Here is a 72,089-nt window from a genome sequence, read left to right as displayed (position 1 = left end):
ATGATGAAACTTGAACAGATGAAGAGTTGCTTCTCATGGATGAATGAGCAAAGAAAGTGGTTTCTTAGGCAGCCGGGGTGGCTCCGCGGTTTAGCGCCGCCTTCAGCCCAGGTGTGATACTGGAGATCCGGGATCAGGTCCTGTGCTGGGCTTCCTCCATGGAGCCTGTTTCTCCCTCTGCCTGTGTCTCTGCCTCCCTCTCTCTGTGTCTCTCATGAATAAATAAATAAAATCTTAAAAAAAAAAAAAGTGGTTTCTTGAGATGGAATATACTTATGGTGAAGATTGTTGAAATAACAACAAAGGATTTAGAATATTACATAGCAGCAGGCCGGTTTGAGAGGATTGCCTCCAATTTTGAAAGTTCTGCTGTGGGTGAAATGCTATCAAACAGCATCACATGCTACAGAGAATTTTTTTTTTTTTACATAATGCTATTGCACACTTCATGGACTATAGTATAATGTAAGCATAACTTTTATATGCACCAGCAAACAAACAAAAAACTATTTGACTTGCTTTATTGTGGTGATCTGGAATCAAGCCTGCAATATTTCTGAGATATGCCTGTATTTCTGCTTTTAAGATTCTCTCTTTTTTTGTCTATGTCTTTTGACAGTTTTTTCTCTCTTCAGGGCTTTCTTTCTTTCTTTTTTTTTTTTTTTTTAAGATTTACTATTTATTTGAGAGAGAGAGAGAGAGAGAGTACAAGCAGGAGAAGCAGAAGGATAAGGGAGAAGGAGAAAGAATCTCATGCAGACTCTGTGCTGAGTGCAGAGCCCAACACAGGGCTCAATCTCACAGCTCTGAGATCATGACTTGAGCTGAGACCAAGAGCTAGAGAGTTGTATGCTTAATCAACTGAGTCACCCAGGTGCCCCGCTCTTCAGTTATGTCAGTTTTTGGTTCATGTATTTGTGAGCTTGGTGTTTGGTAAATGCTAGAGACAATGTTTGTGTTCCGCCAAAACTCGCATGTTGAAACCTAATCCCCAATGTGAAATGTATTAGGAACTGGGACATTTGGGACTGGATTAGGTCATGAAGGCAAAGTCCTCATTAATAGGATTAGGGCCCTTATAAAAAATGACCCGAATAGTTCCCTTGACCCTTCTGTCATATGAGGACACAGGAACGAGATAGTCATGTGTGAACCAGGAAGCAAATCTTCACCACACACCAAATTGCCAACACACTGATCTTGGACTCTCCAGCTTCAGAACTCTGAGAAATAAATTTCTCTAATTCATAAGCCATCCAGTCTGTGTTATACTGTTATAGTAGCCTGAAGAAACTAAGACAATGCATATATGTTTGTAATTGTTATTCTTCTTGGTGAATTTACCTTTTTAATAGTATATTATATCTGTTGTCTCTTATAACAACTTTTGACTTAAAATCAATTTAGTCTGGGGCACCTGGGTTGCTCAATTAGCTAAGTGTGTGACTCCTGATTTCTGCTCAGGTCACTGATCTCAGGATCATGGGATCAAGCCCCACATTGGGCTCCTCGCTCAGCAAGGAATCTGCTGGAGATTTTCTCTCTCCCCCTCAGCCCCCCCTTTAATATTCTCTCTCTGTCTCAAATAAATAATAAATCTTTAAAAAAAATTTTTTTTCTGGTATAGCTAGTATAGCTATCCCAGTTCTTTTGGTTACTATTTGCATGGAATATCTTTTTCTATCCTTTTGCTTTCAACTTATTTGTGTATGTATGTATCTATTTATTTAAAAGATTATATTTTTAAGTAATCTCTATGCCCAAAATGGGGTGAAACTCACAACCCTGAAACCAAGAGTCACATGCTTTACTGACTGAGTCAGCCAGGCACCCACCTAAAGTAATTCTTGATGAGGAAGAATTTACTTCTGCCATTTGCTATTTGTTTTTCTTATGTCTTATCATTTTCACCTCTCATTTCTTCTATTACTTCCTTCTTTTGAGTTTAGTTTTCATTCTCATTTTCTTTTGTATATATTTTATTGAAATTTTCTTTGAAGATTATTTATTTATTTATTCATGAGAGACACAGAGAGAGAGGCAGAGACACCGGCAGAGATTGAAGCAGGCTCCATGCAGGGAACCTGATGCAGGACTCGATCCCAGGACACTAGGAACACGCCCTGAGGTGTGATACCTCATTGTGGTTTTAGTTTGTGTTTCCTTGATAATTAGTGATGTTGGACATCTTTCATCTGTTTATCTTCTTTGGAGAAATGTCTGTTCATGTTTTCTGCCCATTTATTAATTGGATTATTTGTTTTTTTGGGTGCTGAGTTGTATCAGTTCCTTACATATTTTGGATACTAACATTTATTGGATATATCACTTGCAAATATCTTCAGTAGGTTATCATTTTGTTTTGTTGACTGTTTCCTTTGCTGTGCAGAGCTTTTTATTTGATGTAGTCCCAATAGTTTGTTTTTGGTTTTGTTTCTCTGTTCTTAGGAAACATATCAAGAAAAATTTGCTATGACTGATTTCAAAGAAGTGACTACCTGTGCTCTCTTCTAGGATTTTTATGGTTTCAGGTGTTGAACTTATGCCTTTAATTAATTTTGAATTTATTTTTTGTCTTATTTTATTTAAATTCAATAACTAACATGTAGTATATCATTAGTTTCAGATGTAGAGTTCAGTTATTCATCAATTGCACATAACCAGTGCTCATTATATCATATGCCCTCCTAAATGCCCATCACCCAGTTACCCCATACCACCACCCCTCACCCCTCCAGCAACCCTCAGTTTATTTCCCATATTTGAGTTTCTTATGGACTGTCTCCCTCTCTGATTTTGTCTTGTTTTATTTTGCCCTCTCTTCCCCGATACTCTGTTTTGTTTCTTAAATTCCACATATGAGTGAAACAATTTGATAATTGCTTTTCTCTGATTGACCCATTTCACTTAGCACAATAACCCTCCAGTTTCATCTATGTCATTGCAGATGGTACGATCTCATCTTTATTGAAGGCTGAGTAATGTTCCATTGTATTCCACATCTTTATCCATTCATCTGTTGATTGGTATCTGGGTTCTTTCCATAGCTGGGCTATTGTGGACATTGCTGCTATTGGGGTGCATGCTCTCCTTCAAATCACTGTATTTGTATCCTTTGGATAAATACCCAATAGTGCATTGGTGGATCATATAGTAGCTCTCTTTTCAACTTTTTCAGGACCCTCCATACTGTTTTCCAGAGAGGCTGCACCAGTTTACATTCCCACCAACAGTGTAAGAGGGTTCCCCTTTCTCTGCTTCATTACCAACATCTGTTGTTTCCTGACTGTTAATTTTAGCCATTCTGACCTATATGAGGTGGCAACTCATTGTGGTTTTTATTTGTATATTCCTGATGCTGAGTGATGTTGAGCATCTTTGTTATGTGTCTGTTGGCCATTTGTATGTCTTCTTTGGAGAAATGTCTGTTCATGTCTTCACCCCATTTCTTGACTGGGTATTTTTGGGGTGTTGAGTTTGAAAAGTTATTTATAGATCTTAGATACTAGACCTTTATCTGATAAGACATTTGCAAATATCTTCTCCCATTCCGCAGGATGTCTTTTGGTTTTGTCAACTGCTTCCTTTGCTGTGCAAAAGCTTTTTATCTTGATGAAGTCCCAGTAGTGCATTCTTATCTGTGTTTCCCTTGTCTTTGGAGATATGTCTAGCAAGAAGCTACTGTGGCTGAGGTCACAGAAGTTGCTGCTTGTGGTCTCCTCTAGGATTGTGATGGTTTCCTGTCTCACATTTAGGTCTTTCATCCATTTTGAGTTTATCTTTGTGTATGGTGTAAGAAAGTGGTCCAGTTTCATTCTTCTGCATGTGGCTGTGGCTGTCCAATTTCCCAACACCATTTGTTGAAGAGACTGTCCTTTTTCCATTGGATATTCTTTACTGCTTTGTGGAAAAGTAGTGGACCATAGAGTTGAGGGTTCATTGCTGGGTTCTCTATTCTTTTCCACTGATCTATGTGTCTGTTTTTATGCCAGTACCACATTGTCTTGATTATCACAGCTCTGTAATATAGGTTGAAGTCTGGAATTTTGATGCCTTCAACTTTGGTTTTGTTTTTCAACATTCCTCTGGCTATTTGGGGCCTTTTCTGATTTCATACAAATTTTAGGATTATTTATTCCAGGTCAATGAAAAATGTTGATGGTATTTTGATAGAGATTGCATTGAATGTGTAGATTGCTCTGGGTAGCAAAGACATTTAAACAATATTTGTTCTCCAATCCATAAGCTGGAATGTTTTTCCATTTCTTTGTGTCTTCCTCAATTTCTTTCATAAGTGTTCTGTAGTTTTCTGAGTACAGATCCTTTACCACTTCGGTTAGGTTTATTCTTAGGTATACTATGAAAATGAAAACACAACAGTTCAGAACTTGTAGGATGCAGCAAAGGCAGTCCTAAGAGGGAAGTATATAGCAATACAGGGCTTTCTCAAGAAACCAGAAAAGTCTCAAAAACACAACCTAACCTTACACCTAAAGTAGCTGGAAAAAAAAAAAAAAAGCAAATAAAACCTAAACCCAGCAAGAGGAGAGAAATAACGATTAGAGCAGGAATCAATGAAATAGAAATCAAAAGAATGATAAAAAAAAGATCCCTGAAACTAGGAGTTGGTACTTTGAAAGAATCAATAAGATTGATAAACCCTTAGTGAGACTTATCTAAAAGAAAAGAGAAAGGAGGGCAGCCCCAGTGACCGGGCGGTTTAGCTCCGCCTTCAGCCTAGGGCGTGATCCCGAGTCCCCTGTCAGGCTCCCTGCATGGAGTCCGCTTCTCCCTCTGCCTGTATCTGCCTCTCTCTCTTTCTGTGTGTGTCTCTCATGAATGAATAAATGACATTTAAAAAAAGGATGTAAATAAGTAAAATCACAGATAAAAGAGGAGAGATCACAACCCACACTGAAGAAATATAAACATTTATAAGAACATATTATGAGCAACTTTATGCCAACAAATTAGGTAATCTGGAAGAAATGCATGCATTCCTGGTAACATATAAACAACCAATTCTGAAACAGAAAGAAATAGAAAACCTGAACAAACCCATCACCAGCAAGGAAATTGAAGCAGTAATCAAAAATTTCCCAACAAACAAGAGTCCAGAACCAGATGGCTTCCCAGGGGAATTCTACCAAATATTTATTTTTTTAAAGATTTTATTTATTCATGAGAGGCACACAGAGAGAGGCAGAAGCACAAGCAGAGGGAGAAACAGGCTCCCTGCAGGAGGCCGGATGCGGGACTTGATCCCAGGACCCCAGAATCACACCCTGAGCCAAAGGCAGGCGCTCAACCTTGGAGCCACCCAGGCACCCCTCTACCAAATATTTAAAGAAGAATTAATATCGATTTTTCTGAAGCCTTTTCAGAAAAATGTAAATGGAAGGAAATCCTCCAAACTTTTCCATGAGGCCAGCATTACCTTGATCTCCAAACCAAAAATCCCACCTAAAAGGAAAATTATAGACCAATATCTCTGATGAACATAGATGCCAGAATTCTCACCAAGATACTAGCCAATGGGATCCCGCAGTACATTAAAAAGTTTATTCACCATGACCAAGTAAAATTTATTCCTGGGTTGCAGGGGTGGTTCAACATCCACACATCAATCAATGGGATGCACCACATTTTTTAAAAAGATTTTATTTATTTATTCATGAGAGACACAGAGAGAGAGGCAGAGACACAGGCAGAGGGAGAAGCAGGCTCCATGCAGGGAGCCTGATGTGGGATTTGATCCCAGGACTCCAGGATCACGCCCTGGGCCAAAGGCAGCCACTAAACCACTGAACCACCCAGGGATCCCTACTTTTTGTTTTTTAATTTTTTATTTAAATTCAATTTAGTAAAAAAAAAAAAAAATTCAATTTAGTTAACATATACTATATTATTAGTTTTAGGGTAGAATTCAGTGTTTCATCATTTGCATACAACACCCAGTGGTCATTACTTCAAGTACCCTCCTTAATGCCCATCACCCAGTTACCCCCTCCCTGCACTTCCCCTCTAGCAATCTTTAGTTTGTTTCCTATAATTAAGAGTCTCTTATGGTTCGCCTCCCTCTCTGTTTTTATCTTATTTTTCCTTCCCTTCCCCTATATTTCTGTTTCTTAAATTCCACATATGAGTGAAATTCATATGGTATTTGTCTTTCTCTGACTTACTTATTTTGTTTAGCATAGTATTCTCTAATTCCATCCAGGTTGTTACAAATGGCAAGATTTCATTCTTTTTGACTGAGTACTATATATAAAATGTATATATATACATAAAGAAGATATGGGGGTACATACATATATATAGAATGTATATATGTATATACATCTTCTTTATCCATTCATATCTTTACCCATTCATCTGTCAATGGATATCTGGTCCCTTTCCATAGTTTGGCTATTGTGGACATTGCTCCTATACACATTGAGATGCATGTGCTCCTTTGAATCACAATGTTTGTATCTTTGGGATAAACACCTAGTGGTGCAATTGCTGGGTCTTCCATTTTTTAACTTTTTGAGGAACCCCCATACTATTTTCCAAAGTGGCTGCACCAGTTTGCATTCCCAACAACAGTATAAGAGGGTTTCCCTTTCTCCACATCCTCTCCAATATCTGTTGTTTCCTGAGTTAATTTTAGCCATTCTAACTGGTGTGAGGTTTTGTGGTTTTGTATATCCCTGATGTGAGTGATGCTGAACATCTTTTCAGGCCATTTGTATGTTTTTTTTTCGGAGAAATGTCTGTTCATGTCTTCCCCATTTCTTGACCAAAAATGGGGAAAAACTGAGAACTTTTCCACTAAGGTCAAGAACACAACAGGGATGCCCTTGCCTACTTTTTCTAGGTAACTTTGACAATAACAAATTTCTTTCTTCATGACAGTAATTTATCTATGTGTCTTACCATATCTGATTAAAATGAACCCCAAATACCCTTAAAATACCAGAAAAGTGTGGTGAGTTTGAAGCCAAATGAAAAAAATTGGTCCTCAGATAACATAATGGTCAATTATACCACAATCTGTGTGCAGGTCAGGTAGGGTGAGCACTGGGAATTAACCACCAGATTCTATTATTAAACAGCATTTCAATATTGGAAGGCTTTTAATCAGGGAAAAGACAACAATACTGGAGAAAGGTAAGCTTCGAAGCAAAGACTTTAAATGATTAAAATTTGTCCCCCAAAAGAGAAAAAAAACCCAGCTACAAAAGGGCAACAGAGAAGGCAGAATTAAAATTATGAGAAGACAGAAATATTCCAGAATGAATAATGAGGTTTTGTGAGTGTATAGTGCATATATATATATTTTTTTTGCATAAGAGTATTTCAATCACAGGTACTGAGCTTCCCATTTGTGATAAAATTCGTGAGTGCATTGGTTTTTGAGACCTCACAACTTCCTGGATGACAAGTTTAACTGGTTTCAAATGGATCTAATTTTTATGTTGCAGATAGAACATGTCTGCATTTTCCTGTACTACCTCCTTGGTACAGACTAAAAGAGGTAGAGCAGTTTAAAGAACAGATAAGAACAATTAATCAGGAAAGGATTCAGGAAAGTAGAATTTGAATTTGGCCTGAAGGAAAGACAGGAAATTTAAAGGTAAAGGAGAGGGGAAATCTAAGGAAGAGATACAAGCATGAAAGTGGTAAATAGCACATAGCAATAGCAATAGCAATAGCAGTGGTATATGTGAGAGAGAGCTCTAGTAAAGTGTGAGATATCCATTGGAGAGTGACGAGAAATAATACAGGAGAGGTCAGTGGAGGCTGGATTCTGGAAGGTTGTGAAGGCCAGGCAGTGGCATTTGGGCCTCATATCCTTGGCCAGGTTGTTAAGTGGACAGTGTTTGCTGTAATTCCCTACAGCAGACTTTGATGTTTGACGACAGCACTTCTTTTTCTGCTGAGCATGAACATAACCTTAGAATTCTCCAAATAGCTCTTCAGGTACCCATTATGAATTGATTGGTATTGACAATAAATATGAAACTCATTGCAAACCCAGTGGTAGGCAAAAGGGAAGAAGTGTAGGTTTTCTCAATTAGAAAGGAAAGAATAGAGGCAATGTTTAAGAAACATTAGGATATTTCAGATAGTTCAGCTGACAGGCTGTTGCAATCTAGGTATGCAATATAATGTTGAGGCCAGTAGGAATTGAGGAAAAGCTTGGGGAGAGTGTGTTTAATAATTTGATGATACTAGGGTTTTTTTCCCCCAAGGTGATAAGAAATTCTACTCAGGTTATTATGTCAGGTTTCGTTGACAAAAAAAAAAAAAAGACTCCCTTATTTGTCAAGTCATAGTGACTTTATATAAGGATACAGTATTAGTTTTTATTGCTGTATAACCAATTATCACCAACTTGGTTGCTTAAAGAACACATTTATTTTTTAAATTAATTAATTAGTTAAGTAATTAATTTGAAAGAAAGTGAGAAAGCATGGGGTGGGGGAGCACAGAGGGACTGAGCAGAGAGTCCCAGGATCTTGACTGGAGCCAAAAGCAGATACTTCACCAACTGAGCCACCAAGGAGCCCCCACACACATTTATTTTTCCAACAACATCTGTGAGTCAGGAGTCTGGGGCATGGCTCAACTGGATCCTCTGCAGGGCTTTAATCTGTCAGTTCAGGTCTGTGGTCTCCTTTTAGGGCTTGATTGGGGAAGGAGCTGCTTTCAGGGTCAGGTGTTAGCAGCATTCAGTTTCTTGCATACCATCAGACTGAGGGCCTCAGTTTATTGATGGCTGTAAGCCAGAGGCTGCTCTGTTTTTTGACACAGGGCAGTTTCCACAGTGAAGCCTGCAACATGGCAGCTTTATCTCTTAAAAACCAGCAAAGAAAAAGCTTCCTTGTAAGATGATCTTTACAATAGTAGGTATCATAATTGTACAGGTGACATTCCATCAGTTCACCATATTCTCTAATGATTAAAGACAAAGTTCCAATACAGACACTATGGAAAATAATATGGAGGTTGCTCAAAAAATTAATAATAAAACTACCATATGATCCAGCAATCCCACTTCTGGGTACATATCCAAAGGAAATAAAGTCACCATCTTGAAGAGATAGCTGCACTTCCACATGTTCACTGAAGCATTATTCCCAGTAGCCAATACATGTAAACAATCTAAGTTTTTTTTTTTTTAAGATTTTATTTATTTATTCATAGAGACAGAGAGAGAGGCAGAGGGAGAAGCAGGCTCCATGCAGGGAGCCCAAGGCGGGACTCGATCCCAGGTCCCCAGGATCACACCCCAGGCTGCAGGCGGCGCCAAACCGCTGTGCCACCGGGGCTGCCCCAATCTAAGTGTTTTGTGACAAATAAAGGAAATGAGATGTGCATACCTACAATGGAATATTCATCCTTTTTTTAAAAAGAAGGAAATCCTATTTGTGAATGCTATTGATGAACCTGGAGGACATTATGTTAAGTGAAATAAACTAGACAGAAAAACATTTTGTATGGTCTCAATTATATGTGGAATCTTACAAGAAAAAAAAAAAAGTAACAGAGAGTAAATGGTGATTGCCAGGGGGCTGGGATGTAAGGGAAATGGGGGAGATATTCATTAAGTTATAAACTTTCAGTAATAGGATAAATAAGAAATCTAATAGGATCTAGTAATAGGATAAATCTGGAGATCTAATTTAGAGCATGGAGACTATAGTTAATAATAATATATTACATACTTGAAATTTGCTAAAAGAGCAAAATTTTTTTGTATATTTTTTTATTGGAGTTCAATTTGCCAACATATAGTATAGCAACCCAGTGCTCATCCTGTCAAGTGCCCCCTCAGTGCCTGTCACCCAGTCATGCCATCCCCCCACCCACCTCCCCTTCCACTACCCCTTGTTCGTTACCCAGATTTAGAGGTCTCTCATGTTTTGTCACCCTCTCTGATATTTCCCACTCATTTTCTCTTTTCCCCTATAATCCCTTTCTCTATTTTTTATATTCCCCATATGAATGATACCATATAATGTTTGTCCTTTTCTGATTGATTTACTTTATTCAGCATAATACCCCCCCGGTTCTATCCACGTCAAAGCAAATGGTGGGTATTCGTCGTTTCTAATGGCTGAATAATATTGCATTGTATATATAGACCACATTAAAAGAGCAAATTTTTAAAAAAGATTTTATTTATTTATTTGAGAGAGAGAGAGAAAGAAAGAAAGAGCATGAACAGGAGGAGGGGCAAAGTAAGGGGAAGAAGCAGACTCCTCACCGAGCAGGGAGCCAGATGCAGGACTGGATCCCAGGACTCTGGGATCATGATGTGAGCTGAAGGCAGACACTTAACAGACTGAGCCACCCAGGCACCCTAAGAAAGTGAACCTTAAGTATTCTCATCACACATAAAAAATTGGTAATTGAGTTATATAACTTGTGAATCATTTCACAATGTATAAATATATCAAAACATCACATTGTATATGTTAAATATACACATTTTTAATTTGTCAATAATACCTCAATAAAGCTGGAAAAGAAAAAGAGACAAGCCACCGGTCCTATCCACACTCAGGGGAGGTGATCATCCTAGGACATGAACACCAGAAGGTGGGATCATGGGGTGCCTTAGCCTGCCCACCACAAACACTAGTGAAAAAGAGGGAGGCAGAAACTTCATGGGAGTTGCACTTCTACTTGGAAGAAGAGGAAAAGTTATTTTGGCAACTAGAAGGAGCCAACATGGATCTAAGGACCTGGTTACCTTAAGGTTTTCAAATTGCCATTGAAGGGATTCTGTGACTTTTTTGTGTCTACGCATCTTCTTGTGTGTCATTCTTGTCTTTTTGCTTCCATCTGTATTTTTCTGGACAGATAAGGGAGAGAGAGAGAGAGAGAGAGAAACTGATTGATTCACGTTTGACAAAGGTGTTTGTTGTGGCAGACCTTCACACAGGCTGCTAGTCAGTCTATAGAATGGATGCACTTGAATTATGTTACTAACTGTAGCTGGCAGGAATTGGTTTCACTATTGCAGCTGGACCACTTTTGTTCAACAGCTTAGGGTCTCTTCCACTAGAGCACAGGATAGGGCATTTTTTCTTAAGAAGGGATTAGGAGGGATCCCTGGGTGGAGCAGCGGTTTAGCGCCTGCCTTTGGCCCAGGACGCGATCCTGGAGACCCGGGATCGAATCCCACGTCGGGCTCCTGGGTGCATGGAGCCTGCTTCTCCCTCTGCCTGTGTCTCTGCCTCTCTCTCTCTCTGTATGACTATCATAAATAAGTAAATAAATAAATAAATAAATAAAAGAAGGGATTAGGAAATGACATATACCAGTTATCCAGTGGTTACATAGAAATGAAAACTTATAAATAGCTGATTTATCACTTATCAATACAGTCCTTTCTAAAAAAATGAAAAGTTACTTTGTGGTAACTTACAGAGATATATTAAATATCACCCTAATGAGCCAAATAAGTGTAAAGTATGATGAGGGAGAAATAAAAAAACGAAGTGATTTGAAGCTTGATGTCAGAACATACATTATTACCATAAACATTTACTAGAGAGGTACCAGAGATTTGGTTTTGAGTTTCTTCCCAGGCAGAGCCTGAGGAATACAAAATGCCTATAAAAATTATTTGCCTACTAGTAAAAAGAATACTTTTCTCTTCTGGTATAATTATCATAATAATGGCAAGCATTTACTGTACACATTTGACGTGCCAGACACTATATTTAATGTATAAATCCTAAGATTACCCCTATTTCACTGCTGGGAAATTGTAGATTGAAGAGATTAAATGCCTTTTTTAAGGTCACAAGTTGACCAAGTAGCTGGACGTAGATATTTCTGGTTCAAAATCCAACATTTCTTCATTGCACACTGATGAGCCAAGTAAGCTGTGGTGGAAGGTGATGGGAGGACCTATATCCACGCTCACCTTGGCCTTTCCTGCCTCCCTTAGATTATTTTTTTTTAAAGATTTATTTATTTACTCATGAGAGACACAGAGAGAGAGAGAGAGAGAGAGAGAGAGAGGGAGGGGGGCAGAGGGAGAAGCAGGCTCCCTGCAGGGAGGCGGAAGGGGGACTCAATCCCCCCCACCAGGGATCATGCCCTGAGGCACGTGGCGTCCCAAGAATGGAGCCTTTCTTCTTCCAAAGCTTCAGACACATATAAGAGATGCGGTAAATAAGTGTGGGGATTGGGGATCCCCGGGTGGCTCAGCGGTTCAGCGCCACCTTCCGCCCAGGGCGTGATCCTGGAGCCCCGGAATCGAGCCCCACGTCGGGCTCCCGGTGCATGGAGCCTGCTTCTCCCTCTGCCTGTGTCTCCGCCTCTCTCTATGTCTATCATGAATAAATAAACAAAATCTTAAAAAAAAAATCAGTGTGTGGGATGGAAAGAACTAAGAACCACTAAAAGCGAACGCCTGAGGCCCCTGAGCGCTACCGCAGCGGTGTCCGCACGGACTCTCAGCACCAGCAGTACGAGGGCAACCAGGAGCCAGAGGAGCATCGGCTCGGGGGTCAGGATCTCGCCCGACTCCCGGCTCCGCTGCAACCGCTCGCAGAGTGACGCTCCCAGGAACGTGACTCACCTTCTTCCGTCTGGCTGTCTCCGTTGTCCGCTGGGGATGAAAGTTTCAGACCTCACGGGTGACGTCTAGGGGATGGTTTCGGGACCCTCAGTCCCGCGGTGACGCTCGCGGAGCGCGGCCTCTGCTCGGACCCCGCAGGCCTCGGCCTCACCGTCGCGCGGGCCTCAGAAGCGGGCCGTGAGCGCAGCAGATCCGCTTCCTTCAGGCGGTGCCTCAGATTCCCTGACGCGCTTTGAACCACTTCTGGACGCGGAGCTGCCAGCGCCCCGTTCTGCTGTGACTCCCAATGAGACGCTTCTCTTGATTCCATTTATCAACATGCCCCAATGATCGACACAAAGCAAGTCCTTAGCGGGGTGTACGCTGGGGCAGGCTCAGGCCCCGCGCCCCCGAGCGCCCTCGCGGCCCAGCCCCGGGCACAAGCTCCCAACACTCCCGCCGGCCACACCGGGCACCGCAGCCGCCGCACGAGCCTTTTTTTTTTAATTAAGAAAAAAAAAAAAAATCACCCCCCCCCCCCCCCCCCCCCCCCCGCCGCACAGGCCTTCAACAAAATGTCCACTCGGTATTTCCGCAGGACCCTGCGGTGACTCCCTCAGCCGGGGCCGGCGAACTTCTCTGGCTCTTCCCGGGCGCCGACCGCGGGGGCGGGGGCCGGGCAGGGGGCCGCGGGGCGGGCCGTGCTGACGCGCGCCGGGAGGCCGCGCGCCGAGGGGCGGGGCTGCGCGCTCCCGGAAGTGCGCTGACGTCGCTGTGCGTGCGTGCGGCGCGTCGGGCTGCAGGAGAAGATGGCGGTCTCCACAGGTCGGTTCCCGGGCCGGGCTGCTGCCGTCCCGCTGCCCCCCGGCTTTGCCCCTCCGCCGGGGCTGGCGGCCGGGCGCTGACTGTGGGGGGGGACCCGGGCTGTGCCTCCCCGGACGCCGCGCTTCCCGGGGAGCGGAGCCCGGGCGCGGGGAGAGTCCGGCGGGCCGGGCGCCGGCGAGGGCCCGGGGCGGTCGTCGGGGGCGGGGGGTCGTGCCTGCGCGTCGGCCGCGCGCTCGCGGCTGGGGGCGGGGTGGCTCCGGCGCGGGCGCGCTCGCGGGTCTGCGGGTGCGGACCCGGGGGCCGAGCGGAAGACGTGGGAGGGCGCGGCGGAGGCCCGAGGTGGGCGGCGGCGGCCTCGCGTCCCCGGGGGTTCGGGGCCGGGGGAGTCCCGGGCGGAGAGGGGCTGGCGTCCCCCGGGACCGGCCTGCGTGGTGGCGGGCAGGACCGAGGAGAGGGGCCGGCGCTCTCTGGCTCTATGGGAGCGCGGAGACGAGACCATCTCACCTGGCTGCAGACGTACTGCCGCTTCATCCATTTAAACGACTTTAAATAAGATCTTAGGAAAAACAAATGCCAAACTGCAGTCCAAGTAAAATAAAGACCCAGAGCAGGGAAAGCTGATTGAAGAGGTGGGTTTAGGTGGTAGGGTCGTCAGTCTCCTCTCGTGCTGGCCACACTGTTTTCCTCTGAGCACAGAGGGTTCCTTTTTGTTTGTTTGTTGGTTTTTTTGAGCACAGATTTTTTGAAGTTGATCATTTTTTTTAATAGATTGATTTTTATTGGTGTTCAATTTACCAACCTACAGAATGACACCCTAATCATTTTTTTTGAAGTTCATTATTAATGCTGAGATTTTCCAAGCTCGACCGTTTTAAAAAATGTTAAAATGAAAATGTTAAGTTTTATTACATGAACATACGTGTGATCTTTCATTTTTCCTAATCATTATTGAAACCAGGTTATATGGAACAGTGATTTGATACCAAATGCCATCATTGCATAATAAAACGAATTTCTGAATGTCTGTGTGCTGAGAAATGGAAGGTTGCAGTGTATGTTATTGGAACTTTTACTTTCTTTTTAAAAGATTTTATTTATTTATTTTTAAAAAACATACATTTTTTATTTTTTATTTTTTTAATTTTTATTTATTTATGATAGTCACACACAGAGACAGAGAGAGAGGCAGAGACACAGGCAGAGGGAGAAGCAGGCTCCACGCGGGAGCCCGACGTGGGATCCATCCCGGGTCTCCAGGATCACGCCCCGGGCTGCAGGCGGCGCTGAACCGCTGCGCCACCGGGGCTGCCCCTGTTATTGGAACTTTTAAGATAATACGTCAAACTACGTTCAACATAAATTTTAATGAAAAATTATGTTTTAAGGCTCATCTTCATTATTTACAGATATTATAAGTGGTGAAGTCGTTAACAGTTTTAGCGCTGGGAAATATACTTAGGTCAGAGAACTAGTAAAGCAAAGATTATATAAAAAGTGAGATTTTACTGTTACAACTTTACTTGCTATTTGAAGTCCACTGTGCTTGTGAACGGTCCGTATCTTTGTAAGAGTTGTGCTTAGTATCTGTGGGTTTTTGAAAATTTAGTAATAGTGCATTTGATGGTTTTCATTTTGTGAATTGCACTGTTTTCCCTTAACATATATATGAGAAAGTGTGGAAATATTTTGAAAAGACCAAATAATAGGTATTAATGGCAGATACTTTTTGTTAACCACTTTTAGTTATTTTTTAAGAAAGTCAAATAAAAATTATAAAGATGTTGCTGATTATTGGCATATTTGCTTATACATTGGATACCTGTATTTTCTGGTTTATATTTCAGCATCACAATTGTTACATTTCACTCTTGAGATTTATGAACTTTGAAACATTAGCTTAATTAATAATGATGTAATTTAGGGATTTGAGTTTTCTTAAACCACCGCATTTCATTTTGAAACTACTGCTAAAAACTTGCCCTTGTATATTTCAGTATTTATTCATTTTATGTGCCTTACATTATTGACAGTATTGTTGAACTGACGTGGGTGTGAGTGCAGAAGCAGCTTTGGACATTTTATTTTGATTTTTTAAAATATTTTATTTATGAGAGAGAGAGAGAGAGGCAGAGACCCAGGCAGAGAGAGAAGCAGGCTCCATGCAGGGAGTCTGATGTGGGACTCGATCCCAGTACTCCGGGATTATGCCCTGAGCCAAAGGCAGACGCTCAACCGGTGAGCCACTCAGGTGTCCCTCCCTAGACTTTTTAAATTGCACTTTCTGTTGGCTGTATTTTTATATTCTTTGCTTCTTAGTGGTATGGAAGGGAAATAGTACCTGTATATTTGTGGAATAAATATGATGTACCTGGAAATTTAAAATGAGATGAGACAGCTGGATGTAATTATGTGTTTTGGGGTGCCTGGCTGGCTCAGTCTGAGGAGCATGGGACTCTTGATCTCAAGGTCATGAGCTTGAGCCAACCACGTTTGGGTGTAGAGATTACTAAAAAAAAACCCAAAAAACTGAAAAGAGTCATTTAAAAAATGTACATAGACAAAATAATTTTGGGTAAAAGTTATTTATTTTTTTTTAAATAAATTTTTTTTAAATTTATTTATGATAGTCACAGAGAGAAAGAGAGGCAGAGACATAGGCAGAGGGCGAAGCAGGCTCCATGCACCGGGAGCCTGATGTGGGATTCGATCCCGGGTCTCCAGGATCGCGCCCTGGGCCAAAGGCAGGCGCCAAACCGCTGCGCCACCCAGGGATCCCGGGTAAAAGTTATTTGATAGGCCAGAAAGTACAGACACTTGACAGATACATTTTTTTTTTGACAGCTATTTTTTGATCTTTATTAAGGCATTATATTTTAATGTGCATTATCTAAGTCATATGTTTTTACCCTTCCTTTTACTAGAAGAGAAATTGGGTAGAAGAAGTTCAAATTATGGGATGCCTGGGTGGCTCAGCGGTTGAGCATCTGCCTTTGGCTCAGAGCGTGATCCTGGAGTCCTGGGATCAAGTCCCACATCCGGCTCCCTCATGAAGCCTGCTTCTCCCTCTGCCTGTGTCTCTGCCTCTCCCTGTGTGTCTCATGAATAAATAAATAAAATCTTTAAAAAAAAAAAAAGTTCAAATTAGAATGGGAACTGTAAGCTGAAACATACTTTGGCATACCATTTGGTCCTCTTATTTTGCGGATGAGAAAACTGACCTAAAGAAATACAAGATTGTACATAGTGATGGATTCAGGATTAGAATTTGAGTGTTCTGTTATGAGGAACTGTGAGTTTGGAATAGTCCTCAGATCATGAATCTTCCTTTTAGGCTGGAGAGTGACTTTCACACTATTCTTTCTAGCAATATCTTTGTTTCAGACTGTTAGATGCTTCTTATGAATGGAAATTGGGGCTGGGGTAGAGACCCACTAGCTAGGATCCCCTTTTCCAAGAGGCAGAGTCACCTCTGGGGGTCAAGAGGATTTCATGGGACATAGCTTAAGAAGCACTACTTTATTTTTTAATTTATTTTTTTTTTAAGAAGCACTACTTTAAGGAATAGAACATTTAGTACCTTTGATTCAAAAATTTAATTAGATCCTAGCGCTAAGGGTGCCTGAGTGGCTCAGTTTATTAATCATCTGCCTTCGGCTCAGGTCATGACCTTGGGATCCTTGGGATTGAACCTCACATTGGGCTCCCTGCTCAGGAAGGAGTTTCCTTCTCTCTCAGCCCCTCCCCCTGCTCATGTGCTCGCATTCTCTCTCTCTCTCAAATTTTTTTAAAAAAGGATCCTAGCACTTATAAAAGACATGTGTCTTATACTTATAAAAAAGTATAAGTACTTTGGGATCCCTGGGTGGCGCAGCGGTTTGGCGCCTGCCTTTGGCCCAGGGTGTGATCCTGGAGACCTGGGATCGAATCCCACGTCAGGCTCCCGGTGCATGGAGCCTGCTTCTCCCTCTGCCTATGTCTCTGCCTCTCTCTCTCTGTGTGACTATCATAAATAAGTAAATAAATTTAAAAAAAAAAGAGTTACTTTTAAAAAAAAGTATAAGTACTTATAAAAAAGTATGTGTAATACTTTTCTAAAACAAATAAGTTTTAAATTTTAGAATAGTTTGTTTTACAGAGAAGTTGTGAAGATAGTATATAGAAGATTGTACATTAGAGTACCTAATGTATGTTTTCTATCTCAGAATCCCATTTGGGATACATTGTAATAAACATTTTAAAATTTCTTATCATTTAAGTTACACTACGGTTCTAGGCTCTGAATGCAGATGACTGTAAAATATCTTTAAGTAATGAGAGGCTCAGGAAAAAATGGGAGTATTTTTTCTTTGATAGTGGGTCTGTGTTAGCCATATGGTTGAAAAATGAAACCAAAATAAAACTTACTAATTACCTTTTTAAGAAGTGGGTAGCATTGTGTATATGGGAACAAGAACTAGATTAGCAGTGTTTTAATTCCTCTGCTGCCCTGCATAAATTACTGTGGCATGGTAGGTAGACATATGCCACTGAATCTCTTAAGCCTTGCTTTCCCCATTCCTTATATGAAAAGGTTGGACAACTTGATTTTGTTTTCCCCATCTTCAAGATGAAGATATATGGGTAGAATTTGGGAGTAGTAACAGATGAGATCTGCATGGGAACTAAACGATAGGAGAGCTAAATTGTTGTAGTCCAGTACATTTCCCCCTTGAGACTTTAATAACTGGCCTGATAGATTTTTTTCTGTGTCTGTTAGGAACCTGGATACTCTTGATAGGCCCTTGATCTTGACAGTATTAAATAAAACAACCTTACTGTCCTGTCCAGGCAGTCACCCCTTTGCACAGTACTGTAGAGTGGTAAAATGACCAAACAAACTGTTCAAAGCAAATTTTTTTTAAAGATTCTATTTATCTTTTTTGAGAGAGAAAGCATGAGCAGGGGGAAGGGAGAGGGAGAAGCAGACTTCCTGCTAAGCACAGAGCCCATGGGGCTTGATTCCAGGACCCCCAGATCATGACCTGAGCCAAAGTCAGGTCCCTAACTAACTGAGCCACCCAGGTGCCCCCAAAGCAATTTTATTACTAAGTAAGAACAATTATTACTCTGTGACCTTTGAAAATAATAGCTCAGACATTAAAAACTCTTCCTGTGGTTACCAGTGTATAAGAGAAGAAAAAAATTGTAAAAGTGAGATTTGTTTAGTACTGTAATTTAAACATGATACATTAAGAATTAGAGTGTTTTATTTGTAAACTTCTTGGGAGTAGTTTGAACAATACTTTTTCTTCTCATCCTATAACTTATGATGTGGAGCAAGCATCTATTCTGTGTTTTGGTGAGTTGTCATAGTCCTAAATTGGAATCACTTCCAATATTTTACCCTCTTTGCTTTCAGTATTAGGAAATAATCTGAGACTTTCTTTATTGTGAAGTTTTTCACTTCATCTGGAACACTGTCATATTTTTCTTAAATTACTTTCGTCATTTACACCCATAAGCTCACATTCACAAAGTTCATGTGGCTGCTTATCTAGAGTCTGCAACATTTATGGTTGGGTATTTCTTCTATAACTGTATTTACATTTGATTCACATTTCACTTTCGTGTTACCTGTTTTTCTTTCTTTGCTGCTCTTTCTTTCAGTTTTCATTTCTTTGCTGTACTTTGATCTTTGTTGGCTAACTTCCTTTTTTGGCTATTTTTATAGAATGTCACATGGGTTTATGACTGGCAGACAAGGAGGCAGTACTCCTAAAAGCTTTGCTGTCTGTATGTGACTAACAGATGTAGTGACCCATCACCAACAGATTTTAAAAGATGTGAAGTGATTGGCCACTGGTTAGGATGCTCTTCTGTTATTTACATAATGATTTGTGGACTGGGGAACTAGCAGCAAAATTTATACTTTTTTTTTTTAAGATTTATTTTTATTTATTTATGATAGACACACACAGAGAGAGAAAGGCAGAGACACAGGCAGAGGGAGAAGCAGGCTCCATGCCGGGAGCCCGACGCGGGACTCAATCCCCGGACTCCAGGATCGTGCCCTGGGCCAAAGGCAGGCGCGAAACCGCTGAGCCACCCAGGGATCCCCAGCAAAATTTATACTTAAAGCAGTTACAGTTAGTAGACTGCTAACCGGAGCTTCAACTGTGCTAACTGAAAGTCCTGCAAACAGAAGATTATCCTTAGTGGAAACATCCACTTGACAATTACTTGGGGGGAGCTGTTTGACACAAAATTTCGAAGTGGATACATGAGGCTTTTAGACTAGAATAAAGAATAAAATTCAGTGTTCAAAGTTTGTTTTAAATGTCGCTGACTTTTTAAAAGAGCTGATGCTTTTATAAATGAATCTTTGAGGTAATACTATAAGGTGGAACTTTAGGACTGGCGTTTGTGAGTGACTTATTTGCAAAGTCTCCACTGATTTGTATAAGAGCAGGTGTTTCATGAATAAATAAATAAAATCTTTTAAAAAAAAAAAGAGCAGGTGTCATATTCAGTTTAAGTTAGAACTCAGCAATGTTTCAGACCACAGGAGGAAAATCCTTAAGGCCTGTTTATGCCTTTACATATGTTGAAATAGTAGTTCTGATGGAAAGCACCTTATGGGTCATCTGGGCTGTGGGCCAAGTTCTTTTTTTTAATAGATGAGCGATGGAAATCTAGATATGAAATGACTTTCATAAGATTATTTAGCTAGATGTTGAGTCCAGAGCTAGTTTCTTGATTTCAAGTTTTTTTTTATAGTACTTCTGTATTACACTGTATTCTATAAACTTTCTGTTTGCTTTTATTTTGTAGGAACCTAACAATGATTTCATAAATGAATGCAGTTAAAGATTAAGACAAAAACACTTCAGAGAGTGTAATGGCATTATAAGTAATTAAAACTACATGTTTTTTAAGTCTTGATTATGTTGAAAGAATAATAAAAAAATTTAAGACAATTGATATTAATAGCTAAATCTTGTTGCACATTTACACAAATCTTTTGTGAGCACAAATTTGGTATTGCAGGCAAATACACAGTCATTGTTTCTCTTGGTGATTCATTCATTCATTTATTTATTCATGAGAGAAACAGAGGGAGGGGCAGAGAGAGAAGCAGGCTCCAGCAGGGAGCCTGACGTGGGACTCGATCCCGGGTCTCCAGGATCAGACCCTGGGCTGAAGGTGGCACTAAACTGCTGAGCTGACCAGGCTACCCCTCCCTTGGTGATTCTTATAAAATCTGACATTTTCCCTCCCAGCTTATTTTGGGGATTGGAGGAGAAGTTATTGGGAATGCTATGAGAGATTGATAGGAATTCATCTCTTTCAGAAGTAGGAAGCATAACCTAATGAGTTACCTTAAATGTTGCTCATAAATTGGTGATGTAGAACATTTTTAAAGATTTTATTCGTGAGAGAGAGAGAGAGAGAGAGAGGGAGAGACACAGGCAGAGGGAGAAGCAGGCTCCATGCAGGGAGCCCCACGTGGGACTCGATCCCGGGTCTCCAGGATCACACCCTGGGCTGCAGGTGGCGCTAAACCGCTGTGCCACTAGGGCTGCCCCGATTTAGAACATTTATTTATTTATTTATTTATTTATTTTTAATTTTTTTATTTATGATAGTCATACAGAGAGAGAGAGAGAGAGGCAGAGACATAGGCAGAGGGAGAAGCAGGCTCCATGCACCGGGAGCCTGATGTGGGATTCGATCCCGGGTCTCCAGGATCGCGCCCTGGGCCAAAGGCAGGCGCCAAACCGCTGCGCCACCCGGGGATCCTCGATTTAGAACATTTAATACTGACTCCACTTTCTCCCATTCTTGCTCTTACCTACTTCTCCAGTTAGGGTGCCTCTGGACAGGATGGTGTATGTTCATCAGGTGAGAAGAACCTACTTCCAAGATTTGTGGGACTTATGACTGCTATGCTTACAACAGCTATGTAATCTGGGCTCCTTATTCTCCCCAGGGGTTTTGAAATAGTGTCTAAAATCCAGGGTACTAGGTGCTGGGTGGCTCAGTCAGTTAAGAGTCTGCCTCTGGCTCAGGTCATGATCCTGGGGTCCTGGATTCAAGCCCCGGCTCAGGCTCCTTGCTCATGGAGAAGTCTGTTTCTCCTTCTCCCTCTGCCCCTCCCCCCACTCATGCTCTCTGCTTACTCTGTCTCAAATAAGTAAATAAATAATCTTAAAAAAATTTCAGTGTTCTCTGGAAAAAGGCCAGTTTTCCCTATGAAGTCCTTGACTATACTTTTGATTGATTGATCACTGAGAAAGCTGAAGCTTCTGGGAGATGGAACTGTAAATAAATACTGAGTTTAGTCTCAGAAAATTAAATTACTCCTTCTACTTGTTTTTTAAACCTTTGTTGAGTCAGAATTCATGTACCATACTCTTCACCTCTGTGTATATAATTCGTTGTTTTCTGATGTATTTGCAGATGTTTGCAACCATTCGCTACCCTCACCTTAGAACATTTTTATTGCCCCCAAAACCCTATACACTTTAACCCTTACCATACTGTCCCTTCATCATTCCCTTCTAGCCCCTTCAACCACAAATTTATGTTCTGTTTCTGTAGATTTGCCCATTCTGGACTTTTATAGGGTATGTGATCTTTTGTGTCTGACTTCTTTTACTTAGTATAATGTTTTGAAGGTTCATCAATGTAGCATTTATCAATTATTCCTTTTAATGGCTGAATAATAGTATTCTATTTTTTTATGTATACTACATTTGATTTATCTATCCATTGCTGATTTGGATTGTTTCCATGTTTTGGCTATTACGAATAATGCTGCTATAAACACATGTGTGCCAGTTTCTGTATGGATATATGTTTTCATTTCTTCTGGGTGTACAATTGCTGGGTAATAGAATGGAAATTCTATTTTTAATTGTTTGAGAAACTGCCATACTGTTTTCCAAATGGAGAACATTTTATATTCTCACCAGTAGTTTATGAGAGTCCTGATTTCTCCACATTACAAACTGCCTGAATTTTCAATTCTAGCCATTCTAGTGGGTGAAATATGATACTTCATTATGGTTTTGATTTGCATTTCCCTCATGACTAATGATGTTGAGCATTTTTTTATGTGCTTCTTGGTCATTTGTATGTTGTCTGGAGAAATGTTCAGATTCTTTGCTCATTTTTAAATTAGGCCATTTTTTTTATCACTGACTTAGAATGCTTTATATATTCTATACACAAATTTCTCCCATTTTGTAGGTTATCATTTCACTTTTTTGATGGTGTTCTTCAAAGCCCAAAAGTTTTGTTTTGATTAAGTCCAATTTATATTTCTAGTTTATTAAGATGCAAAGTATGGCTTTTGGTAAGTATTTCATTGTCTAGTTGGTTCTTTAAAAATGTCTTCACTTGGGATCCCTGGGTGGCGCAGCGGTTTGGCGCCTGCCTTTGGCCCAGGGCGCGATCCTGGAGACCCGGGATCGAATCCCACATCGGGCTCCCGGTGCATGGAGCCTGCTTCTCCCTCTGCCTGTGTCTCTGCCTCTCTCTCTCTCTCTCTGTGACTATCATAAATAAAAAAAAAAAAAAAAAAAAAAATGTCTTCACTTGATTTTAGCCAAAAGGAGGAGAAGCGATGACATAATGTAACTTCTAACTGATCTGGTTATGATTATGTAGGAGTCCATGCTTCCTCTTGCCAGGTATGAGGTTTAACCTTATTAAAAAGTTAAATAGGTAGATAAAAAGCATTCTCTAAGCAGTCTGTGCTTTTATAGGAGGACACAGGAGGAGGGATAAGCAGGCTCCATGCAGGGAGCCTGATATGGGACTCGGTCCCAGAACTCCAGGATCACGCCCTGGGCCAAAGGCAGGCGCTAAACCGCTGAGCCACCCAGGGATCCCTGTGTTCTCATTTCTTTTTTTCCCCTCATTTCTTAATTGAATATTAAGCAATTGTTATAAACTTAATATATTCCAAGGGCACCTGAATGGCTTAGTTGGTTAAGTGCCCGACTCTTGATTTTGGCTCAGGTCATGAATTTTAGGATCCTGAGATTGAGCCCTGCATTAGACTCTGCACTCAGCAGTTTATTCTCCCTCTCTCTCTGCCTGCCCCCTTTGGTGTGTGTGCATGTGCATGTTCTCTCAAATAAAATCTTTAAAAAAATATATTTTAGAGACACCTGGGTGGTTCAGCAGTTGAGCAGCTTCGGCTTAGGGCCTGATCCCAGCATCTGGGATCAAGTCCCACATTGGGCTCCCTGCATGGAGCCTGCTTCTCCCTCTGCCTGTGTCTCTGTGTTTCTTTCTCTCTCATGAATAGATGATTAACAATACTTGTTTTTTTAATCCATCAGCATGGAATGTTTTTCCATTTTTTTTTTGTGCCATCTTGAATTTCTTTTATCAGTAGCTTACAGTTTTCAGAGTATGGGTCTTTCACCTTTTTGGCTAGGTTTATTCCTAGGTATCTTATTGTTTTTAGTGCAATTGTAAATGATATTTCTGCGTCATTATTGGTGTGTAGAAATGCGGGCAGCCCGGGTGGCTCAGCAGTTTAGCGCCCGTCTTCAGCCCAGGGTGTGATCCTGGAGACCTGGGATCGAGTCCCATGTCAGGCTCCCTGCATGGAGCCTGCTTCTCCCTCTGCCTGTGTCTCTGCCTCTCTCTCTCTCTCTCTGTGTGACTCTCATGAATAAATAAATAAAATCTTAAAAAAAAAAAAAAGCAATAGGTTTCTACACATCGATTTTGTGTCCTGCGACTTTATTGAATTCGTTTATCAGTTCTAGAAGTGTTTTGGTGGGTTCTTTCATGTTTTCTATATAGAGTATCATGTCATATGCAAATAGTGAAAGTTTTGCTTCCTATTTATCAATTTAATTGCCTTTTATTTCTTTTGTAGTCTGTTTGCTATGGCTAGAACTTCCAGTACTGTTAAGTAACTGGTGAGAGTCTTATTCCTGACCTCCTGACCTTAGGGGAAAAGCTCTCAGTTTTTCTTCATTAAGGATGATGTTAGCTGTGGAATACAATTCATGTATTTAATTTAATTTTTTTAGAGAGATGGGGAGGAAGTGGGAGAGAGAGAATCCAATGTGGGGCTGGATCTCATGACCTTGAGATCATGACCTGAACCACAATCAAAGAGTCAGGTGCATAACTTACTGAGCTACCGAGGTGCTCTTAAGTCATGTATTTTAAAGTGATTTTATGTAATGTTTTAAATATATGACATAACTACGTGAATGTATGGCAGTTGGCCTCTTAAGTTTTTGCACTGCTAACCATTTTTCTCCAGAGTACTTTTTCACTTGCTCTTCTCACCTTTACCATCTATGACTGTATAGCAAATCACTGTATAAGTTAGTGGCTTCAAATGTGATGATTGGCTGGGCCTATTGTTCAGGTTTCTTGATTCAATTAGGACTGGCCGTTGTCTGGCCTGTTTGACTTCTTAACATCCTGGTAGTGTCTTAATTGATGGTTGGCTTCCAAGAGAGCTAAACAGAAGAGAAGCCACCAGGCTTCTGAGAATGCTATTTCCACAACTACACCAGCATCACTTTACCATATTCTGTCAAAATAAGTGGCAAGGCCTTCCAGATTCAAGCAGAGGGGAAATAGCCTCCAGCCCTAATGGCGGGGAGGGCTTTGACCTGAGAGAGGAGAATTATTCATAGCTGGCTTTGGAAGCAGTCTACACTCCTGTGTTTTGTTCTTGAGGGCAACATAACTTGAAATTTGAAGTTAAAGCATATGAATACAAATTCTTTTTTTTTTTTTTTTTTAAGATTTTATTTATTTATTCATGAGAGACACAGAGAGAGGCAGAGACACAGGCAGAGGGAGAAGCAGGTTCCATTCAGGGAGCCTGACGCGGGACTCCATCGGGGTCCCCAGGATCAGGCCCTGGGCTGAAGGCGGCGATAAACCGCTGAGCCACCTGGGCTGCCCCTGAGTACAAATTCTTGTTACATTTGTCAAATTACCTCCTTTTAAAAAATTTTTTATTTATTTATTTGTTTATTTGTTTATTATTTATTGTCAAATTACCTCTTAAGGTAGAATTGATTTCCAGCGGTGTAAAGTTATGTGTACTACATATACTTTTCTCACAGTTCTACCAGCAGTGTGTTTAGCATGTTTTAAATTTTATTTTTGGGTGGATGCATAATTTCATCATTCTTTAGTTTGCCAATTTTTTAAAGAATTTTTAAATTTGGTTTATTTTCTTGTATCATTTGTATTTCATGTGTATGAAATACATATTCTTTATTGTTATAGATATTTGTGGCCATTTACTGCTGTTCAGGGAACTGGTTATTGATATTAGGAGATTTTTAAATACTTTAAAGTACTGAAATCAAGCTGAAAATTTTTTTTTTTGAAAATTTTTAACATTAATGCTTTTTGCCTTTTTTAAAAAATTTTTTAAATTTTTATTTATTTATGATAGTCACACAGAGAGAGAGAGGCAGAGACACAGGCAGAGGGAGAAGCAGGCTCCATGCACCGGAAGCCCCGATGTGGGATTCGATCCCGGATCTCCAGGATCGGGCCCTGGGCCAAAGGCAGGCGCTAAACCGCTGCACCACCCAGGGATCCCCCCCCTTTTTTTTTTTTTTTTTAATAGGATAGGGTCTTGTCCAATGTTCTGAAACAGTCCTCTGAATGAAAATGAAGGAAGGTTAAATGGGAGGAAAATTAGACTACCTCTCAGTGGGAGGAATAGCAGAGAATTTCTGGCTTCCTTTAATGTGCCACAAAATACAATGACTCTTGACTATTTTGTTTGCAAGTTAATAGATAAAAGAATCATGAATCTTTAGAAAGTAAAACTATATATTGCATAACAAAACTGCGTTTGGTCTTTGGTTTAAAGGCAGTTCAGGAATCATATAGGTAAGTTGTTTTGTTTTAAAGTTGATTGGTGATACCTTGCTTTTTCACGGAGATCAAGAATCATAAATTTGGGAATAATGTGGTTCAATAAAGATTTTGAACCAGAAAATGGAGATAAGGGCAGAGAAAAGGCAAAGGATTTCTTTTTCGTGTTGCCTGTTCTTTCTACCCAGTCTGGTGGATTTCCTCCTGTAGTAGGCTTTTATGTGTTGTTGGTTAGTCATTGAGATTTGTTTGGATGGACAAAAGGTTGTACGTCACTGATGTGGTTTAGTTCTACATTTCACACTGAAGTGTGCAAAGTGTAAAAGAAAACACTGTTTGCTCAGGGTCATCTGGCTAGTTTCCTATTAATGAAAATATTAAAATGTTAATGAAAAATTTGTGTTGTTCCTTCTTGTTTTTAGCACTTCTCATAATCTGATTTCTGTGTCTTGCTCCCCTGTAAAACTATAAGCTGCAAGAGGCCTGGGACCATGGTTGTCAGTGGTAGATCCCAATGGCCTTGCAGAGTTCCTAGCTTGTAGTTGATTTTTATTTTGGTTAATTGGAAGTAAATACAATTACAGAAATACAATATAATGAATCAGTTTTCTTAGTTTAGGCACTTAACTTTTCTTTATCTTTTATCACTACTGATAGTATTTTCCTCTTTCTTCCTTATCATGCTTAATGCCCACCCCTTACCCCACCTCTTGCTGCAGGTAAAGTCTGAGTTTGCAAGTGCACCTTGTCCTTTCTTTGTTGAGCCTCATCTTCCAGGTCATATCTGGCTCTTTGCTCATTTGCCCTCAATTACTGTACCCAAACATTGCCCATCATTCTCTCTCTCATGTTCTGCCACCCCTTTTTTTGTGATGTTCCTCCTTTTAAAAGAAAGATTTTAAACAGCAGAAAAAAATTGGGAATACAGGGCAGCCTGGGTGGCTCAGCGGTTTTGCACCGCCTTCAGGCCCAGGGTATGATCCTGGAGACCCAGGATGGAGTCCCACATCGGGCTCCCTGCATGGAGCCTGCTTCTCCCTCCGCCTCTGTCTCTGCCTCTCTCTCTCTCTTTCTCATGAATGAATAAATTTTAAAAAATCTTTAAAAAAATTGTGAATACACATATATCAACCCCTAGCTCTCTCAAAATCTAATAAATTATTTTTGCTTCAGATTGTTTTTGAAGAAGTAAAATGTTATCAGTATCCTTCTAAGTACTAGGCCTCTTCCTCTTTGCCCAGAGGTAATTGCTATCCTGATTTTGGAGTATATTGCACAAACATATTTATACTTTTGCTGCATATGTAAGTACTTAGGAACAGTATAAAGATCTATTTATATGCAGCTTTTGAGAGGGTTTATATTTTCTTTTTAATTGTGGTGTAACATATTTACCATCTTATCTATAGTTCAGTAAGGTTAAGTATATTCATGTTGGCAACAATGTCCAGAACTTTTTCAACTTGGAAAACTGAAACTATATGCTATTAAATAATATGTTTTAAGATTTTAGCATTGGTTGATATTTGTAGCTCTAATTCTTTTATTGTAATTGCAGCAGTATTCTGTTGTTGATTATACCTTGATAGGCTTAGGTTGTTTCTATGTTTTCACTATTAGAGATAATACTCAGCAAGCATTCTTATTTCTGTCTTCTTGTGAGCACTCACATGAGTTTCTTCAGCCAAATGCTTGGATCTGAGTGTAAGTTTTTTCAGTTCATTCATCAAAGTAGTTGTACTAGTTTATTCTCATATCCGCAGTGAATGAGATGGAAAGAACCCAGATGTCCATCAGCAAGAAACAAAACAGAGTTGCTTCAGGTGATCTCCTTAATGCCCATCACCCAGTGACCCGAACCCACCACCTTACTCCCCTCTAGCAACCCTAAGTTTCCTATAGTTAAGAGTCTCTCTTGTTTTGCCTATTTTTATTTTTTCTTCTCCTGTTTCTCTGTTTTGTTTCTTAAATTCCACATATGAGTGAAATCATATGGTAGTTATCTTTTTCTGATTAACTTATTTTGCTTAGCATAACATTCTCTAGTTCCATCCAGGCCCTTACAAATGGTGAGATTTCATTCTTTTTGATGGCTGAGTCCTATTGTGTGTGTGTGTGTGTGTGTGTATATATATATATTACATATTTATCCATTCATCTGTTGATGGACATCTGGGTTCTTTCCATCTCTTAGCTCTTGTGGATATTGCTGCTATAAACTGAGTGCATGTGCCCCTTCAAATCACTGTATCCTTCGAATCACTGTTCGTATTCTTTAGGTAAATACTTAGTAGTGAAATTGCTGGGTCTTAACAGTAGCTCTATTTTTAACTTTTTGAAGACCCTTCACACTGTTTTCCAAAGTGGCTGCACCAGTTTGCATTCCCACCAAGAGCGTAAGAGGGTTTCCCTTTTTCCACATCCTCACCAACATCTGTTTGTTGTTTCCTGAGTTGTTCATTTTAGCCATTGTGATTGGTGTGAGGTGGTATCTTATTTTGGTTTTGATTTGTATTTCCCTGATGCTGAGTGATGTTGAGCATCTTTTCATGTATCTGTTGGCCCTTTGTATATCTTCTTTAGAGAAATGTCTGTACATGTTTTCTGCTTGTTTCTTGACTGGATTTTTTTTTTGGGGGGAGGGTGTTAAGTTTGATAAGTTCTTTATAGATTTTGGATACTTAACCCTTTATCTGATGATCTATTTGCAAATATCTTCTCCCATTCTGTAAGTTGCCTTTTAGTTTTGTTAATGTTTCCTTTGTTGTGCAGAAGTTTTTAAAGCTTTTTTTCTTTAAAGATTTTACTGATTTATTCATGAGAGAGACACACAGAGATAGGTAGAGATATAGGCAGAGGGAGAAACAGGGTCTTTGCACGGAGCCTGATGCTGGACTCAATCCCTGGACCCCAGGATCATGCCTTGAGCTGAAGGCAGACGCTTAACCACTGAGCTACCCAGGCGTCCCAAAAGCTTTTTATCTTGATGAAATTTCTATAGTTCAGTTTTGCTTTTGTCTCTATTGCTTTTGGAGGTGTGTCTAGCAAGAAGTTGCTGTGGCCAAGGTCAAAAAAGTTTCTGCCTGTTTTCTAGGATTGGGTGGATGCTTGCCTCACATTTAGGTCTTTCATGCATTTTGAGTTTATTTTTGGATATGGTGTAAGAAAGTGGTCCAGTTTCATTCTTCTGCATATGGCTGTCCAATTTTCCAACACCATTTGTTGAAGAGACTGTCCTTTTTCCATTGGATATTCTTTCCTGCTTTGTGGAAAAGTAGTGGATCATAGAGTTAAGGTTCCATTTCTGAGTTCTCTGTACTGTTTCATTGATCTTTGTGTCTGTTTTTATGCTAATACCACACTATCTTGATGATCACAGCTTTATAATACAGCTTGAAATCCTGGAATTGTGATGCCTCCATCTTTGGTTGGTTTCTTCCCCTCCCTCCCTCCATTCTTCCCTTTCTTCTATTTTATTTATTTGACGGAGAGAGAGCGTGCACATGGGTACACAGCAAGGAGAATGGCAGGGAGAGGGAGACGAAGAAGCAGAAGCAGGCTCCTCACAGATCAAGGAGCCTGGTTGGGGCTGGATCCCAGGAGCTTGGCATCATGACCTGAACCAAAGGCAGAAGCTTAACTAACTGAAGCACCCAAGTACCCTGTCTTTTTTCAGCATTCCTCTGGCTATTCGGGGTCTTTTCTGATTCCATACAAATTTTAGGATTGTGCGTTCCAGCTCTGTGAAAAATGCTGATGGTATTTTGATAGGGATTGCATTGAATGTGTAGGTTTTGGGTAGCATAGATGTTTTAACAATGTTTATTCTTCCCATCCATGAGCATGAATGTTTTTCCATTTGTGTCTTCCTCAATTTATGTCATAAGTGATCTGTAGTTTGCTGAGTACAAATCTTTTATCTTTTTGGTTGGGTTTATTCTTAGGTATCTTACTGTTTTTGGTGCAATTATCAATGGGATCGATTGCTTGATTTCTCTTTTTGCTGCTTAATTGTTAGTGTATAGAAATGCAATGGACTTTTATGCATTGATTTTATATTCTGCGATTTTGCTGAATTCCTTTTATCAGTCTAGCAATTTTTGGGTGGAGTCTTTTGGATTTTATACATATAGTATCTGTGAAGAGTGAGTTTGACTTCTTTTTTGCTGATTTGGATGTTTTTTATTTCTTTTTATTGTCTGATTGCTGAGGCTAGGATTTTCAGTACTCTTTTGAACAACAGTGGTGAGTGGACATTCCCTTTTGTGTTCCTGACCTTAGAGGGAAAGCTCTCAGTTTTTCCCCATTGTGGATGATAGTTACTGCTCTTATTTCGTGTATAGTCTTTATGATGTTGAGGTATGTTCCCTCTATCCCTACGTTGTGGAGTGTTTTTATCAAGAAAGGATGCTGTATTTTGCCACATGCTTTTTCTGTATCTTCTGGGAGGATCATATGGTTCTTATTGTTTAAAAAATTAATATAGTGTATCACATTGATTGATTTGCAGATATTGAATCACTCCTGCAGCCCAGCAATAAATCCCACTCCTGGTGGTTGTGGTGAATAATCCTTTTGATGTACTGTTGGATTCTATTAGCTAGTATTTTGGTGAGAAATATTTTTTAAAGATTTTATTTATTTATTTACTCATGAGAGAGAGAGAAAGAGGCAGACACACAGAGGGAGAAGCAGGCTCCATGCAGGGAGCCCGATGTGGGACTCAGTCCTGGGCCAAAAGCAGGCGCTAAGCCGCTGAGCTACCCAGGCATCCCCCCACCCCCCTTTTTTTAAGAGGTGAGAATTTTTGCATCTGTGTTTATCAGGGTCTGTACTTCTTTTTGGTGGAGTCTTTGTCTGGTTTGGGGATCAAGATAAAAGAGTTTGGAAGTTTTCTTTCCATTTCAATTTTTTTGGAAGAGTTTGCAAAGAATAGGTATTTTTCTTTATATGTAGAATTCCCCTGGGAAGCTGTCTAGTCCAGTATGTCATTCAAAGCCCTTGTTCCCTTGTTGATATTCTGCTTGGGTGTGCCCATTTCTGTGAGTGTAGTGTTAAAGCCCTCTACTATTATTTAGCCCTGTATTATTGTCAATGAGTTGCTTTAGGTTTCTTATTATTTGATTTATATATTTGGGTGCTCTCATGCTAGGGACATAAATTTTTGTGATTGTTAGGTTTTCTTGTTGATAGATCCCTCACAGGGAGCTCGATGTGGGACTCGATCCCGAATCCCGGGATCATGCCCTGAGCTAAGGGTAGACGCTCAACCGCTGAGCCACACAGGTGTCCGTCTCTTTATCTTTGTATTTTGGTAGTTTCACTATAATATGTGGAGGTGTTAACCTATTTTTGTGGATTTTGAGGGGAGTTCTCTGTGCCTCTTGAACTTGAATGCCAGTTTCCTTCCCCACATTAGGGAAGTTCTCAGCCATAATTTGTTCAGTAAACTTCTGCCCCGTTTTCCCGCTCTTCTTTTGAACTCCTATAATATATATATTATTTTGCTTTATGAAATCGCCTAGTTGTCTATCTTCTTGATCTAATAGTTTTCTTTCCCTCTTCTTTTTTCAACTTCATTATTTCCTATAGTTTTATTTTCTCTATTACTGATTCGCTCTTCTCTTCGTTCTTCCTCATTTTTATGGCCTCCCCTGGAGATTGCATCTCGGTTCTTCCATTTATTCAGGCTACGTTTGTAATTTCAGCCTGATTGGATTTTAGTTCTTTTATCGCCACAGTATAGGATTCTCTAGTGTCTTTTACGCATTTTACAAGCCCACCCAGTATCTTTTTTTTTTAAAGCCCACCTAGTATCTTAATATTCGTTTTAAATTGTAGTTCAGACATCTTATATCTGTATTAACTCCCTTGCTGTGAGTACTACGTTCCATTCATTCTTTTAGGGTCATTTTCTCTATCTCATCACGTCTGGGAAAGAAAAGAAGAGAGAAAAAGAATAAAACCATAAATAACACCACTAACAAAAATCCACCCTCCAAACTAGATCTTGAGTGTGTTTTAGTGTGCTTGATAAACTAGATCCCAAAATAAGAAAGAAAAAAAAAGTATATAAAATAAAACAAAATACAATGAAGGGAACCAAAAAAAACTAAAAAAAAAAAGTGGTATGTATAAAAATGAAAAGAATTAAAAAAAGAAAAAAGTGAGACAGTATGTGAAGAAGTAGTAGTAAAAGACTAAAGAATAAAAATACAAAGAATGCTCGTTATTGTTTTCCCCTGGAGCTGATGCCTTGCAGCCCCCTCTATCATCAGTAAACTTGGTGTGAGGAGGTTGTTTTCGGTGGTCTTCTGGGGGAGGGGCCTGTTGTGCTGATTCTCGGGTGCAAGTGCGCAGGGAGGCGGGGCTTGGTGTTAGCAGCTCAGGCCTCCACGAGGTGCCTGTTTGGCTCCCTGAAGGCCTCAGCCCCGATGCGGGCGATGAATACGTGGCAGTGCCTTGGCTCTCTGGCCTTGGAGCTCAGAGTTGGGGCCCGCAGTCCTCAGGGAGCCCTCATCGCTTCCTCCTGGGGAGGGCCTTGCCACGCGGCCGCCTTTTGCTGGGCCCGACCCAGGAACGTGACAGTGGGGTCATGCGGTGGTTCTCGGTTTACGCAGCAGCAGAAAGCGGCCACCTAGACGAGCTGCTCTCGCCGGCCCCACAGCCCTGCGCCTGGGAACCCCTGGGAACCCCTGGGAACCCAGCGCACGTGGGTGTCCCTCTGCTCTTGGGCCCGGGCCTGGGACCGCTCTGCCCGCTTCTCCGCCGAGTACCTGCAAGCCAGGCGCGTGCCCCGCCGCAGCCACTTCTGCAAGTTCTGATTTTGGACTTGGCTGCTAATGATGCTTTCTGGGAGCCTCTTTAAGTCGGCTTCGTCCCTCTGCTGTGTCCGCGGGTATTTCACAGGTTCAGGCACCTCCTCCGCACCTCCTGCCTTCCAGTCGGTGGTTGCTTTTCCTCTGGTAGACTCGTGGCATTTGTTTTATCAGACCCTGACTGATTTCTTGGTTGTTGAGCATGATCTGATGACTGGGTAGTTGTATTCCAGGGAGGAGACACACTTCGGGGCTCCCTACTCCTCTGCGGTCTTAACTCCTCCCCCTGCTAATGTGCTTTAAAGCAAAATAACAGTAATTTCTGGTCTGGTACAGGATTCAGGATTGTGTTTGCTCGTCATGTTTGTCCAGTCTCCTTTGATCTGGATTCTTGCTTCCTTTAATGTGGCCTTTTCTATGTATCTTGTTTCATACATGCATGTATCTGTTTGGGGCTCCTCCGGTTAGTCGTGCTCTTGAGAGCAAAAAAATGTTTTAGTTCTCTTGGTGTCAACCGCGTAGCAGAGTAACTGAATCCAGTAGTAATCAAATGATTGTTGAGTGAAGGAGCGAATGAATATAGTAGTGAGTGGATGATAGAATGTAGGTCTCCTGATAGTTTGCTGTCTTGTCTATGGTCTTCTACATCGTGTTTTCGTAATTTTGTTTGTCCTGTTAAGGAAGGTAATAATGTTAAAATCAAACAAATATTTGAGTCTTAAATTACTACAAAATTGTAAAGTATTATTCAGAGAACTTTTATAAATTTATTAATTTTTGATTTTAAGCACTCCAAATCAAATTTCTTGCACTTAAATTTTAACACTTTCTTTACAATATTTTTGTTTATATGACAAATTCCAACAATGAATGATTTTTGGAAAATGCGTATTTTCAGTTGTATGCATTCTGTAATTTCCCTACCCTTTTAAAAAAATTATCTGGATTTTGGGGTACCTGGAGGGCTCAGTTGGTAGAGCATGTGACTCTTGATCTTAGGGTCATGAGTTCAAGCCCAACACTGGGCATAGACTTAAAAAAAAAATGAATAAAATTTTCTGGATTTTGAGATGTAGTATACAGTGACAGAATGTTGTACCTGTGTTAGGAAATTTGAATTATTTTGACTCAGCTACTATCTTGCTGTGGTCTTGAGTTAGTTACTTCATGTCTTTGGTCTTTGTAAATGTAGATATAGCTACCCATCATACCTCAAAAGATTTTTTTAATACACAGTTAGATGGTTGTATGAGAAAATAATTTGAAAAATATAAAATACTATATTATTTCCCCGGGTAGGAGTATTTTGCTTTGAGTGCACCCAGTGTGTGTAACATATAGAAAGGTTCTTTTTAAGGGAGTTCAGAACAGCATTTTGTCAGAGTTGCTTCTCCAGTTGGTCAAGATGTGTCTCTCATCCCCATCAGATTTGCAGGGACTTGGGGACAAGTTAGCAGTAGCGAGGGAAATGAGTTTCACCTGGGACTAGTAGGTTACATGACAAGGCATTGGAGAATAATGGCTAAGAGATTCAACCCTGACTCATTCTCCATGTAGTTAGATTGAATTTTATGAGATTACTCTTTCTGTTAAAAAGATACCTGAAAGCAGCAGTTTCATTTTATAAGGCTCAACCCAATAATTTAAGCCTTAGTTTTTTTGTTTTTGTTTTTTTTTTACTTAGTGAAATGGTGATATTGTATCAGTTTACAAGGTGAGATTTAATGAAGTACTTTTGTCTTTTTTTAAAAAATTTTTTTAATTTCTATTTATTTATGATAGTCACAGAGAGAGAGAAAGAGAGAGGCAGAGACATAGGCAGAGGGAGAAGCAGGCTCCATGCACTGGGAGCCTGATGTGGGATTTGATCCTGGGTCTCCAGGATCACGCCCTGGGCCAAAGGCAGGCGCCAAACTGCTGCGCCACCCAGGGATCCCGTACTTTTGTCTTTAAAGCTTTTAGCATATGTCTGTCTTCTAGGAGGTGCTCAATAAATATTTTATTAAAAATCAAGTCAGCTTGTTGGGTGTTTGAGGAGAACTCAGAACTCCCACAATAGGGCAGAGCCAGACAATTTAAATCACAGGTGGGACTTCTTTTTTTGTTGTTGTTGTTTTTTTTTTAAGATTTTATTTATTTATTTATTCATGAGAGACACAGAGAGCGAGAGGCAGAGACACAGTCAGAGGGAGAAATAGGTTCTGGGCCATCCAGGGATCCCCAGGTGGGACTTCTTAACAGTGTGTCTGTCTGCTCAGGTTGGTTGCAACCCATGCCTAAGAACTCTGCAGGGGGCAGGGAAACAGTCTGACCATATTCCACAGCACACAAGCCCCAGACACTGTCTTCCTTATCTCATAGATACTTTGAGTAGAGGGATGAGGGAAAGGGTCCCATAGCTAATTTGGGTGTTCTTGAGGACCAGCTAAAGGATGGTTGAAAAGCACATAAGACAGAAAAGATTTATTCCATTCCTACAGGTGTTTTCCTTTAATTTTTGAGTAGGCAACGATTCCCCTGGCCCAGTTTCCCTACCCCTGACCGTCAAGCAAGACTAGTATTATTTATTGGGGCATTTAAAAATGGTACTTGATTATGCCTGCCATAGAAATATGTTCATAACGGGGGGAAAGGAAGTTACAAAACTATGAGTCAAGATCTCATTTGGGGAAAAAAGCATAGGAATCATAGATTGTACATGGGAAATAATCTGAAGAGAAATACACTAAAATGGTAATAATTATTTCTGAATTTTGGGGACTTTTGTATATCTTAGACTGTTTACCATCAGCTGAAACTAGAATCCACACTACTCTATCAAACCATACCACCTTTCAGCTTTAATTTAGATGATTAATTGCAAGCTGCTGGTAAGTTTGTTTCCTGTCGTTTCTTATGTTTGTGTGGATAGATTGATAGACTTATTGCTATTCAAGGTCTTATACTATTTTCGCTGTAACTTGAAAAAGGTAAAAACTTAGAGTTGGGATATCTTTTCTTAATATTGCATGACAAGATTTATTCTATTTATTCGGTAATCTTTATGCCCTTATTTTTGGTATCATGGGAATTAAAGGCAAGGGATTTGGAATTTGATATCCTTGAGATTTAAAGCTGGAAACAGCATTCTAGGCATTCACAGTTTTGGTTATGAATTCACAGTTTTGGTTACTGTTTTTGGTATTATTACCTCCAGGAGTGCAGGTTCATTGTAATGGACTAAAGAGGAGACTAGATTAGTGGAGAAGACAGGAAATAGATTTTTGACTTGGTTTGTCAACCAAGTTAAGTGACATTATATAATCTATACGTATATATAGATATAATCACCTAACATTTCCTGGTGATAATTTTCATTAGTCTGAAGTATTAGATTTTGGACTAGATGATCTTTGGCATTCTTTGGTGTTCTTTTGAACCAAAAATTGACAGCATTTTATAAGTTTCAGCTAGAAAGGGGTGGATTTATGGGTTACTTTTTTTTCTTTTAATAAAAAATCCCATCCTAAAGAGGTAAAATATTTAAAACTATTAAAAAAAATCCAACACACATAGACATATAGGAAAAAGACAAGTAGAACTATAGAAGAAGGTTCATAGATGGCAAGAGATCCAGAGGGCAGCTTATGTACACACTTGAGTTTTCATGGAGCAACATCCCCATCTTGTGGCTTTTTTTTCTTCACAGATCATAGTGATTGGGTGAAATAAAACCAGAGTGCTCTAGTACCGAATTTGAAAATATGGCTTAGTGGCTTTTTTTTTTTCTTGTCTTATACTTTAAAAGCAAATAGTCTTAGCTGCTATAACTTTTTAAATGTTAGTATTTCAATAATTGCTCTATCAGTCTTAGAAGTATTTCCCCAAATGCTATATAAAGGTAAAGGGTGAAAAGTTTAGCAATAACTAGGTTTACCACTTTTATGGCATTTATGTAAAAAGAAACATTAATTTTACATTGTTTACTTTGTAGTTTGGGTGTTTATAAAGGTCACTTGTTGGAATTGTTTGTTAAATAGGCAACAAAATTCAATGCAAATTTACAATAATTCTTAGGGAATGACTCCATAAGTGTAAGGATAATCAAGCTTTTAAGATTACTTTAAAAAGCAGTTCAGTAGCAATGTATTGTAGGTCATGACTATAAATCTATAGGAAAATAGCATAGCATATGTCCCAATGTTAGGTGAATAGAAACTTGTAGCTTAGGATAAAATTTCTAGGGGCCACCCTATAGGATTGGACAAAGAACTTTTCTTCTCACGTAGCTTAGATGCAGGTTAATAGAAGTTTTATGTAATTCTATCTAAAATCAAATACTAGGAGTTCCCTGGGTGGCTCAGCGGTTTAGCACCGCCTTCGGCTCAGGGTGTGATCCTGGAGTACCGGGATCCAGTCCTGCATCGGGCTCCCTGCATGGAGCCTGCTTCTCCCTCTGCCTGTGTCTCTGCCTCTCTCTGTCTCGTGAATAAATAAAATCTTTAAAAAGAATAAAATAAAATACTAAAATGATCATCATAGTCAGCATTTATTGAGTTTAAGATGGATTATCTTGGGATCCCTGGGTGGCGCAGTGGTTTGGCGCTTGCCTTTGGCCGAGGGCGGGATCCTGGAGACCCGGGATCGAATCCCACATCAGGCTCCCGGTGCATGGAGCCTGCTTCTCCCTCTGCCTATGTCTCTGCCTCTCTCTCTCTCTCTCTGTGACTATCATAAATAAATAAAAATTTAAAAAAAAAAGATGGATTATCTTATTTAATTTTCACAGTGATTCTGTGATGTAAGAACTTCTGTTATCTCACTCTTATAGCTGAGAAGACAGGGCTTGGGGGGGGGCACATGTCAAATGGTTAGCTGAACTAGACTTGGGCAGTCTGATTCCTAGATCTCTGCCAGGATATGCTGCCTGTGTAGTTTTTATTGCTGTGCAACTTAATGAGTGAAAGTGGCTTTGGTCTAGAAACTGAGGCTCTATCTTACAGCCGTGTGACTTTGGGTAGGTCACATAACTTCTTCATACCTGAATTCCTACAGGTGTAGAATGGGTGTTTGTAGGGTTAAGTGGGATAAGGTATTTAAAGTAGCATACAATCATAGGAGTTAAAGTAATGGCTACTCTTGTTTCTTGTGATTTATGACAGCTCCGTATTTCTGTGACCCAAGATTTCCAAGCACTTTTTAAAAAATAAAGCCAGCACATAAAATGGCTAGTGTTCTTCCATGTTCCAGTATTTACTGTTTTTTCATTGTACATCCAGAAGGATTACTATGAATTAGTAAGTGAAAGATGTTTTGGTTTTACCAAGAGAGAGAAGTTAACACAAATGATAGTCTCTTTAGAAGAGATGTCACTAAAAATATGTGTGTGTGTGTGTATATGTGTATGTGTGTGTGTATATAAATATACATATATAAAAGAGATGTCCTTTCTGCTTCATAGCTGTGTATGTGCATGCTTGAGAGACAGAGCATGCACAAGCACATATGCACAAGCTCCAGAGCCAGAGAGAGAGAGGCTTCTGAGGGCATTTACTTAATTTTTTCAGGACTTCTGTGGTGGAGCTAGGGGATGTTTCAAGCTAGATGCTATGGAGAACTTGGGAGATAACAGGGTCCATCCTATGGAGATGCCAAGCCAATAATTTTAGGAAAGGTTGTGGTCAATTAGAGGAATCATGGTTGGATTCTAGGGGTTGGAGGTCACAGTGGTGGCAAAGACCAGGTTAATCGAGAATAAAAGTGAAAACTGTGAATTCTAGGAAATTCTAGGTAGAGAGGAAGACTTCTGTTAAGATTTTAGAAATAAAGGTGATGAGTTCTAAAGAAGGGGAAATGTGAGAAGGGCTAGTGGATCATGAATAATTGGTAAGGTTGGGCCCAGAGGTGAAGGGCGGGTCCTAGGAAACTGTTACATCCATAACGAGAGTTGTTCTCAGATGGAGGAACTGTCCAAGTAATGATTAAGCACCAACATGGGAAAGGTAAGATCCTACTGGTTTGGGATGAGAACAGGAAAGGAGATTGGGGACTATGGGTGGAGCTGCGTCAGCATTCTAGAAAAAAATAGTACCCTCTAGTACTCTTTAAAAGATGGAACAGAATTCTAGTCTTAGAAAAGCAATAGAGTATATATATGAATTTGAGCTTTTATGAACTTTCTGGTCTTTGCCCATTTATTTGTGTGTGTGTGTTTTTTAAAGATTTAATCTATTTATTCATGAGAGAGAGAGAGAGAGAGGGGCAGAGGGGCACAGACACAGGCAGAAGCAGGCTCCATGCAGGGAGCCCGACGCGGGACCAGATCCGATGTCGCCAGGATCACACCCTGGGCTGAAGGCGGGCGCTAAGCCGCTGAGCCACCTGGGCTGCCCTTTGCCCATTTATTCAATGCAGTGTTTTAGGCTTGGAACAGATTCTCAGTTATGGAAAATACTCATTTTATAATGATTTCCTTATGATTGATTTATGTCAGGATAACATTAATTAGGAATTTATGTAAATGTTCTATATTGCAGTTAATATTTGGTACAGTGCTTTCTTTAGTGTTTTCATTTTGTGCGGTTTTTAGATTGAGCATTTTGGGAAGAATGCTTAAAGGGAATTTTTGTCTTTTTGTCTATAATTTAAAAATTATAAAAATTAATTTGGAAAAAGCTGACTTTGAATATATGCAGCTCTTGTAATTACATTTACATTGACATTCTTTTGTATAGGCGTTAAAGTTCCTCGTAATTTTCGCTTGTTGGAAGAACTTGAAGAAGGACAAAAAGGAGTAGGCGATGGTACGGTTAGCTGGGGCCTTGAAGATGATGAAGATATGACACTTACAAGGTGGACAGGCATGATTATTGGGCCACCAAGGGTCAGTGCTATATATTATATATTTTTTCTATTATTGTCATTTTAGAGTAAGCACTTTATAGTATTGATATTAAAATTATCACTTCTGACTGAAGCAGTTCCTCCCTCTTAATTCATTTTGTATACATTTATTGATGCTTCCTGTGTGTAGGGTATAATGCTTGATTTGTATGGAGGACTGGGGGGGAAAGATTGTCAAGGTGTTTGCAGTTTAGTAGAGGAGAAAAAATAAATACATATAACAGATTCTAAATATGGCAGAGAAAGTTCACTACGGGACTTTAGAATATGTTTCTTCTAGCTGGAATAATTGAGGAAGGCTGAACAGTGGAGGAAGTTGCCTTTGGAATGAGCCTTAAAGGACTGACTGGTAGGATTTCAGAAGGTGGTGATGGGGATGGAGAACATTCCAGATAGAGAGGAGAAAAGGTGAGGAAATGGAGGGGTTATTTGGGAAGAGAAAACAGTATATTTTGACATAACATGTTACTAATCTGCTGTATGTGTAATCAAGGGTTTCTGAATTGGTTTCTATTGAGTACACACTAATCTTTGTCCTTTTGACATTTGACTTGCCTTCTAAATGTGATAGGCCTCAATTTCTTCATTAATTAAGTATATAGAAAAGTATGTGGGTTTTTTTTGCATATTTTCTAGTATTGTTGGCAACAGACCTATTGTATTTTATTCTTAGGTCTTAAGTTTATGAAGTTTTATTTTTACTCAAAATCTTTTCTAGACTGGGGAAATATTTTTCTACATTGCATTCCTTACTCAAAGGTCCCATTTACTGCATTCTTGGCAGTGAGTCTTTGAAATATGAATTATGTAGTGTTCTTGACTTGCTGGAAAGAACACCAATTTGAAGGAGTTTTTTTTTTAGTCTTTGGTTTTATATACTATTGACTACCTTATGATGAGAGCATTCCAACTGTTTTTGCTGTTGGATAGAGTTTAGATTTCCTTTTGATGATTACAAAAGAAAAATGGACCCAAGTAATCAGCAGTGTTAATTTTAGTGAGTGAATTAATGTATGTTTTATGTTTTCTGGTATTCCTTTGCAAAATTTGAGCACACTACTAACCTAACAAACTCTTTCCTTTCACTGCTTTGATTTTTCCATCAGATATTTGAGGAAGGAAATATAATATTGATGGCTAAGATATTTTTTTTTTAAGTTTTTTTTTTTTTTTTTTTTCATGAGAGAGAGAGAGACAGACACGCACAGAGAGAGGCAGAGACACAGGCAGAGGGAGAATCAGACTCCATGCAGGGAGCCCGACGTGGGACTCTATCCCGGTACTCTGAGATCTCACCCTGAGCTGAATCAGGCAGCGCTAAACCGCTGAGCCACCTGGGCTGCCCGATGGTTAAGATTCTTGATGTATTTTATAACTTGGTATTTATAATGAAAACCTTGATTTTCACTGCATGTGAGCATTATTACTATGGTCTGATGGTTTTAAAAAAAGTGCTCTAATTTATGAACATTTTTAATGAGTAGTTTGACGATTTGATGGTCTGAGCTTGGTAGAGTACCAATTTGAAATTATTTAGATTAAGGTTTTCTCCGGGCACTACCTCCAGTGGACTTTAAACTTTAAGAATGTTTTGGAGCTTGTATATGAATTCCTCAGTGATTTTTGTGGACTGTCCCATATCATAGTTCCCAAATGTGGAAGAGCTACTTCCACTTTATCTCTTATCTCACACCATGGGGTCACCAGCAGGACTCACCAAACTAGCTGCCTTTCCTGGTGTCACTGGACTGCAGGAAGCCCCTGTATCCAGGCTGTGCTAGTGCATAGTGGAGGCTGTTTTAGCTTGGGGTGGAGTGGGTCTAGCTTGCTCCAAAGGTGCATGTAGATACAGAGCTGCCAGTGGCATGCTGGGCTTCTGTTCATTGGGCCTTCCCCTTTCTGCGGGTGGAGGTCTTGGAGCCTCTTCTCACTTCCTTTGAGTGCCAGGAAGAGACAAGAAGGGAGCACCTTACAAAGGCACAGCATCTTTCCAGCCAGCCAGTGATCACCCACCCTCTCTCTACCTACCTCCCTTACTGGAGCATGTGGGACCCAGTGATGGTGCGTCCTTGTGTACTCATTCAGTTGCCTTTTAATAAAACCTACAGGGGTTGCTGTCTCGCCTTAGTTGTTTTTGCTTCAGAAGGTGCCATGTTGAGAGCAGTTAGTTTGTCCTCAGCTTTAGGTATCTACATCTAACCAGGATAATGGGAAAATTTTTATCTCATTATACTGCTACTTGATTAGTGGTTTTAAAATTTTTTTTAGTATATTATTAAGATCCCTGTTTTTTTATGTTATTTGTTTGAATTTATATGATCAGTAATTTTATTTTTCCATATATGTTTGTGTCTTAAATTTTCTGAAGCAATATTTTTTTAGCGTTAGAGGTTTAGTAACTTTTCCAAGTTTCTTTATATATAAATGGAGATACTATACTCATCTTTAGGTATATGAAGGGGTGCCTGGGTGGCTCAGTCAGTTAAGCGTCTCACTCTTGATTTCAGTTCAGGTCATGATCTCTGGATTGTGGGATTGTGCCCCGTTGGACTTTGTGCTCAGTGCAGAGTCTTCTTGAGATTCTCTGTATCCTTCTACCCTTCACCTTGGTGTCTTTCTCTCTCTCAAGTAATAAATAGTCTTAAAAAAAAAATATGGAGAATTAAATGATGTAATAATTACACAATAGGAAGGGACCTGACTTATAGTATATATTTAGTAAATATTCTCTCTCTCTTTCTCACTTTTATTTTATTTTTTTACTGTTTTATTAGATAACAGAGAGATGTGGCTGTTTTTTTAAATTTAGAGGTTGTAAAATTAGTCCAAGTTGATCAAAGTTAAGATGATGTTTACTCTAAGCATTGAATTAGATCAAAAGGCTGGCTTAGAGTTTCTTAACTTAAAAAAAAATTGAGGTATAATTTACATATAATAAAATGCACAAATCTTACCATGAGTTTCCACAAATACACATTGTTGCCTATACTCTAGATATACCTCTGCCTCTTCCCACCTCCACCGTAGGTACTACTTCCTGCACCTTGGAGAAGTTTTGCAGTTTGTAGAACTTTGTATAAGTGGAATCATGCAGTGTGTATATTTACTGGTCTGCTTCTTTTGATTCAGCATAGTATCTTAGAGATATAGCTGAGTTCCATATAGTAGGAGTATGTTTCTTCTTATTAGCAGTAGTATTTTACTGTATGAATATGTACCGCCATGTGTTTATCAGTTGTGTTTATGGTATTTGGATTTTTATCTACTTTGTGGTTATTAGAAAGAAAGCTGCTATGAGCATTCTTTTAAAAGTCTGGTGAACATGTTTGTTCCCATTTTCTTTTTTAAAATAAAATCCTTAGGAATGGAATTGCTACATCATAGGGTAGGTATACAATTACTTATAAGAAAATGCCAAATTGTTTCCCAAACAGTTTGTTCCCAGCAAAGTGTGAGTGTTTTGGTTGTTTCTACATACTGTGAATATTTTTAACATTGTAGAATTTTTCGGGGCTATTATTATTTTTTTAATATAAGTTTTGTAGTAAAGCTAATATGTATCCAGATTGGAGAACCACAGACTGGATGATTTCTTGGAGATCTCTCTGATTTTAGTCCTTTCTATACATATCCAAAGTGCTGAGCATGTTGTTAATGGATGTGTGCTATTAAACTGGGATGATTTTTATACAGGTATTTCTTTCTAAAGTGTCAAAATATTTAATAATTATATGTACAAGATTGTTGCATACATTTTAAATTACAGTAGGTTAATATCCCAGGTCTGACCTCCACTTGGGAATAGCTCTTACTTAAGGGAAAGGAAGCTGTGGATCAGTTTGGGTAAGTGAAATCTATAGATGGTTAGCTTATTTGTTTTTTTCCAGGTTTATACAGGAACCAACAGGTATTACATTCTCACTTTTATTTATTTTTTATTTTACTATTATTAATTGTACCCTAATAAGTTAACCAAGTGAGCAAAAACCATAAAGATAAAGAGTTAATTATAGCATGAAAATAAGTCTAAATAATCTGGAAGTATTTTAGTGTGGTAGCTTTAAAATGGCTGTTTTATAATACGGTGATATTCAACTTCTTAACAAAATGATATGGAGACATAAAGTTTGCTGTTGTATCTCTGAAAATGGAATTTAATGAATCGTAAAGTTAATGAAGTAGCATAAATATAATTAATAACAGGCATGAAATAATTATGTTTTATTGCTATAAGATGGTATATGTGTTTTCCCTGTGGCTAGAAGTTTTTGATTGCTGTGTAAGTGGGGTAATCGTGTAATTTATTGTCCAGCCAAACCCTTTTGAGAGTGAAGAAATATTGTTAATAATTAAAACTGGGACAGTAGGAAGACTTAGAATTGTTCTGGACAGATGGGAACCTTTATTTATTTATTTATTTATTTTTAAAGATTTTATTTATTTATTCATGAGAAACACAGAGAGAGAGGCAGAGACACAGGCAGAGGGAGAAGCAGGCTCCATGCAGGGAGCCCGATGCGGGACTCGATCCTGGGACTCCAGGCTCACGCCCTGGGCCAAAGGCAGATGCTAAACCGCTGAGCCACCCAGGGATCCCCAGATGGGAACCTTTATATATGTGTGACACAAGTCAAGTAGTCCCTCCTCCTGCAATGTAAACTTTTTAGTACAATCTGAATTTAAGTGGTTTGTTTTTTCCTTTTAATTTTGTTATAGGCATTGTTTGTTCCACAAAAAGCAAATTGTGATCATTTTGATATAACTTTGTAGAATAATTTTTTTTTTTTGTAGAGTAATTTTAATATTATAAAATCTTGACTTTTAAGTACACTTGCTGCATTTCTTTCTGGTCATATAAGTTAATAAATTTCAATGTAGGAAAGTAAATTCTTGATCATAAAGTAAGATCAAATATATTCTTATTATACTTTTTCTCTTTATTAGCACTTGAATATTGTTATTATTACTATTATTATTTTTTGCCTTCCAGACAAATTATGAAAACAGAATATATAGCCTGAAAGTAGAATGTGGACCTAAATACCCAGAAGCTCCTCCATCAGTTAGATTTGTAACCAAAATTAATATGAATGGAATTAATAATTCCAGTGGAATGGTAAGTTAAATTAGTCATTTTATTCTTATAAAATGCATAATATATAGTCAGGAGAAAGTTAAAGAAAGGACCTTTGTTTAGCTAGAAGTCTAAAAGAAATTTATCTTATGTTGTTTTTCTCTTATAAGTCAGCCTATCCTTAAACCTTTATGAACCAACCAGCCTGGATAGATGTGATAATCACAATTCTCTTAGGATTTTATTAATTGCTTGAGTAGTCATATTTTAGTTGAAGCCTTATTTGGTATGAAGATGACCATTATTTCTCTTTGAATGTTATTTTTCTTTAAGGTTCAGTATATTTGGTGAGACTAAAAGGATGAATATTCTTCAAGAGGAGGCTTTTCTTTGAGGAACAAGTTATGTCCATATTAGAACAAAAAGGTTGAGCATTGTTGTCTGTTTAAAGGAAATAAACCAAAATGACATGCTCTACCTGATTCACACAGGGAGTTAGTGGAAAGACTGAAATTCAGTATGAGTAGATTGTTGAGGTTCATGTTAAGACTTAAATCCAGACTCTTGAGATGCCATATTGAGGGCTCGCTCACATGCAAAATACATGTTGTTAGGAAGTATAGCAACAACCTAATAATGAGTATCCTCTATCAACATAATAATGAGTAACATCTAATATTATCAATATCCTTAACTTCTTGTGGCTTCTCCTCATCCCATCCCTATGTTCTTTTCCTCACCAGAGGTAATTAGCATCTTAAAAATGTTATTTTACATATATTCTCTCTTTTTAAAAATTTTACCTAGTATGTCGCATGTGTATTCCTATCCTTAACCTCCTTTTTCTCTTCCTATCTACATACCTACCTCAATATATTATCTATTAAAAGCCATGAGTTTATATGCCAGTACCTTTAATTCTATTCCAACACGATAGGGTTTATTCCATATTTCATCTATTCCACATTTGTAATTCCCTCTGGCAATAAGTTGAGCCCTCAGCATAGAGCTAGCCCCCCAGCCCATAACCCTCAGTCAAATATGCAGGCCCACAGCAAGGCCTCAGAATGGCTGGTGCCTCCCTGCTGGGTGCTCTCGATGAGAGCATGACCCTGACAGGAGGAAGGTGGGCAGGTCACTGGAAATCTCAAATCGGTACCTGCTGGGTCACTTCCGGAGCTCCCTACCTGGTGTATACCAACTGAAAGCTGAGTTCTGAGAGTCCTTCCTGTCTGTCAATCAATCTTTGTAATTTACTGGGAACATTTAGTCCATTTAATATACAATATATTAATACATTTAGGTTTAATTGTTTTATTTTGTGGTTTCTATTTTTCCATGCGGATTTTGTTTCTCTTCTACTTTTGACATGGTTGTTCTCAAGTTTCTAAATTCTGTTTCTGTTCTTTCAGTGTTTATTCTAGAAATTGCAATGTGCGTGCTTAACTCTTTCTATGTTAGATAATGTTAAGAGATGTGATAGAAGCAGGATTATAAAACATTTTGAGTTTACAGAAAGGATATTGTTCAGGGAATTTCTTTTGTGATGCACAGCATTGCCTTTATGAGGAAGTTGTTTTTGTTGAATATCTCTACCGGGAGTAGCTGTTCTTCTCAACTGCTGATTTGTTTTCATATTATAGACTCTATAAATTAAGTAATTAATGGTGGGATCTGCATTGTTGTGGGAACTAGGAAATTCAGGATTAAATTTCAAGCATATCTCTAACAAGTTTATCTAACCTCATGGGTGTCTTACCTGTTTTTTGATGTTTTGTCTCCCAGACAGCTTCTCTTCCCTTGCCTATCTACCATTAAGTTCTGTTAGTCTTTGTTGAAAATGTAACTTGAGTCAGGTCTTATTTTTCTGCTTACCTTGCCACTAAGTGAATGTTGACCATCATCTCTTGTCTTGCAGCAGTCTCTGATTCTGCTGTTTTACCTCCTCCAATCTTTCCAGAGCAAGGATCCAGAAGGATCTTTCTAAAATACAAATTGTGCCGTGTCACTTCTCTGCTTTAATATCCTTTAATGACTTCAGCCATGTTGTACATGCTTTTTGCCTTGGCTCACTGGGACTCACAGGGTACACACTGCTCCACGCACCTTTCATTTTACCTCAGGACCATAGCACTGTCTGTTTCTATCTGGACATGTCCCCCACTCAGGCTAATCCTTTCAGACGCTTCATTTCTCAAAGTAAATGTCACTTCCTCAGAGAAGTCCTTCCTGATTCTCTAATCTGGATTTTGTCCCTTTTTTGACTCTGATGTTTTCCTTTGTAGCAGTTACTATAAATTTATTACCATTTTTCTCTTTGTTTCATTTTTTTCCCCAAGATTTGTTATTTGAGAGAGAGAGAGAGAGAGAACGAACACCGGGGAGAGGAACAGGAGAGGGAGAAGCAGACTCTCTGTTGAGCAGGGAGCCGGACATGGGGCTTGATCCCAGGACCCTGGGATCATGACCTGAGGTCAAGGCAGATGCTTAACCAACTGAGCCACCCAGGCGTCCTCATTTTTGGTGTTTTTAAAAGAAATATTTTTAACATAGACAAAGTTTAGAAAATGATATAACTAACATCTCCTATTTTCCCTTGTCAAATCTTAGCATGTTGGTCTTGTTTGTAATGGTCCTAATTTTTTTTTTAATTTTTTTTTTTAAAGAAAGATTGTATTATAAATGGTTAATCTGTGTACCTTTCCCCAGTTTCCCCTTCCACTTTCCTCAGAGGTAGTCTCATCTTGAATTTGGTGTTTATTATTTCTGAGCATGGTTATTTAACTTTTACTACACATGTGTGTATATACCTCTGTACTGTATCACTTTTATCAGTGATTTTTTAGCTTCATCCATGTTGAGTCATTTAAATTAGATTGTTCCTTTTTATTGTTCAGTATTCTATTTTTCACCTGGTTGGCATTTAGGCTGTTTTCAGTTTTCATTGAAAAGATTTCTACTGTGGACATTCTTATTATACATGTATTTTTTTTTAAGATTTTATTTATTTATTCATGAGAGACACAAGGAGAGAGAGAGAGGCAGAGACATAGGCAGAAGGAGAAGCAGGCTCCATGCAGGGAGCCTGATGTGGGACTTGATCCCGGACCTCAGGATCACACCCTGGGCCGAAGGCTGATGCTCAACCACTGAACCACCCAGGCGTTCCTATACATGTATTCTTTTACTCTGGGGCAGTGCTGCTCAAGACTTGGGTGTTTGTTGATTAGCTTGTTGTTTCCAATATGTTGTAGATCAGTACTTTAAAAAAATATATATTTTATTTATTTAAGAGAGGGAGCACAAGCAGGGGGAGAGGCAGAGGAAGAAGCAGACTCCCTGCTGATCAAGGAGCCCAGTTCACACTGGCTCCAGCCCAGGCCTCTGGCATCATGATTTTAGCTGAAGGCAATTGCTAAACCAACTGAGCCACCCAGGCACCCTTATTTGTAAATTCAAGTACAATAAAAATTACTAAGAAAATCAAAGAAAAAAGATAAAATACAAACTCAGATTCTTTAAATAAAAATTTCTCTGTCAAATTATCATAGACACTTCTGTGTTTATCTTGTGGCGCACCAGCAAAAAATTAGTTCAAGGCCTAGCTCCACTCCGTGGAACATACTTTGAGGAGCACTGCTCCAGTGCATACACCTTCAAGTGGAATGTCTGCTGAGGTTTGAGGCTTGCCCATAGTTTGATCGAGTATTGCCAGCGTACTCTCCACAGGATTGTATCCATGCCTGTCCTACTAGCTGTGTGTAACAGTATCCTGTGCTCATATACTCTCACCAACACTTCATGTTGTCAGTCTGGAATGGGGATTTTTTTTTAAATTTTTTATTTATTTATGATAGTCACACAGAGAGAGAGAGGCAGAGACACAGGCAGAGGGAGAAGCAGGCTCCATGCACCAGGAGCCCGATGTGGGATTCGATCCCAGGTCTCCAGGATTGCACCCTGGGCCAAAGGCAGGCGCCAAACTGCTGCGCCACCCAGGGATCCCTGGAATGGGGATTTGAAAACAGAAAGGGGGCAGCCCCGGTGGCTCAGCGGTTTAGCGCCGTCTGCAGCCCGGGGTGTGATCCTGGAGATCCGGGATCGGGTCCCATGTCAGGCTTCCTGCATGGAGCCTGCTTCTCCCTCTGCCTGTGTCTCTGCCTCTCTCTCGCTCTGAATAAATAAATCTTTAAAGAAAAATGAAAACAGAGAAAGGAATGATACTGATTTTAATGATTAGAGTGTAGATGTGTGAAGTAGGGTGAATATGCTGGACATCAGTTTTTGTCTTGATTGATATTTAAGAATTTAAAGTATTACTTTCATAGCTGATAGTCAGAATTTCACATTGACCATTGGTGATATGCTAGGATAATTTTATATATTTTGAGGTTATTTAGATACTTGATAAATTATGCCTGTTGCTTTAGTAATTTTGTTTATATTTAATATAGCTAGGCAAAATTACTCCTTGTGGGTGGTTAGCACTGTCAAGTGTCAGTTCTTTATGCTGTGAGGTCTCAAGTTTTGGAGGTTGTTGTATATTATAGAATGATAAGATGCAGATTTGTTCTGACATGATATTTATTTTCCCATGCTCTTTTCTCTCTCCTCTCCTTCATTTTTTTCCCCCAGTTTTTTTTTTTTTTTTGTGTGTGTGTGTGTGTGTACTCTGTTGGTATTTCACAGGATTTGCAATCACTTATGTTTATTTAACTATCGTGTAACTTTATAGCTGGAAGTGTTTGTTTCTGCTTTGGAAAGAGATTGGTATTTTCTCCACTTGTAAACTCTTGTTCACTAATGGAGTCTACTTAAAATAGGCTAAGGGCTTGCTCCTCCGTAAGTTAAAGCATTGAAGTAAGCACTTTAAGTACATCTTAATATTATAATATTCTTATTATTGTTTCATTTACTTGTAAGAGAATTATTTAAAAATTATCTTTTCTATTTTAAGCAGTTTATTGTGATACAGTTTACATACCATACAATTTACATACCAGCTACAGTTCATTCGAAGTGCATATAATTCAGTGTTTTTTAGTATTTACAGGGTTATGGGTACATTACCACAATCTAGTTTTAGAACAGTTTTGTCCCTCTCAAAGGAAATCCCGTACCGATTAGTTTAGTTGTCCCTTTCTACCCCACCTTCCCATATCCTAAACAACCACTAATCTTTCTGTCCTTATAGATTTGCCTCTTCTGGACTTTTCATTTAAATGGAGTCATATAATATATTATTTTTGGGACTAGCTTTTTTAACTTAATATTTTCAGGGTTCATTCATGTTTTAGCATATATCAGTATTTTATTACTTTTTATTGATGAATAATAATTCCATTACGTGGATATAACATATTTTGTTTATCCATTTATCATTTGACAGACATTTGGGTTTTTCTGCTTTTAGCTTATCATGAATATTGCTACTGTGAACATTTGTGTGCAGGGTTATATGGGCAAATATTTTCATTTCTCTTAGATGTATACCTAGGAGTAGTATTGCTGGGTCATATGGTGACTGACATTCAGTTGTATGTTTAACTTTTTGAGGTACGGCTAGACTTTTTCAAAGTGGACATAACATTTTGCATTTTTTCCAGTAGTATATATATTGAGAGATATTTGGCTTCTTATTATTGAGCTGTAAGAGTTCTTTATATATAGAACAAGAGTCCGTTATCAGATATATGATTTGCAAGTATTTTTTCCCATTCTGTGGATTGTCTGTTTTTTTTTTTTTTTTTAAGATTTTATTTATTTATTCATGAGAGACACAATGAGAGAGAGAGGCACAGACACAGGCAGAGGGAGAAGCAGGCTCCATGCAGGGAGCCCAACATGGGACTCGATTCCGGGTCTCTAGGATCACACCCTGGGCCGAAGGTGGCGCTAAACTGCTGAGCAACCCCGGTTGCCCTTGTCTGTGCTTTCTTGAGCGTGTGATTTGCAATGCAAAATTTTAAGTTTTGGATGTAGGCAACTTATCTACTTTTTATTTTGTTGAATGTACTTTAGGCATTAGATATTTAAGAAATTATTGCCAAATCCCCTGTCATGAAGATTTACTCCTGTTTTCTTAGAGGTTTTTAAAAATAGCTTAAGCTCTTAATTTAGGTCTATGATCCATTTTGAGTTAATCTTCGTGTGTAATGTAAGGACTCAACTTCATTCCTTTGTATGTGGCTATCCAGTTGTCCCAATACCATTTATTGAAGAGATTATCCTTTTCCCATTGTGTGTTTTCCTGGCACCTTTGTCAAAAGATTAGTTGATCACATATGCATGGATTTACTTTTCTGTTCTTAGTTGTAGTCCATTGGTCCGATGTCATCCATCCTTATGTAAGAACCACCCTTCTTGATTACTTACCTTTAGAGTAAGTTTTAAAATTGGAAAAGCTGGGGATCCCTGGGTGGCTCAGCGATTTAACTCCTGCCTTCAGCCCAGGGTGTGATCCTGGAGTCACGGGATCGAGTCCCACATCAGGCTCCCTGCATGGAGCCTGCTTCTCCCTCTGTCTGTGTCTCTGCTTCTCTCTCTGTCTCTCTCGTGAATGAATAAATAAAATCTTAAAAAAAAAAATTGGAAAAGCTTCGTTTTTTTTCTTTTTTTCTTTCTTTCTTTTTTTTTTTTTCAGAGACAATATTTATTTTGTTAAAGTCAAGCAGGATGATGTGTTGAGAGGTAAGTGGTTAAGTGTCAAGCATGAAATATGTACACATTTTCCACAGTGGATGGCAGGATAAAAGCCACAGGCAATGCCTCTGACTGAAACCTTGCTATATAGAGCATTCCAGAGCTGAGTTATGACAGAGGAGGGGAGTCAGCCATCACCTAAGAATGCCAAGGGCAGAGCATTAGCACCAGATCATGTCATATGCAATAATATAGCTAAATACAAAGTTATGTACATTGACTCACTGAAATCTTTGGGTCCCCACTAACCAGACGTTTAAGAGGCAAACGGGATGGGCACAAGACACGTATGATGACATGTGCTTTGCTGAAAGGGTACTAGAGCACTATATATTGCTATGTGTAAAGAGAGTCCTCAAAAGACCTCAGAAGGCTGGATCCAGACACATAAATTCTATTATTCACATTTTACATATCGATCATCAAAATGATTCACAATACTGTATTTGAGGGGAAAGAATCACAGATATAAGCTTTGTCTAAATTAAAAGCAAACTACACTCACATCACTATGGTTGTACCCCTAAGGGAGAACGATGGAGGTCTGTGGACAGCCGGCTTCACCTTTCTGAAGTGACCAGTTTTCATAGCAAGGGACTATACCAGGAGGGAAGGAGGACACTTCATTGGCAGGATGGGGTATTTTTCAAGTCAGATAGAAATAGCTTAATTTAAGAGGAATGAAAATTTGTGAAAAGGCATTTATCTTTTTGGCATGGCTGGGTTGCCAATGCAGTGTTTATTGCCTGCATTACTGAAGCTTGCCAGTTGGGACCCCTCTCGGGTGCACAGACATCCATGCTGTGGCTCAGGAGTCCAGCTCACCCTCTCTGGCTCAGGAAATATAGACATTAGTCAGTTAAGACATTCATGTGCGCGTGTTTTTTGGTAAGGCAATGGTCACTGCTGACAAAGGGACATCTCCCTACCTGTTGGAAAACTTTTGTGGGAATAGGGGGAAATGAGCATCTAAACGATCCCTCCATCAAACAAATGTCTGGATAGCAGCTCAATATGAATTCATCCAAGGGGTTCCTCCTGCCATTTACCAGGCATTGAATCAGATGAGCATTTGTGAATGAGCATACATTAGGTCTGCAATGACGTAGATAAAAAATGAGTTATAACCAAGCCACTGGTGGTTGAATCTTCCCACATGCTTGTTTGCCATGCACATATCCTCTTTGCTGAAGTGCCAAGTTAAATCTCTTGCCCATGTTCTAACTGGGCTGTTCTCTTACTGTTGAGTTCTCAAAGTTCTTTATATGTTCTAGATCTAGATCCTTTGTCACATACGTGATTGGCAAATCTTCTCTCCCAGTCTGTGACTTGTCCACTGGAAACTGACAGCATGACAGTGTTTTCCTACTGCACAGACTCTCTTTAGAATCTTGGAATTTCAACTTCTTGGCAGAAGAAGATCAACTTTAGGGGTTGTCTAGTTCATAGGACCTCTGAAAAGCCAGAGGAAAGGTTCTTAAAAGCAAATGCATGGGACCCTTATAGCATGGTAGCAGATTTAAGGAGGCAAGAAGAGACAAGTAGCCAATTATCGTTAACCATATGATCCTGGAGACCCGGGATTGAGTCCCACGTCGGGCTCCCTGCATGGAGCCTGCTTCTCCCTCTGCCTGTGTCTCTGCCTCTCTCTCTCTGTGTGTGTGTCTCTCATGAATAAATAAATAAGATCTTTTTTAAAAAAAAAAAAAGTGTTCTGGGAGAAAAGTAATTTTGGAAACACGTCATTGGTCTCGTGAAACAGTCTAGCAAGCACATAACACTACTGGACCCATGATTAACCAAGTCATTTCCCTCTGCAGGAAAAACATACCTTGAGCCATGATGTCAGTACTAAAGCTGTTTGTTCTGTGGGTGTGTTTTAAAGCATGCATACTGTCTTTCAGTGGCGGTTTTAAATGAGTGACTCCAACATGCAGGTTATTCATTTCACAGCAGGGTTTTTAACTACTCGGAAACTATTCACTTTTCCTAAATGTTAATAAATTATCCCATCATCATCATTTTTGCTGCTGGACAATGAATGAGGGACAACAAACATTCCACACCACTGGATGAAGAGGGAAAAAATGTGGCAGCCCATGCTTTGTATGAATCAGAGTAAGATGTGCACTAGGGCTTCCCATCTCACGCACCCCACCCAGCGGGGCTGCTTCCTGAGTGATTGGTTCAGGACGTGAAAATGGGAGGAAGGGCAGACCTAGCAGTGACTATAACCACTCGCATGCATGGCGTGAGCGGAGCTCACAGTCTAGACTGTGGGGAGTCGCTATCCACCAGAGCCCAGTGCCAGCTTTGTTTTTTTTCATACTGTTTTGGCTATTCTGGATTCCTTGTTTCCATATGAATTTTAGGATAACCTTGTTCATTTCTACAAAAACAAAAAAATGCCAGGCAACTGAAATTTTGATAGGGACTTTATTAAATCTGTAGACCACTTTGAAGGAGTGTTTTCATACTATAATATTGGGTCTTCTAATCTATGTATAGCAGATGTCTTTCCAAAAAAAAAAAAAAGTGATGTCTTTCCTTTAATTTTTTAAAAAGATTTTATTTATTTATTCTGAGACACACACACACACACACACACACACACAGGCAGACACAGGCAGAGGGAGAAGCCGGCTCCATGCAGGGAGCCTGACTGACACGGGACTCGATCCTTGGTCTCCAGGATCACACCCTGGGCCAAAGGCAGCGCTAAACCACTGAGCCACCCAGGCTGCCCTCTTTCCATTTATTTAGATCTGAGTTTTCAGTGATATTTTACAGTTTTCCTTAGATCAGTCCTATACTTCTTTTATTAAATTTATACCTATGCATTTTATTCTTAACCAGTTATAAATAGCATTGTTTTCTTAATTTTATTTTCAGATTGTTTATTTTAAGTATACAGACAGGGTTTTTATAAATTGATTCTGTATCCTGCAGCTTTACTCTGTTTATTAGCTCTTAAGCTTTTCTATATACAAGATCATGTCATCTGCAAAGGGAGATTGATCTATTCGTTCTTTTTTAGTCTGATGCATCTTATTTCATTTTCTTGCCTGATTGCCTCCAGTACAATGTTGACTAGCAGTGATAATTGAGTATGATATTAGCTGTAGGTTTTTATAGATGCCCCTTATCAGGCTGAGGAAGTTCCCTTCTATACCTTGTTTGTTAAGTGTTTTTTTTATCATGAAAAGTTGGGTTTTTATCAAATGCCCTTTTGTGTTGAAATAATTTTGGTTTTATTCTCTATTCTGTTAATATGGTGTATTATAATGACTGACTTTTAAAATGATCCAAACTTACAGTTCTAGGGTAAATTCCACTTGGTTGTAATTTTTTTTATATGTTTCTCAAGGTCAGCCACAAGTGGGAGTTTATCAAGTCTTTTGTGAGCCCTTATATGTATGGTCTTCAAGGTTGCCAGGAATATGTGGAACTTTTCAAAACCCCTGTGGACATCTAATTTCCCAATTTTTCCTCTGAAATATTTTGATCACCTTCCTGTTTGTAATGTCTCTCCAGGCAGCAGAGATGTCCAAACAATTGACACTGATTATTTTTTGACAAATGCCTGGGTGGGTCTGGGTGGGAGGAGGAATAGGTAGTACTCAGTGGGTAAATTTTGAGGTTAAAGAAAAAACCCTGTGAATGGGGTTTTCCAGGAAACTGCCAGACAGGTCAAGTGATAATCAGTTACCTGGGGATAAGGCTTTGAAGGAACTGCAGTCTAATTCTGTCAGTCTTCTACAATGGAAGGTTAGTTTATTATAGTGCAAAGAAGACACTGGCAAGAAGAATCCAAAAGCAGAGATCAGGTTCACAGCTTTTTCCTAAGTCCCATTCAAGATAATTGATCAGATTCTGGGTAGTGGCATTGGAAATGGAGAGGAACTTTCAGACCATATCATCAAGAAGGAATTGGAAAATATATTTACAGTATAGTTATTTAATGTAATGTTTGTTTATTTCTGATGTCCAAAGTTCACTACATGTTTATTAAAAGATACAGAAAAGCACACACACATAAAAGACACAGTTTTAGGAAATACCTGTTACAGAAGGACTCTTTCCTAAGTATGATAGCATTGTTTTGTTTTGTATAGTTTCATAATGTTCTTTTTCGTGAAAGTAGAGCCAGGCTATGAATTTTAAAAGCATTTATTATTAAAGTATGTTTAATAAATTGATGCCATAGTACTTTAAACCTTGTAGTTAATTTTGCTTTTTTCCTCCATTTCAGGTGGATGCACGGAGCATACCAGTGTTAGCTAAATGGCAAAATTCATATAGCATTAAAGTTGTACTTCAAGAGCTAAGACGTCTAATGATGTCCAAAGAAAATATGAAGCTTCCACAGCCACCAGAAGGACAAACATACAACAATTAATTTTAGTGGATCTCAAACTTGTCTTAAATCAACAACCTTCTACTCATGTTAATGTCTTGATTAAATATTACAATGCAGAATACCCACACATTAAGTAAAAGAATTCCAGCTGGTAAACATGACCTGGACATTTGTAGAAATATATTTAATATATGTACACCATTATGTTTTCAGGTTTCAGGAGGAAAAATGCAGCACAATATTTTTTTCTCTTGTTAAGGCACTGTCATTTAAGCATAAACCTGGAGTACTCAAAATAGAATTCAGGTTTACAAGATGAAAGCATGGAGAGAAGAGTCAGATGCTGTGGAAGCATGTGTGTTTCTGAAAAGTTAAAAAAATCTCAAGAAGGAAAAACAGAAATGGCATGCTTTATCCATCTTGCTTAGTGAAAGAGCTTCAGTTGAAATTGTCTAAAGTAGCAGGTACAATGAATATTGTCACAAATTGTGTTAATTTTTGAAGCGGTGTGGGTGCTGACTACTAGTAGTATCAAAAATATGTTCAGGATTGTTTTGATACCTGTATTTATAATAAAAACATGTGGGGAGGTCGATGAATTTCTGTTAAAAGCCGTTCCTGTGTGTTACATGTAACAGACATGGTAAATATTTGTTTACAGTCTTTGTTTGACAAACCATGCATTTAAGTGAAATCAACAAAAAGGAAATAGGTGTATGGATATGTGATTCTGAGATTAAAGTTAGTCTTAAAATGTAAATAAAATGTGGAATGTGTCCTCAGAAACTGTGCCATTTCTATTATATTGATGTGGTATTATGTACACTACCTTGCTGAGGTAGCAAAAATTGGAATTATTATAGCTATTCATCTGTAAACACCTTTTATTATTATCCTGTTTTGTATACTTCTTGTGAATTGGAATTTGCCGAGTATTTCAGAGAACAAATTACTTAAGTAGTTTAATTTGTTCTTTGGAGAAAGAGGAATCCCAGGTATTGTATTTTGAATTTGAGTTTACCAGAAATACTAAAAAATGTGTGAATTCTAGCAGATTTTGTAGAATTATCAATTGCAAATTATCCAAATACACATTCCATTTTTTTCTTTGTAACCTTTTTCTTCTTTAGTTTCTGTGACATTTCTTCCCCTTATGCTTCTTATACTTACTAATTGGGATTAATTTTATCCAGTTTCAGTAATTCCGAATTGAAAGCTCATTTATGTTTGCCTTAACCAAAAATGACTCAAGGCTTTAAATTGCAGTTTTTCATTTCAAAGCACTGGGTATACTACTTTGTTAAAAATACTCTTTTATGAATTCATTGAAGAAAATAGAAAGGTGGTTAGGTAACAAGGACGAATTTCTCAGATGCCCTGACGTTTTATATCAAGTCATTCACAGTTAAAGCTCTGAGCTGCTTTTTCTTGGTCAGTAATACATGAAAGTCAGTGATAGTTGTCTAAATTTACTAATTTCAACATGGCTATTTTTAATTTTCAAAGATGTTTAAAATGCTTTCAAATGACATGTAGAAAATATACACAAATTAGTGCATGTGTAATTTATTAAAGTAGGTTCTTAAAATTTTTAAATGGTTGAGGATTAATTTGAATTACAATGACTTCATAGGTAAGACCATTACTGGTCTAAATCAGTCTAACAATTTCTTTTCCACTTTGGAAGTGTGTCTTGTCATACACTGTAGCTAATAACCATTTGAATGTTAAATTATATTGGTGAGCTGAGAATCTGGCTACCTTGATCTTTTGTCCTCTTTCCTTTACCGGTGTCCACTATTGTGAAGGGTTTTTTCCCCCCAAGCATATATTGTTGGCCTGAGGATGTTTATTCTCCGTTTGGTTTTTGGGACTATGTATCTCTGCAGAAATCTGCATGCCAATTAGACAGTATCCAAAGCAGAATCCATTTTGCATGTCACAATCAAGATCTACATGGCAATCTAAGACATACTGGTTGATTATAGAAGGAGCTAATGTAAAGCCGCTCTTACTTATAGTAACATTTCTAAGACCGCATTTTTGAAGCAGTTTTTCCTTTGTTTTCTAAAATGGCTAAGGTTATAGGTGTGTGTGGTATTAAATGAACTGTAAAATTGCCTTTGAAATTTGTTTAAAAGGCTAGCAGTTGCGACCCTAGGGGATGATCAACAAATTTAATAAAGATTACAAAAAATGAAATTCTTGTCCTACTAGGTCAATGTTCTGCTTTAATTAAAACTTTTAGTTACTAGTTTTCAGAATTGCTGATTTTACCATATTTTTTCTAATATTTTTAAATGATGGCATTTTATGGGTCAAGTGTTACTTTTCAGAATTTTGGAACATAAACATTTGTAAGGATAGTGGTATAGGAGTCTTGTGGGTGTAATACAGATGAAATTTTAATTTCAGATTATCTTTTTAAAAGAATTTATCACTTCAATTTGAATAAGTGCTTGGAGAATACATTAGTTTTATAGTGGTTTATTAGTCTGGATTATTTAATGCCAATTCATTGATTTAAATGTTTCACACTATATTTTTATTGGTATATACATGTGAAATTAATATTGTTTTGAAAATTAGGAGACAGCTGGAAAATACTAGTACATTATCCTTAATAGATTTGGTGTGTATGGCTTTGGGCGGTTCTGGTAGGTACAGCATATGATTACAGACTTTGGTCAAAACTATGTTAACCCTTTTAATGAGCACATGACTGTGTTCTTACTTGCAGTTTAAAGAATATAAGTACTAATTATGAAGTCTAGTATAATGAATAATGGGATTTGGGAGGTATTTAAGGAATGTTTTACCCTGATTTCATTTTAGAAGTATATTTTTTAGACTTTGTGTAGAATCATGGTATTGTCTATTACTGGGAAGGATCTAGAAGGCACAGATTTTACTTTTCCAATAAGTATCAATGTAATTTCCAGTATCAGTTTGATTAATTTTTCATTATTTTCACAAAAAGATTTCAGTTCTCACTATTTTGGAAAGTATATGTATTTTGTATATAAAATAGAAACATTTTAGAAAGGAATGGATGCAGTGTATTAGAGAATTGTTAAGAGCATTGGCAGTTTATTCCCACCCAGTACTGTGTTTACTAAAAAGCAGGAAATGTATGGAAATATCTTTTATGCTAAAGATAATATGCCTTATAAAAGTTACATTAAGAGTGGATGGAAATCTTACCATAGTTGACACTGAAAATGTTATTTTAAAAGTATATTGGAACATTGAAAAGATATATGCATTTTCTGAAGAGAAAATTTTGGAGGTATTTAGTGATACAGAAAATGACATCAAAACCATCATTTTGTAGAATAAGGGAGTTTTGGGGAACACATGGAATACGTGATTAAAGAAAAAAATCAGTGGATGTGAAGAGGTTGCTGTGGTATTTACATCCATGATTGGATATTCTCATCAAAAAGAGTTAATTTGCCATGTAGTTTATGAAAGACTGACCCATGAGTTTTTAGGCAAGTTCATTAAGAAAAGAACAATCAAAGCCAGATAGATCTCACTTAACACAGATTCCAGGAATCCTTTTGTCTAAGATGAATAACTGACCAAATACCACGTAAGGTTTGTACAGTGATCCATTTGCTGTCGAATGTAGACTTAATGTGAATTCTTTTATCTTAACCATGTTCAGTAACGAGCAGCTGTTTATCTGGAAGTTTTTGCAGTGAAGAAATATGAAAATGAAGTTAATATTTTATTCCCAAAGGAAAGACTAATAGTTGGCACTAAGAATTCACTAGTAATGAGAGACCTATACTCAGTAAAGAAGCAAATCACTGAGTTGAGAGTAAAAGTTTAGTTTTTTTGTTCAGTGCAGTAGTTGGATAATTTTTAAAAATACTTTGTTCAAAGATTATTAGGAAGCACTAACAATTGAGTGTATATTCTTCATGTAGTTTAATTGCTTTTCTTTTCTTTTTTTTTAAACAATAGATAACAGTAACCTGGAGAAATTACAATATAATGTGAAGTAAGATTTTAACAGGATATCCTCATATTAAAATATAGTAAAATTTGTTATGATAATTAATGTTTTTTTGGGGGGGGTCCAAGGACGTCTCCTCTTACAGTCAACAAGCATGGTAATTGTAATTGCTTTATTATACAAAGGTGGGATGAATTGTAGTTTAGCAGCCTTTAGGAGACGAAAAATAGTAGATTTTCTTCAGAGTTGATAACTGACTAAATGTTTTACTCCTTTTCAAGCCATGTTGGCCAAGTAATGATTGTCAGATGTCTAGATTATTATCATAAATTATCTTTCTATTGCTATAATTTTAAAAAGCCAGGTAATTTAAAGTGGGTGATAGACAAATTTAAAGTGAGTGATAGACTTTTCTTCATTAATTACAATACTCAAGTGAAAATAATCGAGTACACAAGAAAAGTAAAATGCCTAAATGCCTACATTTCTTAATCTTGAGTAATGTATGGTCTTCTCTAAGGAGAAAAATAGTACTTGTGGACTCACTGTTTTGAATTATATTTGTTAAAACATTGTTTAATGCATAAAACTGTACTAATGTTGTATAAACTTATGCTCTTGGGCCTTTATAAAATTATAAAGTAAATTACATTCAACTACAGAGTAATTAAAATGTAAAATAATTTAGAATTGAGGATGTTTTATTTAATCTGCTTGAAATGTAAATGTTGATGTTGTCTCTTTTGGCTTTTTTTCCCCTGTCTATACTGTGGTGTGCTGCTGGATCTCAAATTTTCTAACCTTTTTTCTCCTGACAGACTGCTACAGAAACATAGTTGCTATGTTATCTGACCTTTGGTGTAAATATAAGTCTTTATTAAGTCCATTACTGTTATTTTCTATTAGCCAGATGGATCTCGCAAAGAACTAAAACTCCTGAGTCTTTGTTCCGCTTTGAGACCACAATTGTCTTAAACCCTTGATTATAAGAAGTACAGTGGTACTCACTTTGCTGTCATTGTGGTCCTGAATAGGAATAAAAATTATTTACAATTAGTGATGATAGGTAACTTGATATATTGATAACATTTTAATTTAGGGTAACAGTTTTTCCTTTTATAAAATTTTAAATTTAAGTAAGTTAACATATAGTATAGTATTAGTTTCTAGGGTAACACATTTTAACCAATGAAGTTAAGCTAAATGATGCGATCCCCAAGCTCAGTGGTAAGGGGTGCTAAATACATTTATTGGTTTAGAATATAAACAGCAGTAAAATGCAGTTTTACTCCTCTCTGTTTTGACTACTGTGCCATTATTCCCTGATGAATCTCCCTTTCCATCACCCATGGTCACCTCTCTTCTTGTGACCAGTTCTCTTCTGTTGAGTGGATTTTCCTTTTAACTCCTTCAGGCACTTTTAATTTTCTTCTCTCCATCACTCTGGATGTGATTCCCCTCCATCCTCTTGCTTTGACATCAACATTAACCATGAATTTGAAGAATACTCTTGGGAGGTTGCTTCACCAGCTTGAATCACTTGGTATGCTCTGATTCCTTCCTGCCACATGCAAAGTGTTCCTCCTCTGTTAATATTTGTAATCCTGTTTCCTTCCTAACTTCTTTACAACTCTGATTGTAGATCTTTTTATCAACCTGTCGCTTTTGTCCTTGGCCTCGTGTTGATGTTTTGGCTTTAACTGCTGAGAGTTGATGTTCAAGTAGCTAATTACGGTGGTCATGATCATCACAATAAAAGTTGTAAAGTTACTTATAAATGGATTTTAATAATTATTTGAACTTTAAAACATACTTCCAAAGTATATTTTTTGAAATGAAAAATAAAAAATTGGATGTTTTCTTAATTGAGATGCTTTAAGATTATTAAAAATACCACCTTTTGAAAACAAGTGTATTTGGCTACAAAGAAATGTCAGAATTATTTATTTGGATTAAAAATTGTTGGAATCATGACTACCAGAAATGAGGTAACTTTTTGTCATGAAAACTTTACTGAGTTGTGTTTGCCAAACACATTGGGATACTTGTTTTTAAGACCTCTCTGTTAAATCCTTGTGAAGTGCTACTAATAAGTTATAGAATATAGATGATAATTTTGAGGTTATATATAAATATAAGTTATGGTCAATTCTTGGTTATTGAATGCGTGAACATGTTAGGAGGAAGGGCACTCCTTTAGAGAGCCTAAGCGCCCATGAGCAATAAGGTTCTTTTTTTTTTTTTTTTAAAGATTTTATTTTATTTATTCATGAGAGACACAGAGAGAGGAGAGGCAGAGAAACAGGCAGAGGAAGAAGCAGGCTCCATGCAGGGAGCCCGACGGGACTTGATCCCTGGTCTCCAGGATCACACCCCAGGCTGAAGGCGGAGCTAAACCGCTGAGCCACTGGCGCTGCCCGAGCAATAAGGTTCTAAGGTGAACAGGATAGTAATATTGAGAAATGAAGTAGAGCAGCAGTAGAGAGGAAGCTTGTGCAAATCCTGGGGCGAATACTATTTTGCCACATGCCCTATGACTTTGGGCCAGTTAGCTTCTGTAATCTTCACTTCCTTCTGTAAGGTCCGTGTTTACCCAGAGTTGTGGTTTCATGAAATATTGTTTTTAGTTACAGTCTGATACAGAGTGATCAGTAAATGGTAGCATTTAAAAATGTTATTAATCTAAGCATTAAATCTTATGTTAATATGCATTTATATCAAGTCTGTACTGTGGAAAGTGTAAGCTGATTTTTTAAGAGGTTATATGAGGTTATGTAGGCTTCATTAACCTACTTGTGCATTCTAGATGAATTTAATTTCTGCTCGGTTGAAGGTAACAGATGGGCTTCTGGATATTAGTCCTGGCATGCCTGATACCCCGACATTGGCCAGAGGATCCCTTCCTCCTGTCCCGTAGCTGGTTGGGGTGGGCTGGCCTGGTTGTGATCCACCTTTAGATAGGCACAATTGTTTTGACACCAGCAGCAGGTCTTTACAATGAATTCCATTGGAAAGAGTTAACTTGTGCAAAAGAAAGCTTGGCGTAACTTGGTGAGAAGGCCCCACTATTCAACTACATTCCAATAGAAAATTTCATATATGCAACATATGTAAAGTGAATGGATATGCTGAGAAACATGATTAAAGGAAAAGGAGATTACATTTCAAACCTGCCTCTTCACTAATGATCTTCACTCTTGAATGTAGTCACATTGAAGTCACCTGAGTTATAGAACCTCCTCCCCCTGCAAAAAAGGCTACATGTAGTAAATGTCAATATGTGGTTCCTCCAAGGACATCTTTTCCTCTTACTCATCTTGCCTTACTGGAATTGTATAATGTAATTCCCAGGTAGGTTAAGGTCTCAGTAAATGTTTATTCATTTTTTAAAAATACTTTATTTATTCATGAGAGACACACAGAGAAAGAGGCAGAGACACAGGCAGAGGGAGAAGCAGGCTCCATGCAGGGAACCCGACGTGGGACTCAGTTCTGGGTCTCCAGGATCACGCCCTGGGCCGAAGGCAGCCCCAAACCGCTGAGCCACCCGGGATGCCCTGTTTAGTCAATTGGTTTTTATCTAGTCAAAGTTAAAATGTGGATTAGGTTAATAATATTTGCTCCTAATTCCCCTGCCAGGTGTTAAAAGACTGACTTTTAATACTGTCTTTACCACTAACAATCATCTGGTTTTGGTTAATTGATTTTATTTGGTTATATTAATTCATTAATTCAGCAAAAGCATATTAGGTCCATGCAGTTCACCAGCCATGTGTATACAGTGATGTCACACAGTGGTGTCACAAAGCATCTTACAGTCTACTGGGGCTTAGAGATAGGCAAATAGGCAATTTATTTAGTGACAAATACCAAGAGGTGAAGTGTTGGCCTTTGGGGGACATTAATCAGGAACATCTGTCTTGGGACTGAATTTCTAAGATTCTTGAACAGCTGCACATACTAGATTGATAGCATGTCTTAAGGAGAATTAGACGATACGTACATACTGATTTGCTTATCCTGGTCTTTGGTAAACTGAATTTTCAAGGGTTATATTGTCATTTAAGAATAACTTAGATTTTAGATAGCCCATGTATTCTCTGGAGTCCTTTCCTTACCCATGAAAAGGAAGTTGGAGTAAACAAGTTCTGAGATGCCCTCAGTGCCAAACGTGTTGATTTTTCAGTCATTTACAGTGTGTGCTTGAAGCCTTGCTGTCTTTGAGGGCACACAGAATCATGGTTTTATTTGCATGTAGTGTGCAGTCTGGAAAGAATTTAATATTAGTGGTATAGAACAGTGCTTCTCAAATTTTAATGTCATTTTGGGGGGTGTTGTTAAAATGCAGATTTAAATTATGTCTGGGATAGGCCCTAAGGTTCAATATTTCTTAAATTCCCAGTGATGTCTCCTGGTTGGTGGACCACACTTTCAGTATCAAAAGGTCTAATAAGCACTATCTTAAAGGGGGAAAGTAATGGAAGTGTATCTAGCAATACACTTTGTCAATAGCAGACACCATTGAGTAGACCATGTTTTGGGTGCGTAAGCTTATTCATTCTGTACAGAGGAGGAGCAAGGGCAGTTGCACTGAGGAGCCCTCATGTGTGCTGATTGTCTTTCCAAATTCTCCGTTATTACTTTTCTGGCCCTCTGCTCTTAATTCCTCTGGTGTCCTTCACCAGCCCTGTTCTTGAGATGTGCTGTCAAATCTGTGTGTGTGTGTATGGAGGGGCGTAGGGTGATTCTACCCCAGATACCTGAATTTAACATTGCTATATCATGAAGGCTAATTCTGTTTCAAATGTTCCTATCCAGACTGTATATAAATTAGGTTTTATTTTATTTATTTATTTACTTACTTATTTATTTATTTAAAAGATTTATTTATTTATTTATTCAGAGCGAGACAGAGGCAGAGACACAGGCAGAGGGAGAAGCAGGCTCCATGCAGGAGGCCCGACGTGGGACTGGATCCTGGATCTCCAGGATCACACCCCGGACTGCAGGCGGTGCTAAACCGCTGCGCCACCGGGGCTGCCCTATTTATTTATTTTTAAAGATTTATTTATTCATGAGAGACACAGAGAGGCAGGCTCCATGTAGGGAGCCCGACGTGGGACTCGATCCTGGGACTCCAGGCCCACACCCTGGGCCAAAGGCAGACGCTCAACCGGTGAACCACCCAGGGTGTTTTTTTTTTTTAAAAACCTAAGTTAGGGATCCTAAATTAGGTTTTTAAAAAAGATTTTATTTATTTATTCATGAGACACACAGAAAGAGGCAGAGACACAGGTACACAGGTAGAGGGAGAAGCAGGCTCCCTGTGGGAGCCCGATGTGGGACTCAAACCCAGGATCCTAGGATCACAACCTGAGCTGAAGGCAGATGCTCTACCACTGAGCCACCCAGGTGCCCCCTATATAAATTAGTTTTACTGTGACTGCTGTTTTTGGCATTTCCTGTGCAGACAGGTTTGCCTTCTTTTTCTGTCCTAAGTTATAAATTGAACTGGTATTGCTGTTGTAGTTCATAGATGGTTCATCCAGCACAAGTATTGACCCACCTGAATACAGACTTTTGACCTAAATCTCAAAGTCACTACTTAGTGGTTGGACATACAGAAGAAACCAGTCTGCCTCTGAGCTAACGTGGTTTGGAATGCTGCCCAGTAATGCTCCCTGTGAGAGTATGCTCACCGACTACCTGGTCAGGTCCTCTCCTAGGCATGATTGGTTCGTGCACCTCAAGCAGGTGCTTCCGCTGCTCTACTAGGCCCACTCCATTCCAGCCCTGAGAGTGCTAGGCCTGAGGCCAGGATAGCTGGGAGTGACATCATCTCTACATTTCCTGAGCTTTTCATTTCTATTTCTTTTTAAGTTGAGCTATAAATTACCATATAATTCATCATTTAGCAGTGTACAATTCAGTGTTTTTAAATATATCCTCAAGATTATGCAACTGTTACCACTATTTAATTCCAGAACATTTCCAGAATGATGGGCATTTGAGCTGTTTCCATTTTTTGACTATAACACTATTTAAACATTTGTGTATAGCTGTTTGTTGGACAAATATTTTAATTTCTCTTGGGTAGACACCTAGGAGTAGAATTGTCCAGTCATATGGTAGCTCTGTTGTATCATTTTGAGGAACTGCCTGGATGTTTTAAGAAGTGGCTATGTCGTTTTACATTCCAACCAGCAGTGTATGGGGGTTCTAATTTCTCTACGTCCTTGCCAACACTTACTCTTTGTTTTCGATTTTTAGCAATACTAATGGCTATAAAGTGGTATTTCATTGTGGGTTTTACTAATCACTAATGATGCTGAACATTTTTTTTTTTTTTACAATATTTCTCTTTTCTTTAAAGAAAGGTCTATTCACATCCTTTGCCCCTGTTAAAATTGGGTTCTTTGTTGTTTTGTTATTGAGTTGTAAGAGTTCTTATATATTTTGGATACTAGACCCTTACCAATACATGATTTGCAACCTATTCTTTGTATTATCTTTTCACTCTTTTGATAGTATTCTTTGGTGCACAAAGTTTTTAATTTTTATGCAGTCCAGTTTTTGTTTTTTTGTTTTTTTCCTTTGACAGCTTGTACTTGATGCATCTAAGAAATCATTGCCTAGTCCAAGGTTGTCATGATGGTTAGTTTTATGTGTCAAGTTGGCTAGGCCATAGTACCATTTGTCAGTGACTAATTTGGGTGTTCCTCAAGATATTTCATAGATGTAGAGACAGATACAGACAACATCTACAATCAGCTGAGTTTAAGTAAAGGGGGCCACCATCAATAATGGGAGTAGGCTTCTTCCAGTCAAAGACCTTAAGAGAAACAACTGAGGTTTCTTGGAGGAGAATAAATTCTGCGTTAAGTCCTGCCTGAATTTCCAGCATGTCCTACACATTTCAGACTGACCAGCCCCCACAGTTGCTTGAGCCAGTTCCTTACAATAAATCTATCTCTGTGTTGTGTCTATCTACCTATATCTATTGATCAATCTATCAATTTATCTATTTATCATTTATTCATCTTGACTGATACAGTAACAGATTTACATCTATATTTTCTTTAAATTTTTAAAAATATTTTATTTATTCATGAGAGAAACAGAGAGAGAGAGAGGCAGAGACATAGGCAGAGGGAGAAGCAGGCTGCCTGCAGGGAGCCCCATGTGGGACTCGATCCCGGAAATCCAGGATCACAACCTGAGTGAAAGGTAGACGCTTAACCGCTGAGCCACCCAGGCGTCCCATCTATGTTTTCTTCTACAATTTTTTTTAGCTTTCACAGGTGTTTGGTTTGAGTTAATTTTTGAATATATTGTGAAGGAGGGGTCCAAATTCATTCTTTTGCATGGTGATATCCAACTATCTTGGCACCATTTGTTGAATGGTCTTGTCAAAAATCAGTTTACCATGTATGTGTAGATTTATTTCTGGACTTCCAGTTCTATTCCATCAATCTGTAAATCTAGCTTTAATACCAATACCTCACTGTCTTGATTGCTGTAACACTGCAGTAAGTTTTGAAATCAAGGATTTGAATCCTCCTTTGTTCTTTTCAAGATTGGGCCATTTGGGGTCGTTTGCATTTCCATATGACTTTTAACACCAGCTTGTTCATCCTTGTGGGGAACAAAAGTTGAAGTTTTGATAGCGATTTCATAGACTCTGTACATTGCTTTGGGAAGTATTTCCATTTTAACGATATTAAATCTTCCAATCCATAAACATGGGATGACTTTGTCTATCTACATTTTCTTTAATTTCTTTCAGCATTGTTTCATAGTTGTCTTTCCTTACAGTACACAAGTCTTGCACTTTATACCTATGTATGTTACTATTTTTGATGCTACGGTGAATGGAATTGTTCTTTTAATTTCATTTTCAGATGATTGCTACAACTGTTTTTTGTACATTGGTCATGTGTCTGCAATATTTTTTTCCTCTGCTCTCGGCTCCCTGAAGAGAAGTTATGTGTACTTTGTCTAGCCTATTTGTATCTTAATTAGATTGATTTTATATCCCTACGAATCTAAGCCCTTAACTACTTTTCATTAGCTTTACATTATTCCCAAGTAATGACCAGCACTGTTAGCCACAATAGCTTATCAAGTCTGTGATGAAACGAGTTAGTTGTTAGGCATTAACTGAAGTCTAATTCCTCTCTCCCAAATATTGATCTTTGCTTCCTTGTTTGTTAGATATGTGCTTAGAACAAAGGATGTTTATTACTGTACAGAGGAAATAATTCCAATGTAGGGTATGAAAATGAAGCACATGCAATAAAGACAACAGTATGAAAATCAACATTCCATGTTGCCTGAGTTGTGATTACTCTGGAATAACTTGTTATAATTTCAGATCTTCTAAACCCTTGTCTATAGTGATTCTGAACATTGGTATAACAAACCTAAAGACTTCTCTAAAATTATATTAGGGGGTCACATAAAGTTGATATTTAAATTAGAGAAATTTTTATCATTGTGTGTAGGGGAAGGAGTGCTTATAAACACTCTTGAGGCCTCTTGAGATTAAAGCTTCTGTGTCCATGCATCTTTTTGTTCAGGAAAGATTAGTTCTTGACACTGGAGCATGATTTTTGAAACTTGAACCATTTATACTTATATTCTTACAATTGTTTTTGCAACTGACCCTGATCTTTTTCAAAACTATATTGATTTTAAAAATACAGACATTCTAACATTTACCTCTTAATACTTCTTGAAAATAACATGGATCCTACATAGCCATTATCAACTAACAATAATCTTTAATAATTGTGATATAATTGATGTTACATATTAGTTTCAGATGTACAGTGTAATGATTCAGTATATGTATGTATATACTGTGAAGTGATCACAGTAAGTCTAGTTAATACCTGTCACCATACGTAATTACAAAACACTCTTTTCCTTGTGGGAAATTTCAAGATCTACTCTTTTAGGAGCACTCAAATATACAATACAGTATTATTTAGTCACCATTGTATGTTACATCCCCACGATTTATTTTGTAACCAAAAAATTGTACTTTTAAAATCATCTTTACCCTGTTTCTGCAAACCATCAACCTCTTCTCTATATATAAAGGGTTTTTTTTCTTTGATCCCACAAAAAGTGAGATCATAGGGTACGTCTTTGACTTAGCTCACTTAGCAAATAACCTTCTAAGTCTATTCGTGTTGTTGGAAACGGCAGGATTTCCTTATTCTGGCTGAATAATATTCCACTATATGTATATGAATATATGTATTTTCTCCTACATTTTAGTAATTCATGACTGATGGTACTTAGGTTGTTCCTGTGTCTTGGATTATTATAAATAATGCTGCAATGAGCATGGGGGTGAAGGTATCTTTTTGAGTTCATGTTTTTGTTTCCTTTGCATATCCAGAAGTGCAATTCCTGGGTCATTTGGTAATTCTATTTTTTACTTTTTTTGAGGAACCTCTATGCTGTTTTTCATAGTGGCTGCACCAGTTTGCATTCCCACCAATAGTTCATGAAGGTTCCTTGTTCTTCACATTCTCCCCAACACTTGTTTTCTCTTGTCTTCTGAATGATAATCATGTTAACAGAAATGAAGTGTTAATACTGGTTTTGATTTTCATTTCCCTGATAATTAAGTGATATTGAGCATCTTTTCATGTGTCTGTTGGCTATCTGTATGTGTTCTTTGGGAAAATTTCCATTCAGATCCTCTGTCCATTTCTAGCTGGATGTTTTTATTCTTATTTTTGGTGTTGAGTTGTATGAATTGTGTATATATTTAGGATGTTAACCTCTTACTAGATAATATGATTTGCAAATATTTTCTCCTGTTCCATAGGTTACTTTTTATTTTGTTGGTGGGTCCCTTTGCTGTGCAGAGGCTTTTTAGTGTGATGTCTCACTTGTTTGTTTTGCCTTCGTTGTCTTACCTTTTGGAGCCAAATACAAAAAAATCATTGCTGACACAATGTTGAGATTACCACCTATGTTTTCTTTTAGGGATTTTATGGTGTCAGATAAAATGTTCAAATCTTTAATCCACTAAAATAAATATATTTTAATTAATTTTAATTGAGGTAATATTATATTAGTTTCGGGTGTGTGATGTAGTAACAAAATACTCACCAAGGGATACCTGGGTGGCTCAGTGGTTGAGTGTCTGCCTTTGGCTCAGGTTGTGATCCTGGAGTCCTGGGATCGGGTTGGCATCGGGCTCCCTGCAGGGAGCCTGTTTCTTCCTCTGCCTATCTCTCTGCCTCTCTGTGTCTCTCATGAATAAATAAATAAAATCTTTAAAAACAAAATAAAACAAAACCCCGCAAAATACCACAATAAGCATAGTTACCATCTGTCACCATGCAAAGTTATTACAAGTATTGACTATAATCCCTGTGCTGTACATTTCATCCACAGGACTTATTTTATAACTAGACATTTGTACCTCTTTTTAAAAATTTATTTATTTATTTATGATAGTCACAGAGAGAGAGAGAGGCAGAGACACAGGCAGAGGGAGAAGCAGGCTCCATGCACCGGGAGCCCGACGTGGGACTCGATCCCAGGTCTCCAGGATTGCACCCCGGGCCAAAGGCAGGTGCTAAACTGCTGAGCCACCCAGGGATCCCGACATTTGTACCTCTTAATCCCCTTCACCTATTTCACCCATCTCTCTCACTCTCTCCTTTCTGGAAAACACTAGTTTGTTCTCTGTATTTATGAGTCTGTTTCTATTGTTTGTTTTGTGTTTTGGATTCCACATAAACATGAAATCATGATATTTGTCTTTGTATGATTTATTTCACTTAGTATTAATACCCTCCTTGTGAGTGGCAAGATTTTACTCTTTTTTTTTTTATAACTGAGTAGTATTCCATTGTGTATATATACCACATCTTCTTTATTCATTCATCTATTAATGGACACTGAGGGTGCTTCCATATGTTGGCAATTGTAAGTAATGTTGCAATAAACAGAAGTGCATATCTTTTTCTTTCTTTCTTTTTAATTTGAGGATAGCTGACACACATGCGTGTATTTATTTGAATTAGTGTTTTTGTATAAAACAAAATAAAAAATATCATGACCTGAGCTGAAATTAATAGTCAGATGCTTAACTGACTGAGCTACCTAGATGCCATGGGCCATTCTATTTTCAATTTTTTGAGGAACTTCCATACTGTTTTCCATAGTGGCTGCTACACCAATCACCATTCTCACCTACAGTGCATAAGAGTTGCCTTTTCTCTACATTCTCACTACTTGTTCTGCTTGATGATAGCCATTTTAGCAGGTGTGAAGTGATATCTCATTGTAGTTTTGATTTGTATTTCCCTGGTGTTGAACTCCTTTTCATGTGTCTGTTGGCCATTTTTATGTCTTTGGAGAAATGTCTGGTCAGGACCTTTTGGGGTTTGAGTTGTATGAGTTGTTTATATATCTTGGATATTAACCCCTTATGAGATATATCATTTGCAAATATCTTTTCCTATTCAGTAGGTTGCCTTTTTGTATTGTTGATAGTTTCCTTTACTGTGCAAAAACTTTTTGTAGTCCCAATTGTTTATTTTTGCTATGGTTGCCTGAGACAGAGTAAAAAATGTTGCTAAGACTAATGTTCAGGAGTTTACTGCCTACGTTTTCCTTTAGAAATTGTATGGTTTCAGGTCTTACATTTGAGTCTTTAATCCATTTTGGATTTATTTTTGTGTGTGTTGTAAGAAAGTGTTTCCATTTCATTCTTTTGAATGTAGCTCTCCCATTTTTCTCAGCACCCTTTATTGAAGAGTCTGCCCTTTCTCCATTGCAAATTCTTGCCTCCTTTCTTGTAGATTAATTGACTATATAAGCATGAGTTTATTTCTGGGCTCTCTATTCTGTCTCATTGATCTCTCTATTTCTGTGCCAGTACTATACTGATTTGATTAGTATAGCTTTGTAGTACAGTTTGAAATCTGAGACTGTAGAAAAAAGAAATCTGGGAATGTGAAATCTTCAGCTTTGTTCTCTTTTCTCAAGATTGCTTTGGT

At 38.5% G+C, this 72,089-nt stretch overlaps 1 protein-coding gene across 1 annotated transcript; it reads left to right on the top strand.

The window, feature by feature from the left end:
* The first annotated feature begins 13,290 nt into the window (after positions 1-13,290).
* Positions 13,291-59,348, top strand: LOC121498881 (ubiquitin-conjugating enzyme E2 variant 2). Its single transcript, XM_041769232.1, has 4 exons — positions 13,291-13,393; positions 39,789-39,937; positions 44,948-45,073; positions 55,986-59,348. Exons 1-4 carry the CDS (start codon positions 13,378-13,380, stop codon positions 56,130-56,132), a joined length of 438 nt encoding a protein of 145 aa, XP_041625166.1. The 5' UTR covers positions 13,291-13,377; the 3' UTR covers positions 56,133-59,348.
* Positions 59,349-72,089: the final 12,741 nt, after the last annotated feature.

Source organism: Vulpes lagopus, chromosome 9, assembly GCF_018345385.1.
Source record: "Vulpes lagopus strain Blue_001 chromosome 9, ASM1834538v1, whole genome shotgun sequence".
Taxonomy (NCBI): domain Eukaryota; kingdom Metazoa; phylum Chordata; class Mammalia; order Carnivora; family Canidae; genus Vulpes; species Vulpes lagopus.
This window is presented reverse-complemented; position numbering and strand designations above follow the sequence as displayed.

Bases quoted from the DNA above. Each gene is read 5' to 3' on its own strand.
- LOC121498881 (XM_041769232.1), top strand. The intron at 39,938-44,947 runs GTCAGTGCTATA...TTTGCCTTCCAG, and splicing joins TGATTATTGGGCCACCAAGG to ACAAATTATGAAAACAGAAT. The intron at 45,074-55,985 runs GTAAGTTAAATT...CCTCCATTTCAG, and splicing joins TTAATAATTCCAGTGGAATG to GTGGATGCACGGAGCATACC.